This window comes from Pimephales promelas, chromosome 2, assembly GCF_988280905.1.
Source record: "Pimephales promelas chromosome 2, fPimPro1.hap1.1, whole genome shotgun sequence".
In the NCBI taxonomy this organism is placed as follows: Eukaryota; Metazoa; Chordata; class Actinopteri; order Cypriniformes; family Leuciscidae; genus Pimephales; species Pimephales promelas.
The window spans coordinates 37,070,043-37,141,155 of NC_142770.1; the positions used below are offsets into that span (position 1 = coordinate 37,070,043).

The 71,113-nt window shown below is 40.7% G+C and overlaps 2 protein-coding genes and 2 pseudogenes across 6 annotated transcripts in view; 2 read left to right on the forward strand and 2 right to left on the reverse strand.

Annotated features, from left to right (window-relative positions):
* The window catches only part of LOC148997308 (uncharacterized), a 4,754-nt gene extending 2,694 nt beyond the window's left edge, over nt 1-2,060 (reverse strand). For 3 of the 4 annotated variants that reach the window (XM_089118960.1, XM_089118953.1, XM_089118949.1), the window contains exons 1-4: nt 1,956-2,060; nt 1,732-1,873; nt 932-1,579; nt 1-839 (exon numbers count right to left, since the gene is read on the reverse strand). The exon at nt 1-839 is cut by the window's left edge and continues 45 nt beyond it. In XM_089118960.1, coding sequence (XP_088975086.1) covers nt 1-839; nt 932-1,579; nt 1,732-1,873; nt 1,956-2,039 — 1,713 coding nt within the window. In that variant the 5' untranslated portion in view covers nt 2,040-2,060. The remainder of the gene's footprint in view (nt 840-931; nt 1,580-1,731; nt 1,874-1,955) is intronic. The other variant, XM_089118964.1, reaches the window with a different exon arrangement.
* Nucleotides 2,061-9,744: 7,684 nt separating this feature from the next.
* Nucleotides 9,745-12,921, reverse strand: LOC148997309 (E3 SUMO-protein ligase ZBED1-like). The gene is made up of 4 exons (XM_089119748.1): nt 11,979-12,921; nt 11,668-11,786; nt 10,868-11,254; nt 9,745-10,731 (listed from the first exon to the last, which is right to left on the reverse strand). Exons 1-4 carry the CDS (start codon nt 12,919-12,921, stop codon nt 10,234-10,236), a joined length of 1,947 nt encoding a protein of 648 aa, XP_088975874.1. The 3' UTR covers nt 9,745-10,233.
* A 9,673-nt stretch (nt 12,922-22,594) lies between these two features.
* Nucleotides 22,595-42,856, forward strand: LOC148997310 (uncharacterized; annotated as a pseudogene).
* Nucleotides 42,857-64,210: 21,354 nt separating this feature from the next.
* LOC120492885 (uncharacterized) lies at nt 64,211-66,861 on the forward strand (annotated as a pseudogene). Its single transcript, XR_016146112.1, has 3 exons — nt 64,211-64,879; nt 65,147-65,290; nt 66,249-66,861. The product of XR_016146112.1 is annotated as an uncharacterized LOC120492885 (transcript).
* Nucleotides 66,862-71,113: the final 4,252 nt, after the last annotated feature.

A 71,113-nucleotide genomic window follows, 5' to 3' on the forward strand; every position in this document is an offset into this window, starting at 1 on the left:
TTCCGCATGCATCAGCCTAGCCACGGATCCATCCGTCCCATCAGAGGGTGTGGCTGCAGGTGTCCCATCAGAGGCTGTGGCTGCAGGTGTCCCATCAGAGGGTGTGGCTGCAGGTGTCCCATCAGAGGGTGTGGCTGCAGGTGTCCCATCAGAGGCTGTGGCTGCAGGTGTCCCATCAGAGGCTGTGGCTGCAGGTGTCCCATCAGAGGCTGTGGCTGCAGGTGTCCCATCAGAGGGTGTGGCTGCAGGTGTCCCATCAGAGGCTGTGGCTGCAGGTGTCCCATCAGAGGCTGTGGCTGCAGGTGTCCCATCAGAGGGTGTGGCTGCAGGTGTCCCATCAGAGGCTGTGGCTGCAGGTGTCCCATCAGAGGGTGTGGCTGCAGGTGTCCCATCAGAGGCTGTGGCTGCAGGTGTCCCATCAGAGGGTGTGGCTGCAGGTGTCCCATCAGAGGCTGTGGCTGCAGGTGTCCCATCAGAGGCTGTGGCTGCAGGTGTCCCATCAGAGGGTGTGGCTGCAGGTGTCCCATCAGAGGCTGTGGCTGCAGGTGTCCCATCAGAGGGTGTGGCTGCAGGTGTCCCATCAGAGGGTGTGGCTGCAGGTGTCCCATCAGAGGGTGTGGCTGCAGGTGTCCCATCAGAGGCTGTGGCTGCAGGTGTCCCATCAGAGGCTGTGGCTGCAGGTGTCCCATCAGAGGCTGTGGCTGCAGGTGTCCCATCAGAGGGTGTGGCTGCAGGTGTCCCATCAGAGGGTGTGGCTGCAGGTGTCCCATCAGAGGGTGTGGCTGCAGGTGTCCCATCAGAGGGTGTGGCTGCAGGTGTCCCATCAGAGGGTGTGGCTACTGGGGTAGCACCAAAAAACAAAACAAAAATTGTACTATAACCAACAGAAAAAGTCATGACAGGAATAAAAATGTATAAACAATCGAGTTACCCATTATTATTTGGCCATGTACATCTAAATGCAACTGGGCATTTTGTGGTACAATCTTTCTGATGCCATCTTCTATCTTCTTATTTTGTTTTGTGTTGTAATGCTGTAGTATATTTCGCATCATGAAAATGTGTCCAGATGGAGTGAGTGTGTTGAGGAAGTAATTGTTTTTTCTCATGTCAGAAAAAAGCTGTTCAGCACATTGACTGTTCACCCAGCCTGCCAATTCTGGGACTATCTGAATTTTACGCAGTGCATCTCGGGCATCTTTTGTGTTATTTTCATGAAACAGATCGTAAAGCGCATAATGTTCAGCTGAACCTGTAACAGGGTGACAATCTGGATCGACATTGTCCTTCTTTTCCTTCAACCAAAGGAGGTTTACTTTCAGTTGACCGTCAACAGCTAGTTTGATATTTTCTGGAGTAGGCTCTTTTAGTCGTCCCTCATAAGGTCTGAAAGGGATACATTCTGGCTCCCTAAGGTTAGTGTGTGTGGCTAAGCCCCTTGCAAAGTCATAGATATTGACATTTGGGAAATGTTTAAAAGACAAAAGACAATCTGCGTAGTCCCGCGGAGACTCTGCCCGAAGGAGAAACTTCAGGGAATACACAACTCCACAGGGGCATGTGATGACTGCCCAACCCCCTAAAAAGCATAATAAATATGTTTTGGTTATGCTAATAAATATACAATTCTAAGCTGTCTTAAACAAAATTTATATTGACAGCAATACCCTGTGTTAAACACAGCACTATACACATTACATGGACTAAAATATTTCTCAAAAGTAATCCTACCTGAAGCCCCCCAAACCTTCTGGAAAACCTTGTCATAAGATGACCTGTTTCTCATCTCCTGTCTAAGTCTCAGAACAAGATCCATTTTGGAACCTGATGGGTCCAGACCACATTGCTTGCAAAGGCGCCGCACCACATCCACCTGCACATACAAGGTTGCAATAAAAAAAAAAAAAAACAATATATTGATTTGTTTATGTAGAAAACAAAATAAAAAAAATTACCTTTAGATCAGTAAGCACTTCTTCTAGCCTCTCTTCTGTAATTTGAAGTTCGGCATCTTCAGTAGCTGGTCGTGGGGCGTGCATCTTGGCATACTCAGTATTTAAAACAATTGCTGCGTTCCAAACCGCATACTTCCATACTATTTAGTATGGGAAAAAGAGTAGGCGAGCAAAAAAGTATGAATGAATCCAAAAGAGTAGGCGAGAATTACCTGGGTGACGTAGCAATTGTCGCGAGATTCGGACTTAAAGGGCACCTATTATGGAAAATTCACTTTTACATGGTGTTTGAACATACATGTGTGTTGGCAGTGTGTGAGCAAAACCACCCTAGAATGATAAAAATCCACCCAGTGGTTTTTTTACAATCTCAATAAATCATATGCACTGCCTCAGAACGAGCTGTTCTGAGATCCAGGTCTTTGTGACGTAGAACGGGAGACAGGGGTTTGATTGACAGTGTGGCTGTGGCCTAGACCCCGCCCTCGGTGATCTGTACACACCATCCTTCATTGTTTCAACGACGACAGCCGGTAATGTCTCTTGGAAACGTAAATTTATGTTCTGTCGTGGACTCGTGGGTTAATCCTGTTGTTGTGGCTTAAAAGTTAATCCTCAAGTGTGGATTGTCGTCTACTGTTTGCGATCCACCGTCACCCCAGTAACAGTACGTGTATTTTATGATTTTTGAGCAAATAGTCTTTTCAGTCAATGTCAGCCAATTCAATAACAAATGCGTCTAAAGTTATTGCCGTCATAGGATGTCTGTGTATATAATTTAAAACCTTGTTTGTATAGTGTGTAACCACACGTTTATAAATATATATATTTTTAAAGATATTGTATTAAAAACTGCATATATGTTGGTGTTCTGTAAGTTAGCCATCTTCTCACATTTGCCACAGAAGCACCTATGACAAGTAGCTAAACATGACGCCACAGGTCCCTCGCATAAATGTAATTTCGCTCGTACGTTGCAAACTTTATCACAGAATGTATATGTAGTTTCAAAAAATTGCGCTAGTGTCTGTGTGTGTGTGTTGGACATCCATCATTTCAAATGGGATGCGATTACAACTCTAAAGTACATAAAAGTATCAAATAACCATACCGAGACGTACTGGTCCATTCTCATTTGTTTATTCTGCCGGAGTCTCTTCATACTATTTAAATATTCCGATTCAAACGTACTCTGAATGACATTTAATACGGCGCGTCTCTTCACTCTCTCAGTACCGACTGCCTGCCATAGGTATCAAGTTACGCCCTCATCCAATGGCAGGGCGGGGATATGCAGCTCATTTGCATTTAAGGTGGAATACCCCCTGAAACCGCTCATTTTTAAGCAGGCCCCAAAATGACATTTTCAAATGGTTATAATAAATTAACTGTGGGGTATTTTGAGCTGAAACTTCACAAATACATTCTGGGGACACCAGAGACCAATATTACATCTTGTAAAAAGGGGCATAATAGGTGCCCTTTAAGTGCGTTCCAATATGCCTACTTTTTTTTTTTTTTTTTTTTTTTTTTATTGCCATATAGAATTCAAGTACAAACAATTAAGGCATAGATCAACAATCATACAGTTACATTCGTGCTGATACATCACTTAGAGAAGAAAAACTACATAGAAGAGAGAAAAAAAAAAAATTAATAATAAAAATAAAATAAAAAAAAAAAAAGGGTGAGGGTCTTAGGGTCTTTCCTACTATATAGACAAGTTTCCTGAGTGAAATAGGCGGGCCGCCATTAGCCTTTCACTCTGCCAACGACTTCCGGTTGTATCTGCCAAGCACTTCCGCTTAGCGAGTTAGCGTCTTTTTTTTGTTAGCTTGCAGAAAAAGTAAACTATGGATGGTGTTACACGTCGACACGGCTTTGGGACATATTGTGCTGTTCGTGGTTGTAACAACTCGTGGCGATTGCTGAATGTTTGGTCGGAAGGAGAATGAATCAACCATACAAGACGCCAATGTGGATGTGCTCCCCCGTATACGTTGTATGAGAAACCAAAAACAAATGTTTAATCATTATCTCGGAAGTGGCTAGCGGCTTTGACGTTGAAGAATCCGCTCAAAAGACTGTTTGTTTGTTCTTATCACGAGCAAACCTCCCCAGCAAAACAGAACAGAAACACAAGTGACACGCAATCGGATGGTAAGTGTATCTTGATATTTTATGGTTAGCAAAAGTTTGCAGCATAAGTTCGACTGTTGATATGTGTCTCTGTCCTGGGGTATATACAGTACGTTACATTTATAGTTTATGCTGTTTGACTTTTAGAAGTGTGCATCGAGCCGAAGTTTAAAGATGCTGCAACACAATGGGAGGACCTAACAAAAACTGACCACAGCTATGCGGCAAAGTTGGACCTTATGAACAAAACGACGCAGGCTCTGGGTCAGACTGTGGCTGATATGCTCCTGGATGATGATGCCTCGGCTGTACACAGGACTGCGTCTATAGGCTAATATTTTTTTTACTTTAGTGAAAACGATGTTGCCATTCGTTTTCGCAACAAGTATTCCTTTAAATGTATTGTTATTGTACCCTTTCTGGTGTTATGATTATTGATAAGCCAAAACAGAGTTTTAACTAAGAAAAACTTGTGAGTGTTATTCTTTTTCTTACATTGTAAATATTGACACATGACAATAAACAATTTGTTTTTTGAGAAGAAATGAATTAATTTTTATTAATCCTTTTCCATAACAAATGGACAATTTGAGTAGATTATTTCTGCTGTGTCTTCGGAAAGACACATCTCTGATTTTTTTGCTGCCCAGTATTGCTTTTTGTCCCGGCATTCAGCAATTCTGCACATCACTCTTCCCTTGACAGCATTTTCTACCTGCAGACAGATAAAATAAAATGGTTTTCAAATAATGGTTAATGGTTTTTAAAATAATGGTTTGAGCATCACAGCACAATTGACTTCTTTTAGAAACAACATTTTGTAAATCAAAATAACAAGGGTATGATGAAGGTAGAGTGTTTTTGTTACTTTTCAAATCAATTAATGATCTGGGCCTGCAGCCATCAACATCAATGTTTTACAAATGTTTAACATCAATTGTATGTTTAATACAATTAAATATTAAATAAATAGATAACATTTAATAAAGTGATAAGTGAGTAATATAAAAATGAGTAAAAGCAAATAGATAATATAGATAAATAAAATAAATCAGTTTGATAAAAATAAATAAAATAAACAAAAGCCAGAAAGGGTTTGTTGCAAATTTGCCCATTTCATAGGCGGATTACACAGTTTTCTTTTTTTTTGTTGGTCTGTTTAAAAGAATCGTTCCTAGTGTTTGTTTTATTTTGGTTCACACACCAACCGCATTATATATCATTACATAGGCTGAAGTAACATTTCTCTGTTTTGCGGTAAAATGCTATAAATTTGCAATCAAATATCATTCGCGGCTTATCATTCGCGGAAGTCAACACAGTCTACTCGTTATTACGCAGACGAATGTCAGCTTTTTCATAGAAAAAAAGTAAGTTAATACCTTTATGCATTCCGACGCTATTAATAGATATGTCAGGGGTGCGCGCTCTAGAGCGTCAGTCGACTTAAGGGTTAAAGCATGCTTTTCGTGCAGGCAGGCTAGAGGATAACTTTTTACTCTTCGTGTTCTGTTATAGATAAACACACTGATACATACAAACATCTTAATACAAGCATAAAATGGGCTAACGTACCTTCCAAAGCACAACGGCTGCATGGGTACAGGAACGTTCAGATCCGGCGAATCGGCGATACAGGTACACATCTCCCGTCTTGGTAACCAAAACCCAGGCGTTAGGCGCTGAATTGTTAACGGACTGGCTTGATTGAACATCGGCCTTTAGGTAAATTAAACTGTCCAAGTGTAAAAGTACACAGCCCACTTTGACGGAATGGAGGTACTGAAACGCCTCTGAGCCGTTCAGGTTATTAAATGCATTCCCGTCCACCGCCATGGAATCAATAAAATAAGAAAAGATCTTAGATGTTGTGATGCTGGGCCATATCGACATGTTGTCCGCCCACAATGTTACCTTACTCGGATTCGGAATGGTCAAAACACCATTTTTAAACAAGATTTTCGGTCGAATATTGCCATTCCAAAGCCGTGTTTACACCACTACTCAGCCTGCGCCGGATGTTCTTGGCAGAAACAGGAAGTAAACCGGAAGTGCCCGGGAAACTTGTCTATAGTAGGCGAAAACAGTACGTGAAGGAAGCAGTACGTTCGAAACATCAGTTTTCATAAAAAGAGTAGGCGAGAAGTTCCCGGATGGCTTACTGCTTCCGCCCAGATTTTTGAGTGCTTTTCCACGGCTACTCATGATACTCATCTATCCCAGGAGGCCACGCGAGAGGATACGTCAATAGCTGTGTCCCAATGTGAAGGCTGCATCCTCCGAAGTCCGTATTTGAAGGACGGTTGGCCGTATTTGAAGACCGATTGCGTCACAGCCGCGCGACGAAGTACGTCCCAATTCAAAGGCTGCATCCGCGAAGGCCGCATTTAAAGGCCGATTGCGTCATCGCGGTGGGATGAAGGCTGTCCCAATTCAGTTATGCATCCTCCGAAGGCCGTATTCGAAGGCCGGTTGCGTCATTGCAGCGCGACGAAGGCTTACCTAATTCAAAAGCGACGCCAAATGCACCCTTCATTTCCCCGTGAAAGGAACGATACATAAATGGGGTGCTTCTCAATATCCCTCCTCAGGTGTTTCTCAATGTCAAGGATACTTCCTTGGCAGGACGGGTCCTTCCAAGTCATTTCCTTCAGAGGCTAGGCAAGGGTCCTCTTTAGCATTCGGAGAACACGTAAATGGAACAGGCTAGCAAGTGCACGTCATTGCGTCATTACATCAGTGAAAGGTACGCTTCGGCGCTGCAAAAATCATTGTGCTGGTGTACTGCACTGTTTAAATACACTTGACAGTCCTTATTTTGTCTTGTCAGTCCTCATAGAAATAAATAAATAAAGGGATAATGTATAACCAGGCGGTTGTTATAGTGAATACAACCCCGCAAACTCTAAAGCAGAGGGGTCTTGATCAGCCGGTTGTATTCGCTGTAACAACCGCCTCGCTATACATTTTCCCACTTATAACATGGCTACCTACCAAATAAATCAATAATTTGACACAAAATATTGATTTAAAAAGGAGTTTATTCATTCAAAAACGATTATATTACCGGAGTTAACAGAACTACCTCCATATAGCAACATGATCTAACGTTAGCTGTTAAAACACATGCAATTGTAAAATATGTGACCAACAAAAAAGGCTAATGAAGTAAAAATTAAAAAGTTAATCACCAGTAAAAGGGAACAGCTTTAAATCCCCTCAGCAAATTTGAGCCGATATGTTAAATAGTTTAACAAACATTAAATAAATGGCTAAACTGAAATTATACTTGCTTACATTTGAAAGCATATTGCCGTTATCACTCCGACTCCGCTAACGGTCGACATTTTTTTATTTTTTGATCAAGATAGCAAAGCTGCGCATAGGATTGTGGGTGATTTAAGAGCGCGAAGGCTACACATATGCATCCTTTCCTGTGTATGGGATATTTTCCGAACGAAGGACTCAGTCCTTGGTTAAAATTCTGAGGATCCTCGACATTGGAACAGTCCTTCGACGGACGTCGATGACGTAGCATCCTCGAAATTCCGGCTTCCGAGGATCCTTCCTTGACATTGAGAAACGCCTTTTGTGTCAGCCTCTCCTTCATCCTGCACCATAACCCGTGACAGAAGAACCAACCAAAAAGGTAATGGAGGAGGACGCAACATATTCGTTTCTGTTCGACCAGAATGGAGGTTCTTTGGAGGAACTAGTAAAAGTTTACCTGCATTTGTATCAGGATGATTACTGGGAGGAGGAGTTTTTAAAACAACAGTTTTGGGGAGGACTAGATGAACCACTAACCCAGATACTACTGCTCAAAGACTTCGACCAAACTTTTCTTGATCTATTTTTTTTTTTTTTGCAGACTATTGTGTCAAACAAGTGATTCAGCAAAAAGAAGACAAACAGTGTCTTCTTTTTGCTGAAGACGGACACAAGAGAGGTACATACTGCATGTGCTCCACCATTCACAGCGGCACCGGAGGAAGTCTTGTAAAGCGGAAAGTGAAAGGTGGAACTGGACAGTGGGAAACCTTGGATGTACCTGTTCCAGACTGTGTTGCAGAATATAACAGGTTTGTAAACTGTATTCAGTAGCATAAATTGTACTTAGTTATATTGAATATCAAGTACATAGTTGCACTCATTGGCTACTACTCAGTCTTACACAAAACAAGGAAGTGGTATCGTACCTTCTTCCACCACTTTGTGGACATAGCCACTGTAAATTCTCATATACTCCAACGTCAAATGGCCAGTATGAAGAACCAAAAGCCACTGACACAGAAACAATTCAGAGAACGTCTCAATGAGGAACTTACTGTGTTGGTGTCTGCTGATGTTCCTTCATCTCCCCATCCCACAAAAAAGAGACTCGGTATTTACCAGGGACCTTTGCTTCAGACAGCACTAAAGGAAGGCGTGAGTGCATGATTTGTTTACGAAAAACCCCTGTTTTTTGCAAAACTTGTGCAAAGGCATTGTGCTTTCTGCCAAAGCGTGACTGCTTCGCCGTTTGGCATGACCAGCACTAACCAAAAAGGTCTTAGCATTTTGCCGGAGACAACAACATTGTAGAACATTTTTACCTGACTTTTATACTTTTTGGATTTTTATACAGTACTTATCACTTTTGTTGTATTTTGTTGTAGTTTTCATTATATATATATATATATATATATATATATATATATAAACCTTTACATATTTTTATTTTATTTATATTTTTTATTGTTCTGTTGTGCAAAAAATCACTTACAGTAGGTGGACAACCAGAATGTCGTCTACCGCCGCGGCAAGTGCCGCGGTAAATCTACCGCGGCAAAAATAAACCAGCAGTATTTCAAAGTCGGTGGAGAAATGACCACCAGGTGGCGCAAAGGGACATTAAGCGAAAGCAAAACGTAGGTAGCCTACATTTTAAATGGAATATAGCTTTAACTAGAATTAAACTAAACTTTTAGGCTATAGGAGAACATTTTATTAATCAAAAGTTAAAATAGGCCTATCTCGCAGTCAGCGAAAATAAAGTGCTGCCCAATGACTCTATTGAGGAATGCGAAGACTGAAGAGCGCTTCTCTCGCGTGCGCACACTGACTGCTGAACAACCGAACTTCTGGGCTTTTGTCAGTGAGAAAATTCGTGGTCGAGTGGTAGAACATTGGTACACTTATTTTAATGACACTGTTTCAAATCCCGCATAAACATAAAATTACCTTGCATTTCTATTTTACATTTAAGGAACAAATCTCTTCCAATAGATTGACTGAATTTACATATTCAAAAGCAGTTATGTAAAAAAAAAATTCCATGTAGATTTTAAAAAAACAAACAAACAAAAAAAAAACATAACCAAGCTAAGCAAGTTGCGAATTGCTGGTGGGTATTTCCCCCTCCACAGTAATCAATGCTATAATTCGCCTAAATAGACAATATCAAATATGTGTATATATATATTAGGGGTGGTTAATCTGTCTGATTTCCCGATTCGATTCGATTCCGATTATTAAAGTCCCGATTCGATTATAGTCGATTTTCGATTATTAACGATTCTCGATTAGCGATTATTGATTTTCCATTTCACAACAGTAAATGAAAATACTATACAAAGTGATTACAGTATTTAAAAAAAAAAGTCAGCTGCCGAATTACTTAACTCTTTTATTGAGTAACAACAAATCAAAACACTTTCTGTGTCGTGTAGTTATCACTTCAGAATTATTTGTATGTAGCTTATGTTCTGTAGAACACAGAAATGAGTACATCACATTGTGTTGTGACTCATCAAGTTTAACTAAACAATAACAAATAAATGAAAGGCTTATTTCCTTTAGGAAGTAGATCAGAACCAACATACTGTAGAAATTGGACAATTTTCTTCTAGAAAGACAAGGTGTTGTTCAGGTGGAGGAAGACTGCAGGTTGCAATCGAAATTGTCAAGGTAAAGAAAAAGTTTTTTCTCCACCTGAACAACACCTTGTCTTTCAAGAAGAAAATTGTCCAATTGAATCATTAAGAAGACAAAATGAGCATTTTTGAACAACTTACTGTAGCTTCAGCTTATCTACTGTACTATAGAACACAGTGACAAAAGGCAACACACTAACTTGTAATCAAGTTGTACTAAACATTCATATCTCTGGAATGACCAGATTCTTATGGAGGAAGACCAGCTGGTCCACATGTTGTGGCGTGAGTGTGCTCCGTTGTGCTGACACGATGTCTCCCGCAGTGGAGAACACTCTCTCTGCAGCAACGCTCGTACCTGGGATACATAAATATCGTTTGGCCAGCTTAGCTAGGAGAGGATACACATGATGGTTGGTGCTCCACCACTCAAGGGGGTCATCTGTGAGAGGAAGTGAAGGGGCCCCCAGATACATGCGAACCTCTTCCTCAGCCCTGGTGTGTGCCGACTTGGGCTCTGCTGTGGTGCCAGTAACATTAAATGTTTGGCCCAGCAGTGCAGTCAGAGAAGATGGTCTTGAGGTAGAGGGCGTGGGATTTTCATCCAGCTTCAGGGCTTCATCGCAAACCTTCTGAACTTCATCATCCTCCTCACCGTCATCATACCCCTCAGCCATGTTATCACCTTCCCCCTCAGGGACTTCATCCTCTTGCCTCATCAACTAACACAGGGAAGCAGTGAAATAAGACACAAAGCATACAAAGCACAGAACTGATACAAAGCATTAAATTAATCAGATCATTAATTAATCATTCTCTAAAAAAAGTAGAATTATTAATAATCAAAAGAGAGAATACCTCAAGGGATGATGCAGCCACTGCAGTCACTCTGCTGTATGTCTCTACTTTTTCATCCTCTAAAAGAAATGGGAGAGCTTTAAAGCGAGGATCCAGGCAAGATGCTGTATGGAGTGTGTGCCTCTCTTTTGTAGATGTGTATCTCTTCCTCAAATCTTCCTGGATGGCATGCTTGATTTCCCGGGTCATCGGATCATCCTCTGGTGCAGGGGTGAAGTCAGCCAGGAGCTGTGTGTGTAGTGGGGCGATGATTGAGAGAGTAGGCATGCTTTCCTCAGACATTGTGGTGGTGGCCAATTTCATTGGCTTGAGGGTCTTCACAAGGTGTTCAGCGCCAGACACGTCTCCCTCACTCAGTGTGCAGATGTCATGTGCACCTTTCCTTATCTGTAAGGATGATGGGAATTGAGAACAGGAAAAGTTAAAATAAAGGAATTAACACTGTATGCTAAGTAACACTGTATTAACACTGTATGAGTTCTCCATTCACGTCAGCACAACAATTTAAAGTCATTAAGACTAAGTCTCAAACAAATGCACCTGTGCCTCCTCAAGGTTGTTTTGTCAAATTGACAAACAAAACTAAAAACATTTTCTGTATATACATATTTTTTAGTTAGTTATTTAAGTTTTGTGTGTACACAATATCATATTTTTTATAATATTTTTATTCTAAAGTCTATTTTTTTTTTTCATTTCATTTTATTAATTTAAATTAACTAAAATTTATATATTTTTTTTTTTTACACCTTGGCTTGAGTTGCTACTAGGTCTGATTAAATCTTAAATCCCAGACTTACTTGAGGGGAGAGGAGCGCAGCACAGATAGCAGGCTGCTGTTCAAGGAACCGATCAACCATGTCAAAGCCACTATTCCACCTTGTTGGAGCATCTGTCTTCAGTTTGTGTTTAGGCAGTTCTGGTAAAATTAAAAAAGAAGAAAAGCTAATTAGTAGCCTATATAAGGAATTATATTTTTAAATAGCCTACTGGTCATTTAGAAACTAATAAAAAGCTTGCTTTGAATGCAAAACCGTTAAAATAGATTCACTTCTATTACAATTTTTTTTTTATTATTATTTATTAAATGAATTTTAAGCCTTTTGCTTACCGAGTAGGGCCTGCTTTTGTTCCAGTACATGACTGGCTGTGGTGCTCCGGTGGAAGAAGGCGGTGATCCGTCGGACTCGACCCAACAGTCGGGCTACAGCGGGCAACTTCAGCGCTCGTTGGCAGGCGAGGTTTAGGGTGTGAGCATAACAACGAACGTGTATAAAGTTGCCAAGCTCTGCAGCCACGTTCATATTTGACGCGTTATCTGTGACGAGAACCAGGTCGTGTTTGTCTATTCCCCACTCGTCCGCCATAGCTTTGAGAAACTCACACATATTAGCGCCCGTGTGGCTTTCATCCATAGCTCTCGTCTGAAGCACGTATGACATTAGCTTCCACTCACTGTTGACAAGATGAGCTGTAACGGTCACATATGAGACGGTGGCTCTGGAGGTCCAGGCATCGCAAGTTATTGCTACCCTGGGAGCAGACTTGAGGGACTCTTGCACTAAAAACTTTGTCTCTTTGTAAAGAGTCGGAATCGACTTCTGTGTAAAAAAGCTCCGCGATGGTATCACATACCTGGGCTCCATACTGTGGACCATGTAGCGGAAGCCTTGGTTTTCAACCACGCTGTATGGCCTCATATCTTTAGCTATAAAATAAGATATCGACGTTGTGATTTTCTTAGCTCTCTCCGAGCCCGGGGCCAATTTTGTCACATCGTGGAGAGTGCACTGATTCGGTGGGATGACGGGCTTCATGCGGTCGTCTTTATTAACCCACCCTGCCTCATCTGGATGAAAGCGGGAAATGTGGGCCCTCAAGTTGCTCGTATTGCCGCAGTACTTCAGTTTAGTGTGGCAATGTCGACAGACGGCATGCGTTCTATCAACATGTTTAGAGCTTCTGCCATGAAAACCAAAATGAATCCACACCTTTGCTTTGTGGCCAGATGAAGCTGGGTAGATCGGTTGATTGCTGGTGTCTGGTTCTTCCATTTTAAACACGTTCGCTCTGGCTGCCGTTACATGCGATTGGAACTAGGCGCGTTCGCGACCTTCAACTTCCGGTATAAAATTTTTTAGAAAATAAAATAATGTTTTTTTTTTTAATCGATTTTTGAAAATTTAATAATCGATTCATAATCGTCCATTACATAATCGCGATTAATCGAAAATCGATTTTTTTCACCACCCCTAATATATATATATATATATATATATATATTAAATATGCAACACGCACGTTTAAACAACAAATAGCCTAATAAAATCTGAACCAGCGCTTCTGCGCCTGTATTGAGACATAACATGCAGCGCGCGTTTCAGTTTCAGTGACCTTAATATTCGACAAACGCGGCGGTGCTCACTTGAATTTATTTTTCTCATTACAGCTATAATAAAATCATATTTTAAAACTGTAAGAGTCTCCTTTTTCATGTAGTCTAAAGTAGACCAGGCCTACATTCACAATAGGCATAACAACAAACCTTTTTCTTTCTCGTAAGAGCAAACATATGGCTGAATGATAGAGAGCATAGGCCTACGGTTCTACCATTCCAAAGACATGGGTTCGAAGCTTGATCAAACATGGATTACTGTAGTTGTATTTTATATTTAGGCTATTAATGCAGAAAGATTTGTTCTAAAACTCCATTTAGTTTTTTTTTTGGCTTATATTTATAAAATGAAATGACCATGCATTTCTATTTTACACTAAGGAACAAATCTCTTCCAACAGATTGACTGAATTTACATCTTCAAAAGCAGTTATGCAAAACATACAGAAAATAAAACTTAATGGGGTTCCATGTAGAATTAAAAAAACACCCCCCCCCCCTCCACAGTAATCAATGCTATAATTAGCCTAGACCATATCAAATATATATAGCCTATATATATTTATTTATTTTTAAATATGCAACACGCATGTTTAAACAACAAATAATAAAATCTGAACCAGCGCTTCTGCTCCTGTATTGAGAGATGTCAGTTTCAGTTTCAGTGGCCTTAATACATTGATTCACGGCTTTTTAAAATGTCACGAATTGTTTTGAGGTGGTTTTGAAAAAATATTGAAGTTTATAAAATATTCAAGTGCACTTGCCAAATGAAGACGGATCGCATAATGGATCAATCAAAAAACGCTGTTTATTAACGAGCTGTGCTAATTTCTTATTAAGTAATGCAGTTCAAGTTAATGACATGGTGCACTGGTTCTGAATCTGGCGGCATGGCGAGCGCAAGACGCGGCAGTGCACAGATCGTGACGCACGTCTCTCCTGTGATTATGAAGTAAATGGGAGCGGGAATTCACCGCATTATGAACTCGTCTCGCAATTCCCCCAACCTCAGACCAAATGTTAGGCCATGTAGACAGGCCAGCAAATATAAATATCATATTAAGCAGAAATGTGAAATGTACCTTAACATATTAGAGGAAGACGCTGATATCTGGATTGAATTGATGCGTGATGAATGCACTTCCACCGCAGTCACGAGTAACAGCAGGAATAGGCGGTAAGTTTTCTATGCTTAATTTGAATTGATGACAGTCACGAGACCGATTACTCGATCCAATCACGTTGATGGAAAAAAATAACATTAAAACAAGCATGTAACGAGTAACGGCCACAAACAGAAGGAAAATAGCGGAGAAAAAGTACCGATACATCACTTAAAATGTACTCAAGTAAAAGTAAAAGTACACAATTTTAAACTTGCTCAAAAAAGTACAATTTCTGAAAAAATCTACTTAATTACAGTAACGTGACTATTTGTAATTCGTTACTTTACACCCCTGTATATATTTGAAATTTATTCGAAGGATTGCCCCTTGAGATGTAACATCTCGTTTTCGAGGGGGTCCTGAGAACAAACAAAAGTACAAACAGCATTTAGCATTATGTCACATAATAATACACAATCACATTCTTACCAACATTTACAAACAATTACAAACATTTAGCTCTCCATAACTATCTCATCACATACAAACATATAAGTAGATTAATACAATAAGTATGCAGTTATCACGCATAACATACGTTATGAAAATAATGAAGTCCACGTGATAGTTGAAAATAGTTATACTCAAAAGCAGGAACATGTTGTTGCAATGGAGGCTCCCGCTTCGTCTCCTCTTCGCCACCAGAGGGAGCCTTCACCGGAATATTGACCATTGGCTTCAAACTCAAATTCCCATCATACCTCATACCTGGGACTGATTGCACACCACACCTGCACCGCATTTACACACACCCATAAAAGCCACTTCCACACACCACACCAGTGTGAAGTCTTGATTTGCCCCGGTGATCATTTCTGAGCGTTTATATCCTGGTTCTGATTTTCTGGTTTTGGACTTTGGACTGTTTGACTCTACTGTGATTGATATCTGCCTGGCCTGAACTCGGACTGTTTAAGGATTACGAATATTGCTGCCTGCCCTGATCTCTGCCTGTCTCCTGGATATTCCTGTTGTCTTGTCTGCATTGCTCTGTCTGCCTCGTCTCGACCCTGCCTGTACGACTTTGTCAATAAAGCTGCAAATGGATTCCTCTGTTCCCTGTGGTTCATTACAGAAGACTTCGCCATCTTCCAATCCAGCAGCTGTACTACAATTAACCACCGAACTCACCACTCAAGCCTCTCGCTTAGATCTGCATCATCAGCAGCTCAGTCATCTGACCACACTCACCAAACAACTGGTACAGGGAATGCAAGAGCTTCGCACGGCCATCGGTGTAACACCCAGCACGCCTGCTCCTCCGCCATTACCGAGAAGTCCTCCTGAAAATGTGAGTACCACAGTTAATCCACGGCTCGCCTTTCCTGATAAATTTGATGGCACACCAAGTAAATGCAAAGGGTTCCTGTTGCAATGCACTATCTTCGTTGATCAACAACCCGCATTATACTCCAGTCACGGGAGTCGAATTGCGTTTGTTTGCTCGCTGCTCACCGGCAGAGCATTGGAATGGGCTACGGCTGTCTGGAAACCTGAGGGAAATACATTCACCACTTTCCAAGAATTCACTCCACAGTTTCGCCAGGTCTTTGAGCACACCACCGGAGAAGGGGATGCTGGGGAACAACTCCTAAATCTCACACAAGGCAAAGAAACCGCCGCTGATTATGCTCTCACCTTTCGTACACTCGCTGCGCAAACTAACTGGGTCGACGACACATTGAAAACGCTCTTCAGGAGAGGACTTACCACAGAACTACAGTCTGAGTTAGCCTGTCGCGACGAGGGGAGGAATTTAAATGATTATATCTCTCTGGCCATTCAAGTCGACAATCTGATGCGTTCCAGACGCAATCCCCGGGCAGCAATCCGTACTTCATTCAGGGCAACAACCACTCATGAACCCATGCAACTGGGAATTACTCGCATAACTCCAGAGGAACGTGAACGCAGATTCCAGAGCCGTCTATGCATGTATTGTGGTCAATCCGGACACATGAAGCTCTCCTGTCCCGTGCGACCATCCACTCATAACCAATCGGTGAGTTTTCAAGACAAGGGGAGAGTCTCCGGTCATAGTCTCACAATTCCAATTCATCTGACCGTCCAAGATAAAGTTTTTGAAACCACAGCCTTCATTGATTCAGGAGCAGCAGGAAATTTCATTTCTCAAACATTTGCCGAACAGTGTAACTAGGGCTGGGCGATATATCGAGTTTGTACGATGTATCGTTATATTTTTTGAAACGATATGGAATGAGGCAATACCGTTTATATCGATACAGTAGTTTGATATGAGCACATCTGAAAAATAGCGGAGGTTGCAGTGTGAGCTGCTGCAGTGAAAGTAGCTAGGCTACGTAGTACAATTTGTCCTAAACATGACACAAGCTTATATTAATTGCGTCAAAATCACTTTGATATAGTTAACAAGTTTAAGGCAGCTTGCCGCCCTGTCAAATGCTCTGACAGACACTGTTGCTGACTGACAAGATACTTGCGCTGTTTAATGCGTTTGAGATGTGGTGCTTTCCTCAGTGCTCAACTTACATTTCACAGGTATATTCTCCAACTGTAAATGTTAGAAAGTAAAGCAAATATTTCCATTTCACAACAAATATGTCCATGTCAGAAGAGGACGAGTTTCTGCAAGTGAATCTCCGCTAAAATTCATGCTTCCTTGAACGAGCGCCGGCGCGCGCATGCGCGTGCGCGTGAATAGTACTACGTAGTACGCAATAATTCTGACTAAAATAAACATATTGCTAAAATATTTGTTGTTGGAGAAAATAAATGTGCCATATGTGGAATTTTTAATCTAAAAGTATATATTTTTAATGAAAGTGAAAGTAATTATAATGGGGTAATCAAATGCAGGCTAATATAATAGTTTGTGCTTTTGTTTTTATTTTCATTTTTAGTTTAGCCTTTAGTCAATATAAAAACAAAAGCTTTTTGCACATAATATATTGCATAGCCTATATTATATTTGTTTCCATATCCTTCAATATCAACATTGTTTGTAGGATATCATTGGGCCGAATGTGAATATATACTGTATATATATATATATATATATATATATATTTTTTTTTAAAAATAAATATTTTCTTAATCTAAATAGAAAACGTAGAAAGTACCGAGATATATATCGTATATCGCCATTTGACCAAAAAATATCGAGATATGATTTTTTGGCCATATCGCCCAGCCCTAAGTGTAACCTTAAATTAAATTCATGTCATTCTTCCTTAACAGTGGAGGCGCAAGATGGGCACCCAATCGGAGAAGGAAAGATCCAGTGTATGACGGAGAAGATCAAAATGCACGTCGGATCACTTCATTCTGAAAATATTCTGTTTTACGTCATCCATGCTCCTCATCACTCCATCATTCTGGGACATCCATGGCTTCAGATCCACAATCCTCACATCTCTTGGTGAGAAGGTCAGATCATTCGCTGGGATGAAACCTGTAAAAATCACTGTCTGTCCAAAGTCACCCGAATAACCCAATCCATACCAGCCACCTGTACAACAATACCTGAACTTGAAAACTTACCTGCTGTGTATGCGGATTTAATTGAAGCCTTCAGTAAAGAGAAAGCTGCTTAACTCCCTGAACATCGTTCCACCGATTGCGCCATCGATTTGATTCCCGGAACAACTCCCCCAAGAGGAAGAATTTTCCCGCTATCCAAACCAGAGTCTGAGGCCATGAAACAATACATTGAAGAGGAACTCGCTAAGGGCTTCATCCGACCTTCCACGTCACCAGCCGCTGCCGGTTTTTTCTTTGTAAAGAAAAAGGATGGGGGACTCAGACCTTGCATTGATTACCGTGGTTTGAATGATATCACAGTTAAGTACCGATACCCATTGCCACTCGTCCCAGCAGCATTAGAACAACTCCGCCAGGCCAAATACTATACCAAGCTCGACTTACGCAACGCCTACAACCAGATTCGTATTCGGAAGGGAGATGAATGGAAAACTGCATTCTCCACCACTAGTGGACACTACGAATACTCGGTTATGCCTTTTGGCTTGTCAAACAGTCCTTCCGTGTTCCAGGCTTTCATGAACGATGTTTTCCGAGACATGCTGGACAGATGGGTAATTGTGTACATTGATGATATCCTGATATACTCCGACTCACTTGAAGAACACGTCCAACACGTCAGATCCGTTCTCCAAAGACTAATTCAATTTCACCTCTACGCCAAGATGGAGAAATGTGAATTCCATCAAACCAGCGTCTCTTTCTTGGGCTATGTGATCAGTCAAGACGGAGTTGCCATGGATGAGAAAAGGGTGAGGGGAGTAATAGACTGGCCAGTACCACGAACCGTGAAAGAATTACAAAGATTCTTGGGATTCGCAAACTTCTATCGGAGATTCATCAGAAACTTCAGCCTCATAGCCGCACCCTTGACAGCTCTTACCAAACGCCACAGCTCCCGCTTATCATGGAACCCCGAAGCACAACACGCATTCCAGGAATTGAAGTCACGTTTCACCACTGCACCCATCCTGCGTCATCCTGATCCTGAACGTCAATTCATTGTTGAAGTCGATGCTTCTAATACAGGTGTGGGGGCCATATTATCACAACGTCAATGGGAACCAGCTAAGATGTATCCATGTGCCTTCTTCTCCCGAAAACTTTCTCCTGCGGAACGCAACTATGATGTAGGAAATCGCGAGCTTCTAGCCATGAAGTTGGCACTGGAGGAATGGCGTCACTGGCTGGAGGGAGCCTCCGAACCTTTCATTGTTCTCACCGATCACAAGAATCTTGAATACCTGCGATCTGCCAAGCGTCTCAATCCCCGCCAAGCCAGATGGGCTCTGTTCTTTACCAGATTTAATTTCATAGTGACATATCGTCCCGGTTCCAAGAACACGAAAGCAGACGCGCTGTCCCGACAGTCTGAAGAAAGAAACCAGAATTCCGAACCAGAAAACATCCTATGTGAGAATTTACTCGTAGCTCCAGTCCAGTGGGACGTCATTACCGAAATTCAACAAGCCAATATTCAAACCCCGACTCCTGCAGAATGTCCGGCCGGCCTCATTTACGTTCCAGAAATCTTTCGATCCCGTCTCATTGATCAGGTCCACTCAAACCCCAGCTCTGGTCACCCCGGAATCACTGCCACAATTCATCTTCTCCAAAACCGGTTCTGGTGGCCTACGCTAACAGCTGATACCAAAAACCATATCCAAAACTGCACCGACTGCCAAACCTCCAAATCTCCCCGCAAATTACCTGCTGGTCTGCTTTGTCCTCTTCCCACACCCCAACGACCATGGTCTCACATCGCCATAGACTTCATCACGACCTCCCGAACTCCCAAGGTTTCACCACCATCTGCACCATCGTGGATCGATTCTCTAAAGCATGTCGACTGGTTCCTCTCACCAAACTCCCCACAGCTTTGGAAACCGCCGAACTGTTATGCAACCAAGTTTTTCGCTTCTACGGACTACCTGAGGACATCGTGTCAGATAGAGGACCCCAATTCACATCCAGAGTATGGACCGCATTTTTCAAGAATCTCAATGTCAACATCAGTCTCACCTCCGGATACCACCCACAATCCAATGGACAAACCGAACGCCTCAACCAAGATATCATTCGCTTCCTTCGAACTTACTGTCAGCAACATCAAGAGGATTGGAGTAGATATTTGTTCTGGGCTGAATACGCTCAGAGTTCACTGATCAAACCAGCAACAGGAATCACATCCTTCAAGTGTATCCTCGGATTTCAACCGCCGCTCTTTCCATGGTCAGGCGAACCCACAGAACTCCCATCAGTAACAGAATGGCTACGTAAGAGTGAGGAGGTCTGGAATCAAGCTCACACGCATCTTCGACATGCAGTAAGACGTCAAGAGCAACAGGCTAATCGTCACCGTCGTCCTGCTCCAGAATACCAGATTGGTCAGTGGGTATGGCTATCCACCAGAGATCTCCGACTCAGACTTCCTTGTCGCAAACTCAGTCCCAGGTATGTTGGTCCCTTCCAAATTATAAGACAAATATCACCTGTTTCATTCCGTTTAGACCTGCCCGCTAACTATCGTATCTCTCCTACTTTTCATGTGTCTCTGTTGAGACCCGCTGGTGGTCCGAGGGGAGAGACGGAGGAGGGGGCCACCTCCCAGGGCCCTCCTGCCTTTCTGGTTGACGGCGAGGAGGCGTACAAGGTGCACAAGTTGCTAGACTCCAGACGTCGGGGTAACATTCTCCAGTATCTGGTCGACTGGGAGGGGTACGGTCCGGAGGAACAGTCCTGGGTCAATTCGAGGGATATCCTGGACCCCGCTCTCACTGAGGAGTTTCATAGGACTCACCCGGAGAAACCGGCCCCTCGACCTCGTGGGAGACCCCGACAACATTTTCCTCCTCGCGTCGGGAGCCGCTCGCAGGGGGGGGGGCTCTGTTGCAATGGAGGCTCCCGCTTCGTCTCCTCTTCGCCACCAGAGGGAGCCTTCACCGGAATATTGACCATTGGTTTCAAACTCAAATTCCCATCATACCTCATACCTGGGACTGATTGCACACCACACCTGCACTGCATTTACACACACCCATAAAAGCCACTTCCACACACCACACCAGTGCGAAGTCTTGATTTGCCCCGGTGATCATTTCTGAGCGTTTATATCCTGGTTCTGATTTTCTGGTTTTGGACTTTGGACTGTTTGACTCTACTGTGATTGATATCTGCCTGGCCTGAACTCGGACTGTTTAAGGATTACGAATATTGCTGCCTGCCCTGATCTCTGCCTGTCTCCTGGATATTCCTGTTGTCTTGTCTGCATTGCTCTGTCTGCCTCGTCTCGACCCTGCCTGTACGACTCTGTCAATAAAGCTGCAAATCGATTCCTCTGTTCCCTGTGGTTCATTACACATGTGTTCTGCAAATAATCATTTAGTAATAACTTAAACTTAAACAAAGTAGTGGATCTAATTTCCATTGGTAAACCGTTCCAGTCTGACGGAGCTTTATATTTTTCTGACGACCCACTTCTTTATTAATTTTAGGAACGTGAAAAAATAGTTGATCAGTGTGTCTTAAGTTAAATGAAGAGCGAAATGGAATTAGATATTGTTTTAGATACAGAGGGTAATTGAAGTAATGGCATTTAAAAATAAACTGAAAGCAATGATACTGACTTCTTGAATTTAAAGAAAACCAGTTTAATAAATCGTACATTTGGCAATGGTGCGTTTTGTATGGACACCTCAGTACAAATCTACATAAATTAATGTAAACAACATTAAGAGGACGAAGATTTGTGTCGGAGGTGTTTTGGTAAATTATGTCGGCATAATCAAGGATTGGTAGTATTAACTGAGTAATGATTCTTTCTCTAACTGGATGAGTAAAGCAATTGAAAAAGAAAAATAAAGTATTTTGAGTCGTATGATATTTTCTTGATAACTAAATCAATATGTGATCTAAATGACAGTTGTGAGTCTAGCAGAAGACCTAAAAATTTAAACTCATCAACTTTTAGCACTGGAGTTCCATCTACGTATAAAGTTAATTAAGTATTCAGTTGGTGGTAAGATTTGTTTTTTATTAAACAACATAGAGTATATATATAAATATTAACGTGAGTTAAGTGTTCTAATAGCCTGTGGGAGATGTTCGCTTGTCCTCTGAAGAGCTCCAGGACAGAAAGCCACTCGCGGTCACCATGGAAACAAACTGGTTTGCTGTATTTCCCAACAACCTGTTACACGTAAACTTGCTGCACAATAGGCCTATTTCACAAAAATGGCCGCCGAGACCGGAAGTAGGGGGTAAACTTTTTTCCGGTGACAGCGCTAGCAGTTGCAGTCGGAGGACAAATGCCGAGACTAAAACCGATCCGTCCCGTTGCTTACCTTTTAATCTTTCAAACCAAAGAAGAAACAACCATATGGATCACTTCACAGCTTTTCGTGTTTTCCTGGAACAACTGTGGAGAAGTTTAATCACGGCAGACGCCTGTGAAGGAGGAAGCAGATGTTGAAATTTAGTGTTGATGCCGGTTCGGGACTGATGCTTTGACAAAACATGTTTATATTATTGCACTTGATTATTATCTGATTTGCACGTCATGCACTTTTATATTATTAATAAGTATTTGCAAATTAAAATGGTTTGTAGAAGATGTTTTCTGTAACTTTCTTTCCTTTTACCATGGGTGCGCTTGTGTCACGGGGGGACCGGACACCAGATGACCGGCCGTCCCAACCCCCGACACACGTACCACCGCGAGGAGCCAACACCACAGAGGACACAGAGGCAAAGTAAGTTAGAGAAAATTCAGAATCTTTATTAAATAAATTAAACTAAAACAGCCTTCGGCAAGCTGAAGCAAAACTCGGGTGGGCAGAGCAGATGAGGATTCACAGCTGGACTAGTTCTCGAATTCACAGCAGAACAATTTCTCTTCTCCCGGGATTCGGATGGACGGAGAGTAGTACGGAATCCACAGCAAAGCTGGCCCTCTTCTCCGGACCCAGGCCGACAGAAGACAGATGAGGGTGCAACAGTATAACTGGTTCTCTCAGATTCACAGCAGAACAATCTCTCTCTTCACAGGATTCGGATGAACGGAAAGGAGTACGGAATCCACGGCAAAGCTGGCTCTCTTCTCGGGACCCAGGCAGACAGAAGACAGGTGAGGATTCAATAGTAGAACTAGTTCTCTCAGATTCCCAGCAGAACGGTTTCTCTCCTCACAGGGCTCGGATGGGCGGAGGGGAATACGGAATCCACAACAAAGCTGGCTCTCTTTCCAGGGCTCAGGCAGACAGAAGACAGGTGAGGATTCAACAGTATAGCTGGCTCTACTCACAGAATCCGGATAGACAGGGGAGAGTAAAGATTCAACAACAGGCTGCCCAGACAGGCGGAAAGTCAAGATGACAACTTCACAGTATAACTGGCTCTCTTCACAGGGCTCGAGCAGACAGAGAGAATTATGATGACGATTCCACAGTACGACTGGCTCTCTTCACAGGGCTCGGGCAGACAGAGAATAACGGTGAGGGTTCACGGTATAACTGGCTCTACTCACGGAATCCAGATGAACAGAGAGGAATAAGGGTTCAACAGCAAAGCTGGCTCTCTTCACGGGGCTCAGGCAGACAGAGAATACAGGTGAGAATTCAACAGTGTAACTGGTTCTACTCACAGGATCCAACTGAACATGGAGGAGTAAGGATTCAACAGCAAAGCTGGCTCTCTTCACGGGGCTCAGGCAGACAGAGAATACAGGTGAGAATTCAACAGTGTAACTGGTTCTACTCACAGGATCCAACTGAACATGGAGGAGTAAGGATTCAACAGCAAAGCTGGCTCTCTTCACAGGGCTCAGGCAGACAGAGAATAACGGTGCGGGTTCGACAGTATAACTGGCTCTACTCACAGAATCCAGATGAACAGAGAGGAATAAGGGTTCAACAGCAAAGCTGGCTCTCTTCACAGGGCTCAGGCAGACAGAGAGAATTATGATGACGATTCCACAGTACGACTGGCTCTCTTCACAGGGCTCGGGCAGACAGAGAATAACGGTGAGGGTTCACGGTATAACTGGCTCTGCTCACGGAATCCAGATGAACAGAGAGGAATAAGGGTTCAACAGCAAAGCTGGCTCTCTTCACGGGGCTCAGGCAGACAGAGAATACAGGTGAGAATTCAACAGTGTAACTGGTTCTACTCACAGGATCCAACTGAACATGGAGGAGTAAGGATTCAACAGCAAAGCTGGCTCTCTTCACGGGGCTCAGGCAGACAGAGAATACAGGTGAGAATTCAACAGTGTAACTGGTTCTACTCACAGGATCCAACTGAACATGGAGGAGTAAGGATTCAACAGCAAAGCTGGCTCTCTTCACGGGGCTCAGGCAGACAGAGAATACAGGTGAGAATTCAACAGTGTAACTGGTTCTACTCACAGGATCCAACTGAACATGGAGGAGTAAGGATTCAACAGCAAAGCTGGCTCTCTTCACAGGGCTCAGGCAGACAGAGAATAACGGTGCGGGTTCGACAGTATAACTGGCTCTACTCACAGAATCCAGATGAACAGAGAGGAATAAGGGTTCAACAGCAAAGCTGTCTCTCTTCACAGGGCTCAGGCAGACAGAGAGAATTATGATGACGATTCCACAGTACGACTGGCTCTCTTCACAGGGCTCGGGCAGACAGAGAATAACGGTGAGGGTTCACGGTATAACTGGCTCTACTCACGGAATCCAGATGAACAGAGAGGAATAAGGGTTCAACAGCAAAGCTGGCTCTCTTCACGGGGCTCAGGCAGACAGAGAATACAGGTGAGAATTCAACAGTGTAACTGGTTCTACTCACAGGATCCAACTGAACATGGAGGAGTAAGGATTCAACAGCAAAGCTGGCTCTCTTCACAGGGCTCAGGCAGACAGAGAATAACGGTGCGGGTTCGACAGTATAACTGGCTCTACTCACAGAATCCAGATGAACAGAGAGGAATAAGGGTTCAACAGCAAAGCTGGCTCTCTTCACAGGGCTCAGGCAGACAGAGAGAATTATGATGACGATTCCACAGTACGACTGGCTCTCTTCACAGGGCTCGGGCAGACAGAGAATAACGGTGAGGGTTCACGGTATAACTGGCTCTACTCACGGAATCCAGATGAACAGAGAGGAATAAGGGTTCAACAGCAAAGCTGGCTCTCTTCACGGGGCTCAGGCAGACAGAGAATACAGGTGAGAATTCAACAGTGTAACTGGTTCTACTCACAGGATCCAACTGAACATGGAGGAGTAAGGATTCAACAGCAAAGCTGGCTCTCTTCACAGGGCTCAGGCAGACAGAGAATAACGGTGCGGGTTCGACAGTATAACTGGCTCTACTCACAGAATCCAGATGAACAGAGAGGAATAAGGGTTCAACAGCAAAGCTGGCTCTCTTCACAGGGCTCAGGCAGACAGAGAGAATTATGATGACGATTCCACAGTACGACTGGCTCTCTTCACAGGGCTCGGGCAGACAGAGAATAACGGTGAGGGTTCACGGTATAACTGGCTCTACTCACGGAATCCAGATGAACAGAGAGGAATAAGGGTTCAACAGCAAAGCTGGCTCTCTTCACGGGGCTCAGGCAGACAGAGAATACAGGTGAGAATTCAACAGTGTAGCTGGTTCTACTCACAGGATCCAACTGAACATGGAGGAGTAAGGATTTAACAGCAAAGCTGGCTCTCTTCACAGGGCTCAGGCAGACAGAGAGAATTATGATGACGATTCCACAGTACAACTGGCTCTCTTCACAGGGCTCAGGCAGACAGAGAATAACGGTGCGGGTTCAACAGTGTAGCTGGTTGTACTCATAGGATCTAGATGAACAGAGAGGAATAAGGGTTCAACAGCAAAGCTGCACTTCACAATCCTACGTAGAGATTAAAGAGGAGAAGAGAAGAATTTCACCACTAGATGACTTCCTCCATCCAACGAGATGCGGGCGATATATCCACAGCCAGATCCGTTTCCCCGATGTCACTGCATTACACTTCCACTCGTGTTTAACTGTAATTCACACAAATCGGCACACGTGATTTAATGAACAACACTGCAAAGTCTTGTCACTCACAAACTAGGGCGTAGACAGGGGATCTGGTCCACTGCACAGCACTACAATCTCTTGGACTTCTTCCAATAAAGCGTGGGACATTCAAACTTCCTCCAAAAAGACAGATTTACACCTCATGAAGTCTCATCACATCCTCCAAACAGATTTCTCGTATCACAGTCCAAACATCAACAGCACTTATCTCTTATCCACATCTCCAGATCCACCCGAACGTCACACACAGCCTTTCATCTCTCCTGCCCCTCCTTTGTTGAAGATGAAATGCCCTTTTATCCTTCCCAACTGACAACGTGTCCCAATTGCGATCGCGATAGTCCTGCCCCGCACCTGTTTTGAATTAACTAATCATTCTCCGTCTCCGCTCTGAGTTTTCCGGCGCTAGAGTCTTCCGGGTCCCACACCGGAAATCCCTCCCCACAGAAACCCGGCCATGATAAAAGGTTCCGCCTGCCTTTTTGTCACCCCGGTGACACTTGCTAGGCCTGCTGTTTACAGCGTAGAATACTTTCCAATCCATTACATATAGTCTTATACATTCTGACGTTTGTGATATACAGTATGTTGCCTAGTAACAAACGCAATCTGGCGGAGATACGCGCTGGCGGCAGGAAACTTCACTTTGTTTTCCTGCGCCTCGTATACAACGTTAGAAAGCTTTCAGCCAGGACAACTTGGTTGGCATTGCCTTTTCAGCGTGAGAAATACACAGTGTGGCATGTGAGCGTGTGAACCGGTCGAAATGAGTGTGTCTCACGGCCAATGCGTGAGACTTGAGAACCCTGCTGTGGTGTCAACAGAGACCGCGTTTTTTTTACAGTGTGTTTAGGGGACTGGCAGCTAGCCGATAGTGAGGAGACGTTTGATGTATGTGACAAAAAATGTTTTGGCCCAGCATCGCTTAGAGAACCTTTAACTGAGTGAAATGTCAAACTTACCATCATTACTGTGGTACTATGATCTTCTCCTTAGAAATAAAAAGAGTAAATTGAAAAATAAAATCCTGTGATGTTTATATTGTTCCATAAGTGGACCGGCGCGCTCTCACCTCACAGCCCAGATTTGATCTTGTAGTAAATGAATCCAGCCGCGGCGGTGGTGATTCCCAGCATCAGTCCAGCAGTTTCAACGGCCAATAAGAGTTCAACATTCAGCTCAAACTCCGGGACAGGAGGGTCTGCGAGAGACACACGTCGCTCTATTATCACAATAGAGTTCAATAAACTATGGGCTAGCTGTGCATTAAACAGTTTTAAAGGGCATGGTGCAGGTTAAACACTGCTATCGATTAATGGGTACATAAAGCAGTTAAGATATGTATATAAAGTTAGGAATGTCTCCAAAATGGTGTTAAAGTGCAGTTTTTGTAGTTTTTGGTTAGTAACGGTTATTTTTCACACGACTCGGCGATGACGTCACATGAGGTAGACGCTGGCAGAGGCAGCGGCGCGCTTCAGAATCGGTTCACAGTAAAGTCTGATGGTTCACAGCCGAGGAGATCGATGTTCTCGTCAGGGCCGTGAAAGAAAGAGGAGACATTGGGGACGGGACAAACACAGCCATATTAGCTTTGGTTAAACATGCATATACTATATTTGGGTAAATGTGTAAGCTTTATGCCTATTTTTCCTATCGTCATTGACACAACAATGATTTCCCTCGTGTTTAAATAGTTTTCCTTACAATAATGTATCATTTGCAAAAAGTAAAACGCATCTGTGTAGATGAGAGAATCATCTAGTAGTGTATGTGCATTGTTCACTCTGTATCTGCAAGCATGCACAAATAGCATCTGAATGTACGCGCAATGCCCCAGACTTTAGACTAGGTTAGGGTGACCAACAGTCCTGTTTTCACGTCCTGTCCTGGCTGTTTTTTTTTATTATTATTATTATTATTATGAAAATGTCCTTGTTTTCAAAAAACTTCTGGGAAAGATCAGCTCTAAAGCAAAACATAAATGGGCAAACAAGGAGGATGAGGAACAAATACAGGATGAAGAGGACAAAAACTAAAGATACATTTTGTTAGTTCGTTTTTGTAAGTTTGTGAGAGCTATTTTTGTTAAATTTGGAGGTATTTCTTTTAGTTATTTCTTATTTATATATTTATTTTTCTAATACAGAAGAGACATTATTTCATTCATTCAAACCTGTAATAAAACAGGCTCTGAGAAGCCTATCTGAACTTGTGTCTTGTAATATAACCATTTTCTATCCATACAGACGAGGAATAGGCTACTTTAAATATACTGATACAGATGTAACGTGCCTAACGCAGCATCCTGGATAAGAGGCATAATGCCTGAATCCGTTTGTGCTACACAGAGCATACTCACACTTCATGCAGGATAATGGTCCCCTTCAAACCAGCACGCACGAGTATGTTCATGGTTTATGTTTACTTCACCTTTTTATTTTTTACACGGAGTCCTTTGAACAACAGTAACAATAAACAACAATAAACATGCATCAGAGACGTTTCTAACCTACTTACAGAGTTTAAAACTTTCCTACTTATCCCTAGGCAATACCGGTACACTGCGTACAGATAGGCTATATGCTGGGCTGATGGAGTTTTAGGCAGGAGTAGAAGAAGACTCTCGTGTGGTTTTTCAACCATCAGACAACAATTCCATAGTCCTACAGTATATCAGACCTATCAGGGCTTTCAATCGCCTCGTTTGGATGAAAATTAATATAAATAATAATTGCTTATTCTGTTGTGATCGCTCAATTGGCCTCAAAATGTTATAAAGTACACAGAACACATGAATCTTTATAAGAAAAAAACAATTTATTGGCATTGCTTCTAATGGTTACTAAACATTTCCTGAACAAGGACAAAGATTACTGAACAAAGACGCAGGTTTCAAGTAAACAAATCTATGTAAAGAAGCCCACAGATGAAGGGCTAGACCTGAAATGTTTGCACATGGTTTCTTTGCTTGCTGCAATAGTGTGGTCCAGAGCCACAGAGTTACGGCACTCCCATAGACCGCCATAGGAGCTCTGGAATGAGGAAGTGACGCGTGTCGTGGAGCTGCTAAATTAATGAAATTACTGAATTTTTTACTTTTACACACATTAGCCGACCTCTCGTGAATCTAGTCAGTACATTTTATGTAGTAAAATGTAGTTATGTAGTTAACTAAGTTTTAGTTAATGCTTATTGGAAGATAATGGGTTAATTGCAGCTAGCTATAGCTTACATGACCAACTCTTCATTAAAGTTAGCTAACTTATGGTAACCTGAAGTATATATTATTTATAATATATATATATATATATATATATATATATATATATATATATATATGCATTTATATATGTAGGCCTATGCATATATACACACATAACTCTAACCCATTTAAATAAGTGAATTGTGTGTTTGTGTGTGTGTGTGTGTTTACAATTAATATATTATGTGTATGGGTTAAGGTTAGTTATGTGTGATTCAAATATACATGTGTACTGTACATCAAATACATGTATTTGTATGTGTTTTCTGATATGGTTAGTCCATGATTAGGGTGGGATGAAGGGCTACATTAGCCATACTGAAATTAATCCCGTTATGGATCATGTTTAGGAACATAGTTAATTGACTCATTAACTATCTCTCCGGTTTCATTTTATACGTTTATTTTTACCGAACATTACTGCAAATTTGTACATGCACACTTATACTTTATGTTGGTTGTAATTCTGAACAGACCGCTTTGCGTGATCACGAAGGTAGGCTAATGGCTGAATGGGAATTTATAAACAAGATCACGGGAATCAATAGCCTAAGAAAAAACAGTAATGATTTTGTGCAAAGTAAAACCAAAGCAACAGCACACAAAGAAAAAAACAAAACATGCAGAATGCAGGAAACCACCACTAAATGAGATGACAGGGACAGAAGGAAAGAAGATAACTAAAATAGATAAATACCACTAAATCATTGGACTTGTCTGTGGAAAGAAAATAATGTGAAGTTAGGTTCCTGAAGCGTGACTGCCAGGCTAGGTAGAGGCTGACGTCCTCCTCAGGACCCTGTTTGACGGAGGTGGCGATGGGGGCGCGTGCATCAGGGCAAACTGGCGCTAACCTCTCGAAGAGCTGCAGGTGAATCGGTGTAGCTTTCCTGAAGGGCCTTCATTATATTAAAGATGTTGCATAACCTGCAGGCATAATAATAATACTGTATACAGATCATTGCCACTAATGGAAAAACATGAAATTGTCCTGCATATGAATTATAGCAAACATAAACAGTAAACAGAATGTTATGAGATTGCCAGGGAGATTACAGAACATTGGACCAAATGTTTTAAACGTACAGTATGCGATTTTTGGCCACCAGGGGTCACTCGTTTAAAATAATAACAAAAGACGTACTTTGATGACGTGGGGAAAGAGCGTGGGCTCACGGGAGTTGCTGTCGCTGTCAATGACAACCAGCTCAGCACATGACATCGTCGTTTCACAAAATATACGGATATACGGCATCTCTCTGTAGATTTAGCTTGTCAAGAAGCTTTAAATGCAACGCCAATGTTTACCTGTGTCAAGCTTCTCCTGTCCCAAACCCTTCTCGGGTCATATTTTTCAGGTACGTTTGAGCTTTAGCTAATGAGCTGGCTGTAGCAGCAGAACGTGCAGGCAAAGCGTAATCGTGGTCCATAACTATTATACAGACGAATATAAATATTAATATTACGCCCCTTCAATGAATTACCTATTTTAGAACATGTTTCATTTATAGGGCGCACCGGATTATAAAGCTCATAAGATACTGCAGTCAAACGTTTGACTGGGTTTGCGTTATGCATCCACTATGTGCTAAAGGCTAAAGGGAATGTAGTGAGTGCGCGGCGCCGGAGGTGAGGCGTTTATTTAGTAAGCATGAGCGCGCTGAAGCGGGCACGTACATTCGCAGCCTGACTCATAAGAGTATTCAATATGCGCGGCTCGCTAACAGCAACAGTTGGCTGATTTGAATGAGACGACCCGGTTACTGTGAACGGGGAGCGCTTTATGCGCGAGCAGCACCGGCGGGGACAGTGTGTCTGTTAAGAGTGAGCGCTCGTGAGCGGGCACGTGATTTACACACATAAAAATACGTACTACTTTTTTTTCTTCGTCATTTTCTTTGCTTTATTGGCGGTAGTCCAGTGTTCCCCTTTGTGTTTGGCGGTTTCCGCAAGGAAGTTAGAGAAAATAGAGGAGTCAAAGGTTATATGACGCCATACACGGGCGACGAAACGGAAATAAAGAAACGTCCCGTGTCTTCGAATTAAACTATAAGTTTCTCCGTATTTGAAAGTTGGTGGAAACTGTCGGGATAATGTAAGTACACATCTAACAGAAATATATAACATAGATACAGTTATTTTTGCTATTTTTAAAGCAGAACAATTACATATTGTGGCTTTAAAAAATACATAAAAGATATGCAGACCATATTTGATGATTTGAATGTTACTATTAAATGTTTACACCAATACTAGTGGTAATACATGTGGTAACCCAGACAGAAAACTGACATTGAATCAACGTAGAAACGACGTCTCTCATGACATTGAAACAACGTTGATTTTGCTCATCAAATTAACGTTGAACCAACGTCAGACGCGGCATTCTTCAAAGCTAAATGAAAATCGAAAATTGGTTTGCTTTCATAACGTTGAAACAACGCGTTGATTTCAAGTTGATTTTCCGTTAGTTTTGAAAGAATGACGCGTCTGACGTTGGTTCAATGTTAATTCGATGAGCAAAACAATGTCAGATCAACGTTGTTTCGATGTCATATTTCCACGTTGATTCAATATCAGTTTGCTATCTGGGAAAGTTACATAAACTCTGTGAGGTAGTGAATTACTGAGAGGTATCGTTAGCTAAACTCTGAAGTGGATAAACTGTTTCTGACATAATTTCAGCGGTGGGTAAACTGCGTTAGCCTCCACTACAGCCCTGACGACACGGTCAATGTTAAAGAGAACCGTAGCAGTCTAACGTTATAACAAAACGCAAACACACGATTGCAAAAGCCGCTTGATGATCATCTCCACTGATCCAAACACTAGCCACGAAGCTTTCATGACGATATGGACATTTACTTCAGGGCAATTTTGTTTTGGCTCAAATTCGTGAATCACGAAAAATGCTCTTCTAATGTCAGAGTGATCGTACTTATAGTGGAGGCTGTGTCAAAGGGAACACGGTAGCTATAGAAAATACACACAGCGCTAGCGAACACGCAGCTTGTAAACATTACCGTTAGCATGAACTTACCGTGACAATCCACAAGTTTCCGAGGGGCGCTCCTGTAAAAAATAAAGTGCGTGAAACTTCCGGTGAGGCGGCGGAAGTAGCATTCCAATGGTGTTTTGTGTGTTAGTTAGCGAAGAGGCTAGCTGTTTTTCGGAGAATTATTTTACTATTTAAAGACGCAAATCTTTATGAGAGATGTCGTTACGGAGCTCAGGGACAACATGTGCTGTTCGCGGTTATATGTATAACCGGATTAAACTAGTTCAGTGGCTTAAACGTGATTGTTTTGAACATAAGCTGAAAACGAAATCACAGTGATCCTGCCAACGACTGTAGTTTCCATCACCTCCCAAAAGACGACGAATCTTCCTGTGTACATTTGTTTAAATTCTTAATATTCTATAAACTCTATCAGCATGTGTTTGGCTGTTCTCTACTGATGTTACACCTAAACTCAGGATCAAAGCCTGTGTTGACAGAATACCAAATGTGCCAGTTAATGTATTCAAGCAGCACATTCATTTATAATTTTGAATAAACTCCAAAGCTCAATGACTAAGTGTGTATTTTTTAATTGTTTGTCAGCTCACACAACTGTCTGTCACCATGCCTTGATGAGTATTGATTATTAATAATGTTAAATAATACTTCCAATCAACTACTGCAGAGGGTAAAGGTACTGTTATTTCACCCTTTTGAATTTCGCTGAGGTTGTGTTCCCACATCGTTAGCTAGTTTGGATCGCTATAACTTGAATGACTGTCAACTGTTGAATGAACGAGTGTCAAGCATGTCAAGTCGCGCTTTGTTTACTTCCAACCGGAAGTCGCACCCACTTTTGACGCAAGGGCTCATGGGGGCGTAGGAAACTTGTGGATAGGTGTTTCTCAATGTCAAGGATACTTCCTTAGGCAGGACGGGTCCTTCCAAGTCATTTCCTTCAGAGGCTAGGCAAGGGTCCTCTTTAGCATTCGGAGAACACGTAAATGCAACAGGCTAGCAAGTGCACGTCATTGCGTCATTACACCAGTGAAAGGTCCGCTTCGGCGCTGCAAAAATCATAGTGCTGGGGCTCATTCTTCGTACGTTGCTTAAAACATCCGAGATCAAATGAGACATCCAAGATAATATCATCGTGCTAATCATGATCCGGCTAATTGGGTTCTTCGAACACACCTGTTGTTTATTATTAGTATCGCTGGATTGAGTTATCTGAGATAACTGCGCGTTCTCGCGTTGGTTTAAAAGGGGACATGTATCGATAGCAGAACCAGTGATCAGCAGCGCTGCTATTGGCTGTTCAGCATGGCCAAAGAACACGCCCAGTTTTTCTCCCAAGCAGAGCAAGCGCTTTTAATGCAAGGTTATGCCGAATTTCAGTCTTTAATTAAAACGCCAGGGAACACCTCAAAGTGTGCAAAAGCCAGGAGAGAGTGCTGGCAAAACTAGAAGACAAATTGTGGTGGCCATGTTAGATGTTTTAATAACTTATTATTATTTTATTTTTATTTTCATAATTTCATAATTACTTTGTTCATTGTAATGTCGAGTCACCACACTATAATAATAAACATGGTGAAAGTGAAGTACTTAATGGTAATTTTAGGCCTTATAGGCCTACTAGTCTCTTTTAAAAGGCACTGTTAAATAAATGATTGTCTGTTTATAAAAGCAAACAGGAAAAATGCTGAGAAAAAAATAATAATGATGCTCCTGACCCTGGCAGAAGAGCTGACCCTTGGGTTGAATGTGAATTGACCTGTTGTGAAGGGCATCCCTGGGTTCAGCTCTTCCAGACCCACATCAGGGACCAGTAGCAGCAACACCTTCATCACTGGGAAATGAGATTTAAATTATCTTTGTACACTGTGAAATAATTTGTTGCTGCATTAAATGAAGTAGACCTATAATCCAAATTGGCTGGTTTAGTCATTTCAGCTGTTAAATCTTGAGTAATGATAAATTGCTTTGTCTTTTGAAAGTAAAAACTGATAAACGTATGTTAATGTAAAAAATATTTTGCCATGAGTTATCAAACATTGCACTGGAGAGTGAAGAAAACTTCTCAGATGACTGTCCTTTGGAGGAAGTACTTTAATTTAATTGATGGCTTTAATTGATTTCTACTTGTGCCTATGCCTATTATTTCTGACAGGAGTCCACATGTACAGAAGAGTCTGCACACAGCAGTGATACAGGGGTGGGCAGTGGAGACAACTTTTGCTTTTTATTTGTTGCATTTGTTCCCTATATGAGTCTTCAACAGAAAATAGAGTGTTTTGAAAAAATAAAAATCAGGGGGAGAAACAGAACTTGACTAAGAAAAAACTGCACTAGAAATAGAGTTGCTTCAAAATAAACTTCAGAGTAAAATCACACAGAGTACTATTGCTGACCTTGCATAATATCTTTTAAAAAGATGACTGAATAACTGGCTTTTCTTTACAAAGAACTATTGAAATAAAACTCTAAGCAAACAGAGTTTTGCAAATTTGTCTTGTCTTTTATTTTAGGCTTAATTAAACATTTTTTTTTTCTTTTTCTGATGTTGGCAGTGTTGTGTAATATGGCACATGCAATGTCACAGGCCCAGTCAGGTGCAACCCTCAGGCTTTTCAGACCCTGAAATCCCTTTATTGGCCAAAGCTCATGTCATTGTGTGCCCTTGTCCTAGAGCTGCATTGTAAGTGGTCTGGGGTTTGGGTCAGGGAATGGGGTCATAAAACACCTGTCTCCATGCAGGATCCTGTTGTAATCACCTGTTTAATGGAAAAATGCAGTTCTCAGCATAAGTGTATGTAATACCGTGAGTTTGATATTTATAATTTTCCTTACCATGTTCAAATAATGTTCATAAATGTGAAGCTCTTAAAATTCTTGAGTAATGCACAGATCCTGGCCATTTTGCTTTCACACTGATTTGTGATATAGAACATGGTCACACACCATCTAAAAGATTTTACTCAGTCAAATGCCTTTTAAAAAAAGTGATATAATATTTCTAAATCTGGAATATTAAAAATTGTAATAGTAATTTGGCTGCACTGTATAAGCCCCCTTTCTGCTCACAAAGTCCCTTCATTGAGGCCTTGATGGGAACATGTGTGCAGTCTACAGTATATGGCACCAATCACGTAAGTTAAGCCTATAATCGGCATAATCGGCATCGGCATAATCGGCATCATGATTGCATTATCTTCATTAAAAATTATAATATACCCTAAGTTGGCAAAAAAAAAAAAAAAAAAACTAAGAGCACTACTTTGTGAATGGCACGACAGAAAGCTTATCAAGTTCTCCGCATCTCCAATGGTGTAAAGGAAGCCACTCGCAAATAATTTTAGGGCAATGCAAACATTTTGTGCTGTTGTTGAAGCCCGACATCGAATCGAACATTAATGTGCATTTCCAACAAAATAATAATGTATTTAAACGACACCCTCACGACGATCGTTTCACGACAAAACAAAAATAAATCTCAGAAATTAAGCTACACTATCGCGCTGCGCTGAAGGACTTCCGTATCAGCCGTGATCTAATCCTGTTTACATGAAATAAGCCTGCTCGCGAGCAGGTTCAAGCTGACGGACCTGTTGCTATGACAGCAAGTCCAGGATGAGCGTCGAAGAACCAAACGATCCAAGATCATGGCAAATCGCCAACAATCAAATCCAGCTAACTGAGTTAGCGACGTACGAAGAACGAGCCCCTGGTGTACTGCACTGTTTGTTGACAGTCCTTATTTCGTCTTGTCAGTCCTCATAGAAATAAATAAATAAAGTATAAGACCATTTCACAAGATGTAAACAACACTGGTCCAGAAGCACTTCCTGTTTCAGTTTGTAACTGTTTTCTTTATTTCACATGTAAAGAAAACATCTTAAAGATGTTTGTTTAACTTTTTGATTCAGTTTTAAATGTTCTGTTGGTTGTATTTTATCCCAGCTTTTATGTAGTGTTAAAAAACTGAAACAGGAAGTGCTTCTGGACCAGTGTTGTTTACATCTTGTGAAATGGTCTATATAGTGAATACAACCCCGCAAACTCTAAAGCAGAGGTGTCTTGATTGAATCAGCCTGAAGGGGTTGTACCTACCAAACGGCTACCTACCAAATAAATCAATAATTTGACACAAAATATTTATTTAAAAAGGAGTGAACAGAACTAGCACTACGTCCATAGCAACATGATCTAGCTGTTAAAACACATGCAATGGTAAAATATGTGACCAACAAAAAAGGCTAATGAAGTAAAAATTAAAAAGTTAATCACCAGTAAAAGGGAACAGCTTTAAATCCCCTCAGTAAATTTGAGCCGATATGTTAAATAGTTTAACAAACATTAAATAAATGGCTAAACTAAAATTATACTTGCTTACATTTGAAAGCATATTGCCGTTATCACTCCGACTCCGCTAACGGTCGGCATTTTTTAGTTTTTGAACAAGATAGCAAAGCTGCGCATAGGATTGTGGGTGATTTTAAGAGCACGAAGGCTACACATATGCATCCTTTCCTGTGTATGGGATATTTTCCGAACGAAGGACTCAGTCCTTGGTTGAAATTCTGAGGATCCTCGACATTGGAACAGTCCTTCGACGGACACCGATGACGTAGCATCCTCGAAATTCCGGCTTCCGAGGATCCTTCCTTGACATTGAGAAACGCCTAATATCTCGCTTCTCTCGACAGGGCAAGCAGAGAGGTTTGCGTTCACAGACGGCAGTGCGGTAGGAAGTAATTTAGCACTCCTCTCACTCTTTAATCCAAGTGAAGTGAGACCATCTTGGCATCCCCTGAGTGGTAATCCTCCGCTTTGAAATGCGCGCTGCATATTCTCGAGTATAGGCGGCGACAGAGCTAACTTAGCTGAAAAATCTGCTCGCCTAATCTTGACAAGTTGCACCCAGCTTCGGAAGATCCCTTTGTCCTTGGGAAAACAATGGACCCTATGTCCAATTTTGCTAAAGTTTTTGCACCCGCCACAAACAAAGTAACATTACTAAACCATTTTGTCTACTTATTATCTACTCTTCTTTATCTCTAAACTGTTATGCTATGCTATCTCTCACTATCTATCTGTGTTATACTTATGATTAATCAATCTATCTATCTATCTATCTCAATATATTTACTTATATATCTGACACTGTCACTCTTTCACTAGCTAATGTTAGCTAGTGGGCTTTCCTCTGTTGTCCAACAGCGAGTACTTCATTTTGACGTCATGCAATGCATTGTGGGAGAAATTAGAATCCTTGCTAAGCTACTGCTAAACGCTAACATATTACCTACTTTTCCGTATTATATTTCTTTTTTTGTAATCTCCTATAGCATCAAATACAATGGATAACTGTTTAAATGTTTATTACCAACTAGAAAACTGCCAAAAAAACTGCACCATGGGTTTTATATAATACATATTTAAATGTATATTTAAAATTAAATTGATATTTTAAATATTACATTGTATTAATATAAATATAAATAATAAAATAGAGTTATATTAAAAAAAAACACTCGTTTGTAGACCCCTAAGGGTTAATATAACTTTACTCACCTCTTGCTAGATGTAGTCTGTGGCCAAAGCACTGTAGCCTAGTCCAGTTATTTAGAGAAGCTGCCTACACCACATTAGCTCCGTTGTCTGTTGTAATGTAGACAATCCTCTCCTCCAAGAGGCCATCGCCTCCCTCAGACGCTGGGCAATCGACTCTCCCGTGTGATCTTGCGGGAAAGAAGACGTTTGCAATCAGCTGTGTAGTGGTTAAAAAAGAGGTGGGTAAACTATAAATTCTGGTGGACCACGACGTAGTCAAAAGGTAAGGTGGGCCACTGCCTACCGGTGTATGTGTATCCTGATAACATTGCTATATAGGGAGGCCTCAACATTAAGCCTTTTCATACGCTCGTCCTTCGGATAAGTACATCTGTCATTCACTTGTACGAGTAAAAAAGATGTGTTAATTTATTCTGAAACAACATTCTCATCAGTGGTCAATCAGCTTTGAAATTTAAATCACCATATTGTAATATCTGCACCTTTAAAGGGCATCCCCTTCCCCAATATTATTAAACGTATGCTTCATCTTTCATTTTAAAATCCTAAATTTGATCAATAAATTCAATTATTTCGAATAATAAGACACTATAGGGCTGTTACCCTTGGCGCTGATCAAATTATATCATTTACACTGAAAAATTACAATTGCATAAAATAATGTTATGAAATTGATTTAAATTTACATATAAGAAACGTTGTTGGAAAGAATGATACCACCTTTAAACATTTAACACTAAATCACCAGTAGGTGGCGGCAGGCGACCGTCTTAATGAGTGAGTCATTGATTCATTCATTCAAAAGATTCGTTCAAACGGCTGATCATTCAAGAGAATGAGACCGATGTTTATGAATGGGTCATTGAATCTTTGGCTCAATCGATTCGTTCAAAATGCTGAATCATTCAGTAATGAAAACAGGTTGAGTGTTCCTGTGACATATATTCATAGTATTCATTTGCAGATATGGTAGTTGTAATCAAATAGGTGATTATCATTAAATGACAACCGTGGCTAATGAGCTGTGGCCTTGCGCAGATCATAGGTTTTCCGGTGTGTTGGTTTTAATGCACATTTATTCCACAGACGTGCTCCCCCTATGGATAAAAGAGCACAGTATGCGTTGGGGATAGTAACACTGTTCCCCTCTCTAAAAGATCCCTACTCCAAAAAAGGCTATGTGAGTCCATAAGGTTAATCTTAACAAACAAATGAATAATGTTCTGGTGCATTTTAGAAGTCTCACACTTCTTTTCTAAAGATCTCTATTAATTCATGCGGAAATTTATATATATATATATATATATATATATACACACACACATTTCCATCTTTGTTGTGTTTCGGGAACACTTTTTTGACATAGACAGCAATAAGGGCTACATTGCCTGGAAGATTAAAAACACACAGCGAGAACTCAGCAATGGCGGTACCAATGGGTGTAGGAGAAGGAGCTCTCACACTACAGGCAGCAGTGGACCAATCTTGGAGAGAGAAGTGACTAAAGTGCAGCAGTTGGAGGGAGAACTGTGTCGTGAGGCCATATCTCTACTAGAACAGATCTTCATGAAAATGAGAGAAACCTTCCAGCACAGGCAAAAGTTGATCCATGATCCTGAGCAATGCAGCACAGTGCTTACTGTGTTCCCAAGGTTTCTTGACACAAAAGGCCTGGTAAGTTTGGTTTTTTTTTCTATGTTTTTGCAATGTCAAGAACAGGTGTTCAAAGATTAATACTGTCACCTACGACTAGCACCATCATCAAATACACATATGCTTGCTTCCTCCCCTTTAGGTAGCGCAAGACTTTGACCTGTTGTTTGGAGCTGAGACTTCATCAAAACTCCTTGAGAAATGGGATTTCCTGAAGGCCAAAGTAATAAAGCAAGCCAAGAACCATATCCAGTCTGCAGAGGAGAACACTGATGAGGATGACGGGGTCCCAGGTAAATAATTGACATGAATCTGGTGTGTATCTTTCAAATGTCCACTTATTTCATTTCTTTACCATGACAAATGGCTGTGTAGACAAATAATATATATTTTTTAGGGCTGCAACAACTAATCAATGAAATCGCTAATGAAAATAATCGAGAAATTTCATTATCGATTAGTTTGGTCTGTGAAACACTGTTTCGAGATGTGTGTGCCCCAGCATTTTACACAAGATTTATTTATCTTTAAACTCTACATTAAACAAAACTAATGGTGTTATTATGAGAGCAGTAACTGAAATGAGATTATGTAAAATATATAAATGTTAAAAATCTCATACATTTACTGAATAATGCTGTTCAGAAAATGTAATGTGTGTTACTGTAGAACATTCAACCTTTAACCAGTTTACACTTAGTTTGTGCTTTTGTTTTTACATTTAGCATTTTTAATATAGTGGTTTATAATGTTATCATATATATATATATATATATATATATATATATATATCTTTCATAATGTATAGTCCACGTAGATTAATTTACTAGCGTTTTCATAGGCTTCAATTTGCACAATGTTTGAAGGACCGCATTGTGCAGAGTAAAATTTCCCTGATAAAATACAGGCCTTTTTGTAAAAAGGTTGTAAAAAGAAGGTTGCACCAATTCTATTTTCCCTATACATTAACGACCTCCCTACAGTATGCCAAAACACAAATGTTTTAATGTATGCAGACGATGCAGTACTCTTTACACATGCAAAAACTGCCCAAGACGCCTCTCAGGCGCTTACATCTGCACTGACTTGTGTACAGGAGTGGCTTACAAAATCATGTCTACTGTTAAATCCCAAAAAAACTGTTTGTATAATGTTTTCTAAGCGGCAGACTGATATGACACGTTCAAATATATTTTTAAAACAAGAAGAAATACAGCTAGTAAATGAATTTAAGTATCTTGGCGTTGTTTTAGATCCCACACTATCTTTTAAAAATCATGTAAAGTGTCTATCGAAAAGTGTTAAATTTAATCTTGCAAACTTCAAATACATCAGACCATCACTATCTTGTAAAGCAGCCAGAATGTTTCTTCATTCTATGATTTTATCGCACATTGAATATTGTTTTGTAAATTGGTCACTCACAAATGCCACAACGCTTAAACCAATTGAGTCACTTTTCAAAAGAGCCTTAAAAATATTTGACAGGAAACCGTTTTCACATCACCACTGCTTAATATTACAGAAATATAACCTACTAAGTTTTGAAAATTTTCTAAAGCTTAAATATGCCTGTGCTGTTTATAAGATCCTGCACGGTCTTGCCCCACCCCCACTGAGTGAATATATTACACTAAAAAAACAGGGAGAGGGAAGAAGTGTCACCAGAGCTTCCATCAGGGGTAATTGTGTGGTACCGTACAGGCGTACTACATTTGGACAATATGTGCTGTCAATAAAGGGGTCAGAGATTTGGAACAAATTACCACTTGTCATTAGAGAATGTCCGACATTTCCCAGATTTAAGAATCAACTTAAACAATGGCTCAAGACACATCAAAATTGTGACCATTAAACAATTTTCCTTTCTTTCTGTTTTTTTTTTCTTTTCTCTTCTTTAAAATCGAGGTATACAAATAAAGAACACTGTAGTATTGTGTAAGCATTTGTATGTATATCAAACCAAATTTAGTATTTATTGTAATTCCAGAATTTATTCTAATTCCAGTATTTTAGCAAAACTGCAATGCATTTGAAGTACATAGAATAGCACTGTACTGTATACTGTATATGTGTAATTTGTCTGAAAACAGTGGTGTCTTTTGTAATTGTTACTGAATTTTAGGGTGTTCTTTAAACTGTGTAGTATTCTATTTAAACTTAAATGTTAGTTTTGTTATGTGTTGTTTTGTGATGACCTGACGGGGGACTGCAGATGGAAAGTAGCCCTGGGCCTAATTCTGGCATATTTACATTATTGAAATGTTTATCAATATACATTGTCCCTTTTTTAATAAATAAATAAATAAAAATAAATAAATTTTAATCAACCAATTGATTATTAATTGACAGGTTAATTGATTATCAAAAAAATGTGTTAGTTGTAGAACTAGTATTGTTATTGAAAAGAGTTTTGAGTTTTAATATTGATGTAGTTTCAAAGGTTTTGGTCAGGTGTATATCATGCTTAAAGCAGATGCTCCTGCCTTCTCAGGTTGGGATAGTGACATGGCCTCACTGCTACTGCTGGTCTACCTACTGCCACCACCTCCAAGTGGAAAGAAGGGAGCTGTAAAGATCAGGACCATGTAGTTAAATTTCATAAGGTCAGTGTGTCCTGATCTCCAACGGCAATAGCCATTGTCAAAAGGCAATTGTGTAACCCCCCAGATTATTGATCTGTTTCTTTTTCAATGTCACCTCCACAGAATTTTAAGTCTGATCATTTATGTTTTGCCTCCTTGAAGTGCATAGAGAGTGGGGTTCACCTCTTTTAACTGCAGTCTTGTGCTCGTTCATTTTTATTTTTAGTTGTCTGTTTGTCTTGCCAACGTATTGGAGTTTGCAGGGACATGCGACTCTGTTTAATTGTCTCTCTTTGTGTGACCGTGGTACAAAAACCTTGGTTGCCTTATCACATGCTGAAAATATTCTGCATGGGAAAGCTAACTGTGCGATCAAAGGTTTCTATCAGAGTGTGACTTATCCATCAAAATGTATTGTTCAGTGTAGATGAATTTCAGTTTATTGTTATCTTACAGTCATGTCGCAGCCTTCAGGAGCACTCTGGTCCAAACCAGCGAAGGCAGCCCTACATACTGGCAGTTAGGACGACAAGAAAGCACATGAATGAGTTCTACATTGCATTGGATGGTGATCTCCTTCCCTGCAAGGGCAAGTCTTCCCTGTCAGCCTTTGATGAACTAGTCAAAGCACATTATGTTTTCGGCATCTCCTATGACCAGGCCTTAAATGGCATGTACACATTTGTGCAGACCACCATCTACAACATTGATGTGGGTCATTCTCACGAAACTCCCAGAGTCAAGGACCTAAGAGCCAAGCTTCTCAACTAAAGAGTTATGATGTTCAGATGTTTTGTTTGCAAGTCTAGTTTTGTTACTGTTCAAATGTTGATCCGTCATCTCAAAGTTTTCCATGCGTTTTATCCTGGTAAGAAGTTTCAAGTGATGTGTGACCAGACTGGATGCTACCAGAGATTTTGGACTTTTTCAGGCTTTAGAAAACATCTCCGTAACAAACATAGCGCTAAAAGTCTAAATCAGGGCTGGACTGGCCATCGGGCAATTCGGGCATTTGGCCGATGGGCCGACGTGCTTTGTGGGCCGATACATCTCAAACTTAATTTTTTTGTTTTTTACTGCCCATCCAACTCGTGTCAGCGGCTCATTGCGTTTAGTTTAGCGGCCGCGGCACTGGGATCTTTGTGCCGTTGAAACGCATCGGACAAAAAAGTCACCGTGGGTCCTTTCTCACAGACCGGCCAATGAAACGGAGATCAGCGGCCCATTGGTTATTTTCTTGATTGACACTGGGCTGGTCCAATCACATCTTTAATCACCTCCCCCTCTGGGCTGAGCGAGCGAGCAGTGTCAGTGAGTATCTGTCAAAATAGTCAGAGCGATGGAGAAGAAACGCAAGGAATTCAATGTGCAGAGAAATGGCGTGAAAAACAAAGAAACCGCCTTCAGTGTCTGAGGAGTGAGGGGGATCACGACTCACGAGAGACATTAGTGAGTGTAGAGATCTGTGGTAAGCAGAACTAGGCTACTTTCAGAACACAGGACAGGCTTAGGGAACCCATTACTCTCAGTTACGCATTAACGCATTTTACTAGAATTATAATTAGAGTATAAGACCCGTTTGTAAACCATGTTTTCCGCCAAAAAAGCTAATTATGAAAGTTGCTTTTTATTTTTCAGTGCATGTGTTTTACAATATATGGCTATAACTGTCATGTGATTAATATTATAACTATGATTAATTATGTAGTATGTAATGTAGACAGACACTATATCCCAACTAAAAGAGTTTTGAGTTTTTCTTTGTTCAATTTGCACACTGAATATGGGTTGGAGCTCTTAATTTTGAGCTCTCAAAGTGCACCAGATTGATGAATTTAACATTAAAATGCACAAAATTTTCTTACAGGGGAGCATGCCCCCCAACCCCCCTAGAGGGATAGAGGTGCACTGACCAATACTATATAAACATCTTGTGAGAAAGACTGGTATTGCCAATGCAATTGGAGAATTGTATTTTAAACTTAGTAGTTATTTCATCTCACTCATTAGATGACGTTGGTGGTTTTAATAGGAGTTGTTGGTATAAATATTCAAGGGCGTACACAGTTGTGTTTATGTTCATATGTAGTGGGCCAGTCTGGGCCAAAATGTCCGGGCCGATTTTTTGTCCCAGTCCAGCCCTGGTCTAAATCAAGTTGAGAACGAGCCCGTCATAGTTGAGAACGAGCCCGTCATAGTTGACGTATTTGATGAACCCGTGGTTAATAATTTAATTCCAGAGAATTCTCAAAGCTGTAATGAGACCAGGCGACATACCCAAGAAATGTGTGCATCCCTTATTGCAAATCTCCAAAGCTGTGGTGTGGCTACTAATGTCATAACGACTGTTGTTGAAAATATGGAGGAACTTGTAGAGGAATTGCATTCAAATGTTAAAGATGATGTTGTTAAATTACTCCCTAACGATGAGGGGATCAGAACAAAGTTTGACGATTATTTCGACAACCTTGAAAATCCATTTAGCAAACTGAACACTGAGGCAAAAAGGAAAAAAACATTTGGGGTATTGTAGAACCTGTTGAGGTAGCCCTAGGAGTGAGGTATGACACTAGAAGGAATCAAACTACTGGCACATATGATCAAGTTCCCATTACAGACAAATTTGTTTATATTCCTCTATTGCAAACTTTGAAGTTTATTTTCACCAACCAAGGGATCTGTGATCATTTTGTACAGCCTTGTGAGAAAACTGGGTTTTACAAAGACTTCTGTGATGGGAACTATTTTAGAGATCACCCTCTCTTCTCTGAAAAACCAAACTCTCTCCAAATATAGATATTCTACGATGATTTTGAAACGGCAAATCCACTCGGATCTAAGCATGGTATCCATAAGGTTGGAACTATATACTTTTTTTTACGAAACCTATCTCCAAAGATAAACTCAACTCTTATGAATATTCATCTTTTAGCACTCTTTTATACTGAGGATGTGAAGAAGTATGGATTTGATTTAATCTTACAGCCCCTCGTACGTCATCTGAAAGTCCTTGAGTGCACAGGAATTGAAGTTCCTTTCTCTGATGAACCAGTTTACGGAACAATTGCACAAGTAACTGGAGACAATTTGGGATTGCACACATTACTCGGGTATGTTGAATCTTTCAGTGCAAACCATTTTTGTCGTTTTTGTCTAGTAGACAGACCTCACAAATGGTTTTCAGGGATGATGATCCAAGAATAACATTGCGTAATAAAGCACTGCATGATCAGCATTGCAATGACCTCATGGTAGAGCCTACACTGTCATCCACATTTGGAGTTAAGCGACAATGTTTATTCAATGATCTACAGTACTTTCATGTTTCTGAAAATTATGCTGTAGACATTATGCATGACATATTAGAAGGAGTGGGGCAATTTGAGCTGAAGTTGCTGTTTGCTTACCTCTCAGACAACAAAATCATATCCAAGACAGATGTTTGTAACCGAATATAGTCATACAATTATGGCTTTGTTGAACGAAAAAATCGTCCAACCAGAATAAACTTGGAGCAGACTGGAAACGGAGTTGGTCTCAATGCCATTCAAACTTTTAGCTTAATCCGGAATATGCCCTTGATATTTGGAGATGTTTTACGAGAAGGAAATGCCCACCATAGACTCTTGTTGCTCCTGTTGCAAATTATGAACATTATATTTTCTCCAGTTGTTACTGAGGGAATGACAGTATGTCTGAAGCATCTCGTTGTTGACCATCACCAACTTTTCAAAGAGCTTTACCCACATCGCAGAATGATCCCTAAACATCACTTCATGATTCATTACCCCAGAGTCATTCGAAAAATAGGTCCAATACTACATGTTTGGTCAATGAGATTTGAAGCCAAACATAGGTTTTTCAAAAACACAATCAAAAATTTCAGATGGCTATAGCATACCATTGGGAATCAATGCCATTTAAAAGTATTGACTGTGGACCAGTAAAAACTGTTCAGCTCATTGACTTGCCACATGGTGAGATGATTGCAGAAGAACTGCAGGTTGACCTAGACTGTGAAGTTGATCTGACTTCTTGGATCACTTGTTTTGGAACTGAGGAACTGAGTCCAGGCCTTTTAGTTTGCACGGACAAAGAGGACGATTTGCCTGTATTTAGTCAGATAAAAGACATCATTGCATTTAATGGAGAATATTTTCTTGTTACAGAGGACTTTCAGACACTTTGTTTTGCAGAGCATTTTCATTCCTTTCATGTGACGCAGGGAAATGATCAGAATGTTAAAGTTGATAAATTGCACTTCTTTAAGCCTTTTGATCTGCAAACTAGGGGTTTCATCAACTAGTCGACTAGTCGACTGTCACAACCACTAGTTGGCGCTGTTGGCCTTAGTCGACTAGTCGGAAACAAAATGATGACATATATAGGCTATAGATATATTTTTTTGTGAACTATCCCTTTAAGTACAAGCGGCAGTACTATATACTATAAGCACTATAAGGCGCACCTTCAATGACCTATTTTAGAACATTTTTCAAACGTTTGACTGGGTTTGCGTTATGCATCCACTAGATGTGCTAAAGGGAATGCAGCGAGTGCGCGGCGTCGGAGATGAGGCGCGTGAGCGCGCTGGGGCGGGCACGTAACTTACATTCGCAACCTGACTCGCAGACAGCAACAGCTGGCTGAATGAGACGACCCGGTTACTGTGAACGGGGAGCGCTTTATGCACATTCTGTGACGCCGGGGACAGTGTGTCTGTTCGTGTGTGTAAGAGTGAGCGCTCGTGAGCGGGAGACACACATAACTTACCTGATTTACACGAGGTTGAACTGGCCATATGACAAAGCGGGCATAAGATGGACATGAGCGCGAGCAATTGATCCATATATAATGCGCTCGGATTACACCGCGTTTCAAATTATTATGCAAATGATATTTTACACTGATTTTCCTAAATAGTCAATGCAAATGACAGTCAGTATAATTTTCCAGTCACCAACCACTAGGGTATAAGTTGAATTTCATAGAACAAAACACCCAACGAAAACAGTATTTTTTGAAAAAATAAAAAACTCAAAATGCACTGTTCCAAATTATTATGCACAAAAGAGTTTGAAAACATTTTATTGGTTGTAAAGAACTGAAAATGGTAATATGATGAATTTGCAGCATTAGGAGGTCAAATTTAATGAAATCAAAAGCTATTTCAATCAAACTCATCTTAACAGGGCAAGTTACATGTTAACCTTGGACCCCTCCTTTGATATGACCTTCACAATTCCTGTATCCATTGAAGTTGGGAGTTTATGGAGATTTCTGCTTGAAAATCTTTTCACGATGTCAGAATAGCCTTCCAGAGGTCTTTTGCTTGAGGATGCTCCAAAGGTTCTCAATAGGGTTGAGGTCAGTGTGGGGGCCACTCCAAGAGTTTATCTCCTTTTTTGCCCATAGCAGCCAATAACACAGAATTATTTTTTGCTGCATGAGATGGTGCATTGTCATGAATGACAATAATTTTGCTACGGAAGGCATGGTTCTTCTTTTTGTACCATGGAAGAAAGTGAGAAGAAGAAAGTCAGAAACTCTGGATGCATTGCAGAGGGCATTTTCACACCTTCAGGGACGCTAAAGGGACCTACCAGCTCTCTCCCCATGATTCCGACCCAAAACATGACTCCGCCTCCTCCTTGCTGACGTCGCAGCCTTATTGGGACATGGTGGCCATCCACCAACCATCCACTACTCCATCCATCTGCGCCATCCAGGGTTGCACGGCACTCATCAGTAAGCAAGACTATTTAAAAATTAGTCTTCATGTATTTCTGGGCCCACTGCAACGTTTCGGCTTGTAAGCATTGGTTAGGGGTGGCAGAATAGTAGGTTTATGTACAACTGCAAGCCCTGGAGGATCCTACACCTTGAGGTTTGCGGGACTCCAGAGGCCCCAGCATCTTCAAATACCTGTTTGCTGCTTTGTAATGGCATTATAGCAGTGCTCTCCTAAATCCGATGCATTTGTCTGGCAGTAACCTTCCTCATTATGCCTTTTTCTGTACAAACCCATCTGTACTCTGAATCAGCCACAAATCTCTTCACAGTACATTGATCATGCTTACATTTTCGTGAACTATCTAAAGTTTTCATACCTTGTCCAAGGCACTGCACTATTTAACTCTTTTCCGCAACAAAGAGATCCTTTTTCTTTTTCATATTGCTTGAAACCTGTGGCCTGCTTAATAATGTGGAACATCCTTCTTAAGTAGTTTTCCTTTAATTGGGCTCACCTTGCCAACTACTTATCACAGGTGTCTGAGATTTTTTTCCGTGATCCAAAGAACTTGGAGACACAATACTATCCATGAGTTTGATTATAAAACTAAATATTACATTTTTATGACACTTATTTCCAATTTGCATAATAATTTGGAACGCGGTGTATAAGGCTTGAGAAAAGGCCGGATTGAGAAAATTAAAGGCTTTTAATTGCGCCTTATTGTGCGGAAAATACGAGTATTACTACTTTCGCTTTTAGACGACGTGTTTAATAGCCTATAGACGCATATTACACCAGATTTTCTCTCAAATGTTTGCTTTCACTTTAGACATAGCCATTTCTGTTTATGTAAATATTGTGTGTATTTAACAGTATTAGCATAATAAGACTCGAAAGATAACTTAGTCCAGTATTCAGGCGCTGTTTGACAGGCACCTGTGAGCGTCGGGGGTACGCCGCGTGCTCAGGAAAGCGCACGTTAGAACAGCGCATGAATTAATGTTTAACCGGCAAGACTTATGCAAATAATGAACTTTTGTGAATTGCAGTGTACCGTACCTATTCCTTAACGTGTGATGTGTAGGCTACGTCGCGTTGTACAGTTGAGACAGAGGCGCCAGAATGCAAACACGATACTACAATATTTCTTCAAAAGCAGATCGTGGAGATATTTACTATTCGTGATATCGCACACCCATAGAATAAACCATTTAACGACTAGTCGACTAGTTGTCGACTGTTATGCAAAACTAGTCGACTAGCAAAAATCAGTAGTTGTGAAACCCCTACTGCAAACTACTTATGGTTTTGATAGAGATGATCAATACGTGGTTCCTGTACATGTGTTTGTATGAGTTTGTGGGGGTTTTTTAACATCCATGAACTGTTAAATAAAACAGACATAAAAAGCACTGACTTGAAGTATTTTTCATTCATTCACTGATGGTTCTAGGTTTACACGGCTGGTGTTGGAAATGTAAATAAAAAACCGTAATTGTTTTGTAAAAAAGTAAAAAATAATGAGCTCTGCAAAGGTTCTAGGTTTACACTGCAGGTGTTAAAAGTGCTTGTTTAAGAGTACCTTTGAACTCTTCAGGTGTTCAAATGTAACTATTTTGAGAGTACATATTTTACACTTTTTACAGTGTTCACTGAATACCGAACTCTTGGACCTGAAACCAGTGTTCAGTGTACTCCTATAGATTTGTTTTGTGTGTTTTTCAATATTCTCTGCTAGCTTGGGTCCCACATTTACAAAATAAGAATTAAATTTGTTTACTACTTCGTTTAAGTTTTCAATTTTCTTATTATCCTCATTTATAAAATTGTGTGATGTACTTGAAGATTCACAATCTCATCATTTAATGTTGTTTTTAGTTTTTTTATTGTTTTTATTAATAATAATAATCGTTAGTATTATGCATGTGATTTATACTTTTCATATACATTTTTTATACTTTTCATATATTATTCATAATCATTTATAATCTACATTTTTATGAATCAAACTTTTCTGAATACTGTATGTAGAAGACTTTTAGAGTTTGGGGGACTTTGGGGGGAAGTTGAGTGTATTATGTTTCTTTCCATCGAAGCAGAATATACATTTCAATGATTGATGGAGAGCAGATGTTTCTCTGGAACAGCCTATATGTACTGTGTAGCTCTTTGTTTAAGCAGAGAGGGAAAAATACAGAGAAGCAAGAAGGAAGATCTTTGCGGGTCCATTATCACTCTCTCTCCCTTATGTCTTATATAAATTGGTAAAATAAATAACATATATTGGCAGAATGACTGGTGTCTTTTCATTAAATTAAATAACAAGGGGAAACGAAGATTTTAAATCTACATACTGACCTGACCTAATGTACCTTTCTCAATCAATTTACTCAACACATTCCATGTTCCTTTAATATCAGTTTTTTTTAATAAACTACCAAAATAATCTTTTTTCGCTTGTCTCATTATTATTGTTCATTTATTTTTTATACCACTTATACTTCATTTCTGCTTCTTTTTACCTAAATTTAATAAAATCTCTATAAAGTTTATTCTTCTTCTTGCATGCATTCTGTAATCCCCTTGTAATCCAAGGGTTTGTATTAAAGCTATCCTTATATCTATATTGTACATATGGACAATACTTGGTAACACTTTATTTTACGACCCGCAAACAACTGTGTAAGTACACTGAAATTACGGTGTACATTTCTGTAATTATAGTGTACTTCCTTGTAGGTATAAGGGAACAATATGTTAAGTTTGGGGTAATAAAGGGGTAACAAGCACCACTTTAATTTACAGCCCGCAGGAGTTACACTTACCCTGTAACTACGCAGAACACGGGGGTAACAAACGCTACTTACTATGTAGCAATACGAAACAACATTATTTGTGCTGTAATTGCAGAGAAAGGTACTGTTATAAAAAAACAAACAAAAAAATCATTTTAATTACACAGTATATTTGCCCTGACATTTAAGTGTTATTGCAATTCAATGGTATAAGGTAAGTACTAATTACCACATGGTACGGTCTAAATTAAAATCATAGCAAAAACAAATTATTTTGACTTAACATGAAGTAATCTAGTAAGAAAAGCCAATAAATTTAATTTTTATCATAGTATATATATACAGTATATATATATATATGTGTGTGTGTGTGTGTGTGTGTGTGTGTGTGTTTAATGTTTAACCCACAGATGTCAAAATTAGCCTGTAACATTGCACAAGAACATATTTTGGCAGAAACGTGATATGTTTTATAAACAACAGACCTACAATTTTTGTCTGGAATATATTAACAGAATAGGTACCTGTTATTTTTTTCTAATTAAATAATTTGCTTGTATATCTGCTTGTTACCCCTTTATTACCCCAAACTTAACATATTGTTCCCTATACTTACACGGAAGTACACTATAATTACAGAAACATACACCATAATTTCAGTGTACTTACAAAGTTATTTGCAGGTTGTATATCTGTTTGTTACCCCTTTATTAACCCAAACTTAACATATTGTTCCCTTGTACTTACACGGAAGTACACTATAATTACAGAAACATACACCGTAATTTCAGTTAACACAGTTGTTTGCGTTTCGTAAAATAAAGTGTTACCCAATACTTTGCATATAATGTAAGATATTTCTCTAGAAAAGCTGCATTTACTTCCCCAACATACACCTCTTTCCAGTCTTGCTCACTCAAATCATTTCTAAATCTACAAATTGCTTCATCTGTCCTTTTTCTAACATATTTAGTCCTACTGCCAGCTTCCTTCTCATTAAGTATTTGACAATCCAAGACACAGAAAATCTCCAAATAATCGCTAGCTGCAGCTTGTCTATTCACACTCAACAGATCGATGTTTTTTTTATCCCCACACAAAATATAACTTTTCTTTTCATTCAGCTGACATAACACCTTTTCTAGCTGTTCATTGAATGTTTCAATTTTTGACCCAGGTATTCTGTAAATGCATGTAACAACAACATTCCTCTTCTTTTCCAAATCAATCTCCACTGTAATACTGTCACGGATCCATCTGCGTCAGCACCAGACACCTTCACTCCGCCCACTCGTTCCAGCTCCCCAGCCTTCTAATCACCGTCACCTGCCCGCATCAATCACCGTCCCAATCATCCTCCCTTTATAAACTCACTCCTCACAGTCACTCACCGTCTGGTCTCGTCGACACTACGGCTACAGACTCCCGCTACTCTACTACCTGGCTTTGAGAAATACTTACCCGCTTACTTTCGTCCTGTCTGCTCCTCATCCGCTCCTGGTCCCCGGTCTTCCGCTGCTCATCTGTCCGCTGCCTCAGTTCTCCATCTTCCAGTCCTGCTCAAGATAAGAAATACATCATCAGACTGTTTCCCGATCTATTACTGAACTTTATCCATTATCTACTCACCTGCTGTCTACCATATCACCTGTGTCAATAAACCTGGTTTACACTCATCCATCTGTGTCCTTCTAGTCTGTGACAGAAGACCAGACCAACAACATGCTGCAACCTACCCCGAGCACCAGCGCTACACCGACCCCACCCTCTCCTACCATTCCCCGGACTAGCGCTCCAGCACCCGAGCCGATGGACATTGGTACCTCGCGACTGCCAGTGTCCGAGAGAAATCGGCGCATCACCAGCGGTCTGTGCTTGTACTGTGGAGCCTCCGGCCACCTGCTCTGCCCCATTCGTCCACTCCGACCCGCTGTGAGTACAGTCCACCTACCACTACCCATTTCCCCCTTGAAATGTACTGCGGCCACTATCACTTATCTGAACCGTTACCTTTCAGTTCAGGCGCTGATCGACTCCGGATCAGCGGCCAATTTCATCGCACTGTCCACCTTAAACCGACTGCAAACCAGGCAACGATCCATCCCTCACAAACTGCAAGTACAGACCATCCTCGGTCAACCTCTGGGGCGCGGCCGGGTCGGACATCGTAGTCCCGACCTGGGGCTGGAGATCGGCTGGCTTCATAAGGAGGAGATATCTTTCCTGGTGCTGGAGGGCTCCACGGCCGAGATCATCCTGGGGCGCCCCTGGTTGGAGACCCACTCCCCGCATGTCCAATGGTCCACCGGCGAGATTCTACGGTGGGGTAAGGACTGCTTCCATCACTGCCTGCCATCTGTGACGAGGACCTCCGTTCATACCACCACTCCGATCGTTTCCCTCTCCACCACCTCCGTGGAGAGCCCACCTGTGGGACATCCTCCCGAGATCCCCTCTCCCTACCGGGCGTTCCAGGATGTCTTCGATAAACACCAAGCGACCACCCTACCTCCACATCGGCCATGGGACTGCGCGATCGATCTGCTGCCCGGGGCGGTCCTACCGCGAGGTAAGATCTACCCTCTGTCCATCCCGGAACAGAAGGCCATGGGGGAGTATATCCAGGAGGCTCTCGACCACGGATTCATCCGACCATCTGTGTCCCCTGCCGCTTCGAGCTTCTTCTTCGTGGGGAAAAAGGATGGAGGCTTGCGCCCCTGCATCGACTACCGTACCCTCAATCAAGCTACTGTCAAATTCCGCTATCCTCTTCCTCTGGTCCCAGCCGCCCTGGAACAACTCCGAGGGGCATCCATTTACACCAAGCTAGATCTTCGTAGTGCCTACAACCTCATCCGCGTCCGGGAAGGAGATGAGTGGAAGACCGCCTTCATCACCCCCGCGGGGCACTACGAATATCTCGTGATGCCCTTCGGATTGTCCAACTCACCCGCCATCTTCCAAGGTTTCATGAATGAGATATTCCGCGATCTCCTCAACCAGTTTGTCATCATTTACATCGACGATATCCTCATCTACTCCCCCGACCTGACCTCTCATATCCATCACGTTCAAACAGTACTCACCCGGCTCCGAGAATATCACCTCTATCTCAAACTGGAGAAATGCGAATTCCACCAAAGCACCATCCAATTCCTCGGTTACATCATCACTCCCCACGGAATCACCATGGACCAGAGGAAGGTGGAAGCGGTACTCCACTGGCCACAACCCACCACCCGTAAGGAGCTTCAACGCTTCCTGGGGTTTGCCAATTTCTACCGCCGGTTCATCCAGAACTTCAGTCCCATCAGCTCTTCCCTCACCGACCTTCTCAAGAGTGGGGCCAAGTCTCTATCCTGGAACGACCAAGCCACCCGCGCCTTTCAAGACCTTAAGTCCGCCTTCAGCTCCGCTCCTACCCTGGCCCTTCCGGACCCGGCCCTACCGTTCCTCGTCGAAGTGGATGCCTCCATCTCGGGGGTAGGAGCGGTCCTCTCTCAGCGGCAGGGGAACCCACCTCAACTCCACCCATGCGCCTTCTACTCCAAGAAACTGTCCCCGGCGGAGCAGAATTATGACATCGGCAACCGGGAGTTACTGGCCATCAAACTCGCGCTGGAGGAATGGCGGCACTGGCTGGAGGGAGCCCAACACCCTTTTACAGTGATCACGGACCACCGTAACCTTGAGTACCTCCGAGAGGCCAAGAGACTCAATCCCCGTCAAGCCCGTTGGGCCCTGTTCTTCACACGCTTCAATTTCTCAGTCACCTATCGCCCCGGAGATAAGAATGTGAAAGCAGACGCTCTCTCGCGTCAGTTCCAACCCGAGGTCCCTCCTTTTGAGTCCGAAACCATTCTCCCTCCAGCCGTGGTGGTCAGCCCCATTCAGTGGAGCATGGATGATCACATCGCCGAAGCCACACAACTTGAACCTGCTCCGCCGGGAGGTCCTGAGGGACGGGTCTATGTCCCAACTCGTTTACGCCTGTCCCTCATGGACTCAGTTCACTCCTCTCCGGGCTCTGGACACCCAGGCAGCCAGTCCACTCTCTCGCTCGTCCAACAGCGCTACTGGTGGCCGGGTATGGCCCAGGATGTCTCCCGGTTCGTCAAAGGATGCTCAGTCTGTGCCATGGCCAAAGTTCCCCGTCATCTCCCAGAAGGCAAACTGGTCCCTCTTCCCATACCCACTCGACCCTGGTCCCACCTCGGAGTGGACTTCGTCACCGACCTGCCCGTGTCTGACAATCACACCTGCATCCTAGTAGTAGTAGACCGCTTCTCTAAAGCGTGCAAGCTAATCCCCCTTCCTGGCCTACCTACAGCCCTTGAAACAGCGGAGGCGCTGTTCCAGCACATTTTCCGGAACTTCGGTATCCCAGAGGACGTTGTCTCCGATCGAGGACCCCAATTCATCTCCCGTGTCTGGAGGGCCTTCTTCAACCTTCTGGGAGTGACCGTCAGCCTCACTTCGGGTTATCATCCCCAGTCAAACGGCCAGACTGAGCGGAAGATCCAGGAGATAGGGAGATACCTGCGGTCATACTGCCACGATCATCAGGACTGTTGGAGTCGTTACCTGCCCTGGGCCGAGTATGCACAGAACTCTCTCCGACAAACCACCACCGGACTCACCCCATTCCAGTGCATACTCGGCTACCAACCTCCACTCTTCCCCTGGTCAGGAGAACCATCAGACGTCCCAGCAGTACACCATTGGTTCCAGACGAGCGAGAGAGTCTGGGACTCAGCTCATACTCACCTCCAGCGGGCTGTTCGGAGACACCAGAACCAGGCCAACCTGCGCCGCGCCGACACCCCTCACTACCTTCCCGGACAACTGGTCTGGCTCTCCACCCGGGACATCCGTCTCCGACAGCCCTGTCGGAAGCTGAGTCCCAGATACATCGGACCTTTCGCGATACAGAGGCAGATCAACCCCGTCACCTACCGGCTGGTCCTCCCCGCTCACTACCGCATCGCACCCACCTTCCACGTCTCCCTGCTGAAGCCCTACACTAACCCTCTCTCTCCTTCTTCCCCAGGGTCTGGTGCTGCGGAGGTGCCCCCTCTTCCTGCAGATCCCGAAGACGATAACATCTATCGAGTCCATGAGATCCTCGACTCCCGACGACGGGGCGGCCGCTTGGAATATCTCGTGGACTGGGAGGGATTCGGTGCTGAGGAGAGATGTTGGGTCAACCGGGAGGACATTCTGGACCCCTCATTACTCCAGGACTTTCACACCACCCACCCAGATCGTCCAGCGCCCCGGGGCCGTGGTCGTCCCCGTCGTCGGTCCCGTCCGCCAGCTGGAGCTGGCCGTGGGGGGGGGGGGGTACTGTCACGGATCCATCTGCGTCAGCACCAGACACCTTCACTCCGCCCACACGTTCCAGCTCCCCAGCCTTCTAATCACCGTCACCTGCCCGCATCAATCACCGTCCCAATCATCCTCCCTTTATAAACTCACTCCTCACAGTCACTCACCGTCTGGTCTCGTCGACACTACGGCTACAGACTCCCGCTACTCTACTACCTGGCTTTGAGAAATACTTACCCGCTTACTTTCGTCCTGTCTGCTCCTCATCCGCTCCTGGTCCCCGGTCTTCCGCTGCTCATCTGTCCGCTGCCTCAGTTCTCCATCTTCCAGTCCTGCTCAAGATAAGAAATACATCATCAGACTGTTTCCCGATCTATTACTGAACTTTATCCATTATCTACTCACCTGCTGTCTACCATATCACCTGTGTCAATAAACCTGGTTTACACTCATCCATCTGTGTCCTTCTAGTCTGTGACAAATACATTCAAATAAATCATCAATGGCTGTTGTCATACATTCTACAATTCTGCATTTCAAATCAGTGGTCACAAATAGGGCAACACCACCTCCCCTCTTATCTCTTCTATTGCAATGATACACTTCATAACCTTCCATACAGAAATCTACACCTCGAACTTCATTAACCCAGGTTTCTGACAGCGCTATGACTGAAAATTTATATTTTAAAGACCTTAAGTATTCCTGGATCTTGGTAAAGTTTGCATACAAACTAATTAAAATGTATTCCTGAAAATGTACTGTCCAGGTTAACTGTATCATTGAACTTTTCCTCTGTATAATAATCACTCATGGAATTAATTGTGTTAAAGCAGTGATTTTCTGGATCAATATTGCATTCAAAATCATACAACTTATAGTCTGTATGCTTAGCTCTTAACAATGTGTAGCCCCTTGTAGGCCCAGAGAAATCAGTCTGTCATCATTTTCTATAAACAAACAGACAAACAAATTATAAAACCCTACAAATGTTGTTTTTACAACTACTGTGTTTAACCGACAAGTGCCACCATATGGAGAACAAAATAAATGAAACAGTCCACAATAAGTCCAAAAAATAAAAGTCACTGCGGTAGGAAGTCCCAATGGCAACGAATGATATACAGTCATAATCAAAGTAGAAAAGTGTTTCCTACCTTGTTCCCATAGGTGCACCAAACTCCCTTCAAAACAAATTAAACATCGACCAAGGATGGAAGCTTTTCGGGCGCCCCTTAAAAAAATTAAAAATAAATTATATATCTGGACAATACTTCGACTGGCCCAAAGTTCCTATATTCCCAAGAAGCGTCTTCATTTGTAACAGTCCAGATCTTGCAGCTCCCTAATCATCAACACTTTCTCCGCTTCAGGCGAGGGTCCATTCAATCTTATCAACACCTTGCAATCTCTAGTCCAGGTAGCGATCCTTCCATAGCTACTGAGCAACTCGGGCAATCTCGGCGTTTTTAGATGTTGAATGTTCCTTGATGTACACTGCCGTGCCTTTGAGCTTTTTCCCCTGCATCAAAAGTTCAGTTTTGTGTTTACGACTCACAAAACGCATCATAATTCTGGGCTTGGTTCCTTTGTTGGTATAATGTGACAAGCTGCGATGGTACTCTTGTCCAGAAAGATGTTGTTACTTTGAAGAAAGGTGATTACCTGCGTTTCAAGGGATTCTTGATCTTTCGAATTTAGACTTTTCTCGTCATCTCTCTGAATCGCGGCAGCGTACGTCCTCGGTTTAACTTCAAGACCGCTTATTATTACATCTTCTTTAGGGTAAACAATTCCATATCCTGGATTCTACGTTGCATTTCGTCCATCTTCAACACTTTATGTTCAAGTGCAGCAATCCTCAGATCTCTTGCGGCCACACTTTATCTGAGTTCTCTCATTTCTGCCAGGAGGTTCATTATCTCAGTTTGCTTTGCTAAAACGTCTCTCTTGTATCTTGTGTCAATTTCTTCAGTGATTCGTTCATTTCTTTTATTGTTTCTTCCATCGTTACCTTCTTTGGAGGCATTATAGCCTCTTGATACCAAAATACTATTAATTTGGCTTACCAATTAAGATATATATCGATTGAAACAACAAACAATGTGGAAGAGCCACAAAGCACACTCCACAAAATGAAGCGAATAACTGAGTTCAGGAGATTACACATGATTTTCCACTGTCTACAGTCTGGATTGTTACCAGATTACAGTTCATGTAGCCTACATGTTCATTCTTTATTATTTCCTAAACTCCTTTTTTAACACCATCATTATAATGCAGTTTTTATTGTTGCTAAAGGAGATTCTATTGCATCAGAACACATAATATGAGATATATTTGCTGGTACATCTGTAGTTGGCTACAATGTAGTTGTCTGTTTGCACAAAAAAAAAACTTTTTTGACAGTCCCTCCCTATCTTGTTCCCCACACTACATTGGACATTCACAAGTTAGTATGCCATTAAAACAACACTTGCCCATTTTGATTGATTGTGGAACATGTTGTAGTTGACCATATTTGTTGTCAAGATCATGTAGCTGCTTCGAATTAGCAAAAAATGTGGTTTATTGCACATATTATTGAGAAACACAGCGGGGTAGCATTGGGAAAGCATGATTTACACCATTTACACCACAAGCAGCAGCTTTGTTGCGGTCAACTGATGAAACAGTCAATGCAAGTTACGATATTTAGACGATGATCATTACTTCTGTGCATTTTAATATTCGCCATTATCTTAATAAATGTTAAAGGATGATGAATTTTAACAAAATATTTACTTACCTTGCAATTGCAATAATGCTTTCTCCCACGAACATCTTCTTCTTCTTCTTCCTTGGTGTTTTACGGCAGTTGGCATCCAAAAAGTTGCATTACTGCCATCTACTGATTATTATCTTGTCATTTCATACTCGTATTCGTCCTTCCAGTCCAGTCCAAAATAAAATAAATATTTCTTTCCTTGTTCACTCTTCCCATATTCTAATATATTTTTAACATAATATTGTCCTATACCAATTTCATGCAAATTATGTTTCAACTCTTGCCTTTCTTGAGTAAATTTCCTGCATGACATAAAAAATATGACTGACTGTTTCCTCCTCTTGACATTCATCACATCACCTGTGGGATGTTTTCCTAAAATACAAAGAGTTACATTTAACGCACTATGTCCAATTCTAAGTCTTGTTATCATAACTTGCTCTTTCCTTCTATTTGACCTCTCTCTTTCAATACCTACTTTATTTTGAATCCAGTATAGATGTCTTCCTTTACTTTTTCTGATCCCATCCCAGACAGCAAACTGACATTGAATCAACGTGGAAACAACGTTGATCTGACATTGTTTTAACGTTGAACCAACGTCAGACGCGGCATTCTTCAAAGCTAAATGAAAATCGAAAATTGGTTTGCTTTCATAACGTTGAAACAATATTCAAGTTGATTTTCCGTTAGTTTTGAAAGAATGACGCGTCTGACGTTGGTTCAACGTTAATTCGATGAGCAAAACAATGTCAGATCAACGTTGTTTCAATGTCATGTTTCCACGTTGATTCAATGTCAGTTTGCTATCTGGGATTTTACCTTTTTCCACACTAGATTCTTACCTTCTGATTTTGAAAATTTAATTTCTATGTCAATACACTCTTTTTTATGCCTTTTGTTGCCAATCTATCAACTTTCTCATTTCCCTCTATGCCCACATGTGCTGGTATCCACATTAGGCTAGTGACAAATGGTCAAAAAGTGCTTTAGTTTTTGAGATACCCCTACCGGAGGTAGAACTAAACCCAACAATGTTTTTCCTCATCTCTAAGGTCTCCCATATATGAAATGGATTCTTGGCTCAAAATATTTTACTGTTAAGATTGTTAAATTAACAAATATTGTTACACTCTAAAAAGAGATGTGTTAAAAAACAACACACATCATGTGTTGATGGTATTTTGACACAAGTTGTGTAGTTTTAACACACAATGTGTGTTAAAATGTAACTGGATAGAATTTTAATGGGTGGAGGGAAGTTTGTGTTTATGAACCTAATTAGAGGTAGTATATTTTATATGGTATCCCATAACAAGCTCTAAAATAAATGAAACAATACATTACAATAAATAAATAAAATCTTAATTCATAAAAAAACTTCAGATTAATGAGTGTTTTTGGCAGCCAATCACATCATGCCTCGGTTTCAATGTTTTTTTCAAATGCTGATTTCACTTGTTATTAATAACTAATTTATTATAACAAACAATTTATTTCTGTCAGACGTCTACAGAAACACTTATTGAGAATTACCAGGTTTTGTGTTGACGATTCATTGAATGTTTGTTTTGATGTCACCAGAATCGTGATTAGTAGCAGCTTTATTTGGGGTCTTGACCCTTCAACCTTAACATTTGTTTCTCTGTTGGCTGTTTCTGTGTATTTATATTGCACATCTGAAACAGTTGAAATTATCTTGAGGAAAAAGATCATTAAATGATCATTTTTCAACATAATGTTTTTTAACATAGCAAGAGAAGTTTAATGTTTAAGAGATAACTTATATTTGATCACTTATATTTGATTACAGATACTCAGTGTTTACATGATATTATGGTGTATGTTACCTTATGCTATAATTTTTAAAAATATATGTTTAGAGAACGTTTAAAGCTGCAGCAGAAACTAGTCAAAAACAGACATCAAGAATCAGCATATGACTCTCAACAATGGTGGCAAAGCTTCATGTCTCTAGTATAAAGCTCATCTATAAGTCCCAGCATGCATTGCGGCATGGAACTTTTCGTTTGTCACCATTATTGAGATCCATACGCTGATTCTTGATATCTGTATTTGACTGGTTTCTGCTGTAGTTTTAAACTTTTTTTGTTATTCTGCACTTTTGGATAGCTGGATGTAGTTTCACAAAATCTTTAGAACTAACAATAAATCATTAAAATAAAGCACACCATCCATATACTCAAAAACTTGATCATAACTTGCTGATTATGACATCTTCAAGAACCTTCTGATCATATTTTCTGTCACCATAACAGATGTATTTTATTAAAATACAGTTACAGCAGGCAGAGAAACACTAAAACAAGAGTAAAGGGTCAAGAGCCCAAATAAAGGAGCCATTAATCACGATTCTGGTGACTTGAAATAAAACTGAAATGAAACATCAAACCTCTGTTAATTCTCAATAAGAGCTTGTCTATGTAGATTAATGATGTTTAAAACATCCAAATGTTCAAACAAACTCTATTAAACATCACTGGACTACATAAACACAAGTTACCAATACGTGTCAGTGTTCATCCAAACACTTTTGTAAGCACACGGGAAGTAACTCTGGCAAATACTCTCCGACTACAGTCACATGTGACGCATATCTGACACAAGTTGTGTTACTATAACACATTAGTGTGTAAAAGGTTTCAACAACACACTGCTGCTGTCTAACACATTAGTTGTGTTAAACGTAACACAAAATGTGTAATCCTTATAAACACAGAGATGTGTAAAGAAACGACACAGGTTGTGTGTTAAATTTGACACAACATGTGTTGTCCTTGAGCAAACACATGTGTTAAAATCTACAAAACGGGTTAAAATCTACACAACATGTGTTAAAATCTACACAAAATGTGTTGTCCCTGAGCACACACACTACATGTGTTAAAATCTACACAGCATGTGTTAAAATCTACACAAAATGTGTTGTCCCTAAGCACACACACTATATGTGTTAAAATCTACACAGCATGTGTCATTTTTAACATCTCTTTTTACAGGTTGTGTTATTTACAAAATCATTTTATAAGAGTGCACCAGTGTAAATAAAACTTATTTACACACAATATTTTGTCAGTTGCTACATTTTAATCTAATCCAAAGTGCAAACTTAGTGAAATCACACTCCGTGTTAAGAACAATAACACACTGGTTGAGTTAAAAGTAACACAAAATGTGTTGTCCTTAACTAGACACACAGGTGTGTTAAGATATAACACAGGTTGTGTTGTTTTTAACACATCCATTTTAAGAGTGTATACACCCAAAAACCAAAAAAGGACTAAAATATAGCCTTTCCGTATAGGGGTTAAGGCATATAAACTAGTGCAGATAAATCACACAAGCTCTGAGAGCTTTGAAACTTGACATGTTTGTTGGGTTTAGTTCTACCTCCGGTAGGGGTATCTCAAAAATTCGGGGTCATTGTCACTAGCCTACATATATATAATATTTTTTCCCCTGTCTACATACCCTTGAATTTATAAACAAGATGTCATATAAAATTTCTTGATGACTACTAGCTTTTCCAGTCTTCATACTCATAAGAGCTGATGCAGAGTCAGATGTTACTATCCCTGGATTGCTCAATCCATTCTAATGCGATACCTATAGCACATAATTCAACAGCATAAACTCGCACGAACATCGTCTTGACCCCGCCTTTGCTTCAGTTTCATTGGTTTGAAGCTGTAAACCAATCATTTTCCTTTCTCCCCTCAGAACGTGTTTGAAAACCCCCGTCTGCGCTGAGCATGCCGCATCACCTCATCAACACTGCTTCAGGAACACACTCATCATCTGCTGTTCATCCAGTGTTTGTGCTGTGCCTGCAATTTACCTCAGAAGAACACGATTTGAAGACGAGAGAGATTTTCAAGGTAAGAAATGTCCACTCATAATAGTTATTGTAGCATAAACCGGCTTACATTGTAGCCACTAGTTAAACTAGAGCCAGACTAAAATGTCTGTGTATACCCAGGTGAAAAGGAAATATATTTAAATTGTACTTGTTTTGATATACTTAGTGTATTTTAAGTGTACCGTATTAAGTATGTATTAAATGTGCTAAATTGAAACAACTTCAAGTATATTAAGTGTACTTTAATATGTATTTAAGTTCAATTTTAAGGTAATCGTAATATATTTTATTACACTTAATTGTGCTAAAATGGAACCATTTTAAGTACAAATATAATATAACAGCACTTCTTTAAAGTGTATTTTAATAAACTTTAAATCGACTTTAGAAATACAGCATTAGTATATATTCACATTAATGCGTTCTGAGTATATTTTAAATATAATTTCAGCTTATTAATAATGTATTAGTAGAACACTATAGGACCCACTATTAACATATTAAAAATATATTTTTTCCAAAAACCATTTAATATAAAAATAATATATTTTAATGTATTAAAAATACAGTTAAGCATTTTTAATCAACAAAACCCAGTAAAAAATATTTCTACAAAACACACAAACACTCTTTGAAAGATAAACTTTAATGCACATCAGTACAGCATTATGAAAACTAAACAAAATACATTAACATAAAATGCATTGATTTGCAGAGGTATTAAACAGAACAAAAAATAAATAAATAAATAAAGTAACTGAAAGGATTAGTTCACTTTTAAATAAACTTTTGCTGATAATTTACTCACCCCCATGTCTTCCAAGATGTCCATGTCTTTCTTTCTTCAGTCGAAAAGAAATTAAGGTTTTTAAATGAAAATATTCCAGGATTTTTCTCCATATAATGGACTTCAATGGGAACCAAACGGTTCAAGGTCCAATGGCTAACAGTCAATTTGTCATGAAAGCATGAGAATTGGCTCAATTGCGAGAGTCTCGTGCTGAATGCTTGAGAGTTGGCAGCCCTGACAAATCTTTTTTCGAGTCAATTCATTCATTTCGTTTGTTGAATGAACCTCGGAAAAAGATTTGTTAATTTTGATGAACGAGTGTGAATAGGAGAGTCACGAACATGCATAACAGAACAGAGCAAGGCGACCATTTGAGCTTATAAAACTTAAACATTTTTTTTTTAAATGAGCGATCGTTTCGCTTGATAAAGACCCTTATTCATCGTCTGGTGTCGTTTAAAGCCCTTTGAACAGTTTACACTGAAACTGTCTTTTGGACCTTGAACCGTTTGGTGCCCATTGAAGTCCATTATATGGAGAAAATCCTGGAATGTTTTCTATGACTACGGAGGGAAATCTGGCAAGAATAAAAAAACAAGCATTAGTATAAACGTGTTCATTTATAATTCTAATAAAAAGCTGTCACTTTGTTACTTAATTCAGAACACTTACTGAAGTATTAATGCACAAAAAGTCAGATATAATTATTATAACAAATAGGATTTTTCTTCATCATAAAGAATTTTCTAACCATTTCTGAGGTTTCAGGAAGACACAGCTCAGATGATCTTGGGCTTGAGCTGAATGAACCTTGTTTCATGGACTCCAGGGGCCGGTTTCACAAAGATAGACTTTGACTATGGCTTAGATATAGTAGATAGTCAGACTTCAGATAGACATCTAAATTAGACCGTTGCACAAAGCACTTAAGACTCTGACTATCTTAAGTAGGACTACATTGCAATGCATTCTGGGTAAAATAAGACACTTTTCAAAACAAAAAACATGGCGGATCGAGTAAGTGCATTCAACCGTTCAGTGCAGTTTACACCAGCAGAAAATATGTGTTTGTTGGAGGAGTATAACAGTTACAAGGACATTTTACTGGGAAAATTTAACGGAGAATGTAGCAAAAGAAGTGTTTAATTTGGAAAAAGATTGCGACGACAGTAAACAGCGTTAATCCAACCGTTGAGCGTAGCGTCAAAGGCGTACAAAAAAGGTACAAAAACATGGTACAAGATGCCAAAAAAGAAATATTCAGGAGAAAGAACCCAAAAACGGGAGGAGGACCCCAAGAGAAACTTAAGGACACCACAGAAATGGTAATGACTATATATGGCGCACAATCGCCTATGTTCTGGGGGATAAGCGGAGGACGGGAAAGTGGAGTGTGCGGCGTCAACAACGACGTTACCGGCGGAGTTCCCTCAGCCACTGACAGCAGCACCCCGCCTTGTCAAGAGGAAGAGCCAGACAATCAAGAGGAGAATACAGGTAACTGCGGGTGATTGTTTTAAAGAAATCAGTTCGGTTTTTACTTTTGCTTCATTGCCGTCGAGTTGATGCTAATAAAGTCGATGTAAAGTTGATGTAAGTTATGCTAATGTGAACCGGTAAGCTTGCTAGCCAGAAAATAAACGTTAATTGTACTGCTTCAGCCTATAATACAAGGAAGCTAAGTTCTTGGTCTGCAATTTATTTATTGTAGGAATCTGATTCGTGAAGTAAGTAAGGTAATGTTATGTCTGTACTTATTTTTAGTGACCCTGTCTTTGACTTGGGAACGAAGTGAGGCAGTGGAGGAGGAGCAGGGTGAGAGACGGGAGGGGACGCGAGATGAAGAGTCCGAGTCAGCGTCAGGATCAGCATCAGTTACAGCTGCTGCTCCCTTTGGTTTGCACATCAGTAGACCTTTCTCACAACTTCCGTATTTGTGACCGGAAATACGCAATTGTTGTGGTAATCTTCTTCCGCTCCATTCATAACAGATAGCGCCGAAGGTAACTAGTGAGAGTTGTTGCGTACCGATCTTTTTGGTTATTCCCAAAAGCAGCCATACCTGTCGTTTTCATTCCTTCCCTCGTCAGTTCCCTGTCGATGAAATTCGAAGGAACTGGATTCAGGCAATCTGGCGGGATGTTATTGATCCTGTGATCTTCTGTACTTCTCATGTCACCATTCACTAATAAGCCGTCATTGTTTGTTTATTTTTTATGTTTTGTGTGTGTTTTTGAAGTAACGTTAGTTCATGTTCAACTTTATTAAGATATTTGTATCCAGTGGAATAAGCACATAAAAATATACACCACAATATAAAACAAGATAAATAAGAACACACAACAGTGGGCTACATATAAATTTAAAATATTAATATATACCATTCTGAGTATTTAACAATCTGAGTGTACAAGGGATAAATTAATATTTGTATAATTTTTCTTCATCTTTGATCGTTCTATAGCAAGAGCAGTGCAAAAAATTCAGGATAACTGTTGAATAAAACTGACAGACTTCTTTCTGGTATTTACATCAAAATGCAGTTTATTGTAAATGATACTCCCTAAATATTAATAACTTTCGACACACTCCACCTTCTTACCTTTAATGAACGTATATCGGGAAGAATGAGCTTCAGTATCTGAAATCATATCTTTGGTCTTAGATACATCAGCTGCAGACAAGCATCACCACAGCATTTTACAAAGTCATCAACAACTGGACCATGACAAGTTTACATTTTTTCGAAGTTTTGAAGACTCTCTGATCAATTTTCTCCTCCCAGAGTAGGTTTTTCTAACGTGTCGACAGTTGACGGGAACTCCGTTTCCACAACAATTACGTATTTTCGTTTTTTGTGAAAAAGGTCTAGTGTCGAGAGGAACAACTATGTCAATGGTGCTAGACAAACAATACAGAAATCTTCAACTGGAAGAGAGGAAATTGCTGCTCGAGATTGAAGTTTTACAGCTTCAGAGAGATAAATTAAAATCAGACTTGCAAAAACAGTCAGTGGAGTTGTGAATATCTTAAATACTTTCAATAAGACAATGAGGTATTTTAGGCTAATTATTTTCTGTGTTTTTTAAAGCTGTTTCAAAAGTTAATATGTTGAGTAGACCTACTTCTAATCTGCCTTATTAGTTTTACACAGGTTAAGAGTTTGAATGAGTTTAAGAGTAGATATGTTGTACTTTTAATAACTTTGAGGATTTTGATATGAATGAAAAGAGACACAAACGCTGTATAATTTATTGAATGAACAGTATGTCATTTTTTTTTAGAAAAATGGTTAAGAGTTTGAACGGTAGATATGTTGTACTTTTAATAACTTTGTGTCAAGTGTCTGTCCTGTCGTGTTAGCACATGGGTGGTTTTGTTATGTTGAGCCATGTGCTCCTGTCATTGTTTGATCCTCCCCCTCGTTACCTGATTAGTGTTTGAGTTCTCCCACCTGTTCCCTCTTGATTTGTTCCCTATTTAAGTTGGATCTTTCTGTCACGATACATTTAACAAAAGTGAAGGGAAGGACTCAAGTGCAGTGAAGGGATGATTTATTAACAAAATAAAACAAAACACAAAGCAAAAACCCTTGAGGGGGAAAACATACTCAACAAAACATAAAACTGAACTTGAACTGAAATACCATACACTGACCATGAATAACACCAGGGAACAGGGGAGACATAAGACAAAGATCCAACACAGACTGCAAACATGAAGGAACTTAAATAGGGAACAAATCAAGAGGGAACAGGTGGGAGAACTCAAACACTAATCAGGTAACGAGGGGGAGGATCAAACAATGCTCAACATAACAAAACCACCCATGTGCTAACACGACAGGACAGACACGTGACACTTTGAGGATTTTGATATGAATGTAAAGAGACACAAACGCTGTATAATTTATTGCACTAATTTATTGAATGAACAGTATATCACTTTAGAAAACTTCAAAAAATAAATATATATATATATATTTATTAAGTTGGTTGCTACTCATTTAAGCCTAATAGGTAAATACAGACTGTTGTGGCCCACTTTGATATGATTTTTGTTGTTTCATACATTGAAAATCCTGTCAACATACATCTGACGCACATATCGACCGGTTCCATTCTGCTCCTCTAAATCTTCTCTGTCCTCCAGTTCATTTTGATTGTCATCTCTGATATCCTCTCCTTGAGGGTCAGGTAGGCGGAGATCCCTAATGATTAAGAAGTAAACAAGTATGATTATAATTGTAGAATGTGGTAAATAGTTATTCAATTAGGCCTATTGAAAATGGCTATCAATTTAAATTGTTTGTTTTCAGGTAGGCCTACCTCGCTATGTTATGCAGCACAACAGTCGCACAGATGATGTTACACACTCTGTCAGGTGTCATTCGCAATTCCCCATGTAGACAATGGAAACGCCTCTTCAGTACACCAAATGCCCGCTCTACAGTGTTACGAGTTGAACAGTGTGCTGCATTGTAGTTTCTCTGTGCAGGTGTAGTAGGATTCAGAAAGGGAGTTAGGAGCCAAGGTTTTAGAGGGTAGCCAGAGTCCCCCAACAGGACCCCATCAATAATGCCTTGCTCAAATGCTTGGAAAAGTTGAGAATTTTGAAGAATTCGAGAGTCATGAATTGATCCAGGCCAGCGGGCCACACAGTTGAGGAACCGGAGATCAGAATCACAAACAGCCTGAATGTTTAAGCTGTGGTATCCTTTTCTATTCACAAACAAATGTTCATGAGCTGTTGGAGCCTGGATTCTGACATGTGTCCCATCAATTGCTCCAACAATATTGGGAAATCTTGCTATGCTGAAGAACCCTCTTTTGACTTTGTTCAGCTCAGCCAGTTGGTTTGGAAACTGAGGGAGCTTATTTGAAAGTGCCCTTGATACCCTGTATACCACCCGAGACACAGAAGCTTTGCTGAGACCCACTGTGTCACCAACAGCATTCAGAAACGTTCCTGTTGCATAAAATCTCAACGCAGTGCAAACCTGTAGCAATGCTGGGATGCTGTGGCTTCTTGAAGTGGCAGGGCTCAGTACTTCAGCTAATTCATCAGTCAGACTCAGTATAGCTTCCTTGGGCAAACGAAACCGACTGATAAAGTCCTCATTATTATATATTTCCAGTAGGTTACTGCGGTCCCTAAAAACCCTTTCCCTTCTCATAGCTCTCTCCATTACTTCGTCAGCAAACCACAAATTATGAGCCATTTTCCCTTCTCTTTTGGCTGTTTGTAATGTAACTGATTGCTACTGTTGGTTGCCAAGGTAACATAGAGTCTTAGACCAAAGTTAGCCTGGGGGTAAGGTGTCTAATTTTTTTGGTCTAAATTAAGTCAGTCTTTACTTTTGTGAAACTGTCTAACTTGCATTAGACTAGTCTATGAGCAAATTTTAGACTTGTCTAACACTATAGACCGGTCTAAAATAGCTTTGTGAAACCGGCCCCTGAACGCAGAAGTATAAATGCTCATAACGGCGTCGCCTACGTGCGTAGCCAACGCCACACATTACGGCGTACCCTCGACGCAGAAGTATAAATTGGCCTTTACAGCTGTCAAACATATCACGTGACTTCTTCTGCATGACGCCTGTGTTTACACTTCCTGATTCTGGACATCCGTGATAACAAAGCGAAAGTGACATCTCTTCACCTGAAACGAGAAGCTAATAAATGCACGGTTACTTCAATATGTGTGTGTTCTGTAGGTGATTTGGTGTGATTTGAAGTTTTCATATGAATAAACAATGTTTACAGAATGCATATGCTACCTAAGGATAGCTCATAGAAGTGGAGTTCATATTTTATTTTTAAAAGTTGTAATGCTTAGAATTTAATACGGTTTTATTTTAGTTATTTTACTAGAATAATGTTTAGTCAGTTAATTGTGTTTACATATTTAATACAGTAAGCATAGAATGTGCCTTCACTCTCGGTCTACGTTCTTGCTTTTGATTGGTTAATATAGTCACGTGAAAGGCTGAATAGACCCTTTTACAGGTTGTAAACATGAGGCTTGTTTGAGATGCGCCTTGCCTCGCCTGCAATGTAGTCGAGAGTAGGCGGCTGCAGTTAGAGGAGGAGTGAAAAAAGCGCAATAAAGCCGGACAGATCTCGGTTCTCGCAGTGAATCAGACACCTGTGAGATCAAAGGCGGATATCGCGGGATTAACGGGATTCACGCACGTGCACGTGTTGCTAATAAACTGGATGTGATTTAAATTCTGTTGCTTTTAGCCTATATAAAAATAAATATAATGAACAAGACACCCAAAGTACTTGTTATTTAATTACATTCCAAATATGTGTTTATCAATCTTTTTTTTTCTTTAAGACATGTTTTTATAGCCTATTGTTTTAACAAAAATGAAATATAACCCATATGGCACTGTCAGATAGTTTATTCACCCGTATACACATAAAACATGATATCAGTTTTAAAATCAAACATTTTAAAAGAGAACAATTCATCTGTTGTTCTTTTATTTTTATTTTTATTTATTTTACTTTTTTATTAGAATGCAAGTTACAAACATAGGCTACAGTAGCCTACCTACAAGCACCACAATTCGTGAAACAAATAGGCCTATTATACAGCGACAAATAAATAAACATCAGAATAAAATTAATAATAAAATAAATAAATAAATCAAAATAAGCTTAGCTTAAATAGACAGACTTACAAACTTCATCATCTATAAAATGAGAGCTATTTTTCACTTGAACATTTTAGAGTAGGCCTAGTATATTTGAGTTACTGACTATAGCTTTCTTATTTTTAACCCGTTTAAGAGATTCACAATATATATCAGTTTCAATTTGAAAAAATAAATAAATAAATACATAAAACATGGTCTTGATTTGGAGAATTTTGCTTAATGAATATGGAATTTACCTTCATCACTGTTGTTTAAACCAATGAGCATTAAGCTGTGTCGTCAGCAAGTCGTTTCCCATCATGCTTTTGATCAGCGCAGTCGGTGGAGAGCAACTGCGCACGACTGCAGAATTCCCCTTCCGCCTTGCGCTCGCGAGAGTTTTTTGACATACGTCGGCATGACATCAGAGCCAGGCGGACACATTTCTAACCGGCATGCATCTCGCGCTGATCACCGGTGATCGATTCTGCGCAGAATTTGCTCATCTCAAACAAGCCTGTGGTAACGTATTTTTGTGGGCGGAGCTTAGGTGGAGGCAGAAAGATCCATCTGGCCTCTTCTCTAACGCTAGTTAGCAAGGATTGTTAGCTTGTTTTTTAACAATGACTGGAGAAAATCCATGAGAAAATCCGATATTATCTTAATGTGTAAGGTCACTCAGTGTCCAGGACCGCGATTGTTATTTCCAAAAGTTATTTTTAATGGACGGAACCAGATTGGCCGACCTGTAGCCGCCTACACTCTCACTCAATGCATGGACGATCTGACAGGATTAACGTACGTTACCTCGGGTGAGTGGCCTGACTTCTACACCTACCTTATAGAGAAACCGATCGTAAAGAGAAACTGAGGGCATATAAATCTTTAGATGTCTATATGGTCCTGTACAAGACTTGTGTGTACGATCCGCAGTTCTACAGAGCCAGCGCCGAGACCACGACAATGTAAAGAGTGACATTACAGTGCGATATTAATGATGTGAATATTTTCTAGAAATAAAAGTTCCAGATACAGCATATTCATTTTTCATCAATTCTTGAACCAAACAACACAACAAGATG

Bases quoted from the DNA above. Each gene is read 5' to 3' on its own strand.
- LOC148997309 (XM_089119748.1), bottom strand. From the start codon at position 12,921: ATGGAAGAACCAGACACCAGCAATCAACCGATCTACCCAGCTTCATCT. The intron at 11,787-11,978 runs GTAAGCAAAAGG...TAATTTTACCAG, and splicing joins ACAAAAGCAGGCCCTACTCG to AACTGCCTAAACACAAACTG. The intron at 11,255-11,667 runs GTAAGTCTGGGA...TCATCCTTACAG, and splicing joins CTGCGCTCCTCTCCCCTCAA to ATAAGGAAAGGTGCACATGA.